The 72,089-nt window shown below is 33.9% G+C and overlaps 4 protein-coding genes, 1 long non-coding RNA gene and 1 other non-coding gene across 10 annotated transcripts; 2 read left to right on the top strand and 4 right to left on the bottom strand.

Moving 5' to 3' along the window:
* Positions 1-14,904: 14,904 nt before the first annotated feature.
* On the top strand, positions 14,905-19,942 carry LOC132626869 (U1 small nuclear ribonucleoprotein C-like). The gene is made up of 5 exons (XM_060341889.1): positions 14,905-15,068; positions 15,164-15,206; positions 18,516-18,557; positions 18,654-18,921; positions 19,340-19,942. Exons 1-5 carry the CDS (start codon positions 15,061-15,063, stop codon positions 19,618-19,620), a joined length of 642 nt encoding a protein of 213 aa, XP_060197872.1. The 5' UTR covers positions 14,905-15,060; the 3' UTR covers positions 19,621-19,942.
* Positions 19,943-21,853: 1,911 nt separating this feature from the next.
* Positions 21,854-23,875, bottom strand: LOC132626868 (uncharacterized). The gene is made up of 4 exons (XR_009577690.1): positions 23,746-23,875; positions 23,549-23,658; positions 22,836-22,973; positions 21,854-22,194 (listed from the first exon to the last, which is right to left on the bottom strand). It is a non-coding gene; the product is annotated as an uncharacterized LOC132626868 (long non-coding RNA).
* Positions 23,876-34,265: 10,390 nt separating this feature from the next.
* On the top strand, positions 34,266-41,194 carry LOC132626867 (uncharacterized). 5 transcript variants are annotated; one of them, XM_060341888.1, is made up of 9 exons: positions 34,266-34,451; positions 34,568-34,664; positions 36,106-36,483; positions 37,312-37,438; positions 37,976-38,216; positions 38,549-38,621; positions 40,209-40,299; positions 40,375-40,454; positions 40,726-41,194. In XM_060341888.1, exons 2-9 carry the CDS (start codon positions 34,581-34,583, stop codon positions 40,858-40,860), a joined length of 1,209 nt encoding a protein of 402 aa, XP_060197871.1. In that variant the 5' UTR covers positions 34,266-34,451; positions 34,568-34,580; the 3' UTR covers positions 40,861-41,194. The 5 variants fall into 5 exon arrangements, with proteins under 5 accessions (XP_060197871.1, XP_060197870.1, XP_060197868.1 ...); XM_060341887.1 differs by having other exon boundaries at positions 34,267-34,442; positions 34,572-34,664; positions 37,922-38,216; XM_060341885.1 differs by having other exon boundaries at positions 34,267-34,442; positions 37,922-38,216.
* Positions 41,195-41,595: 401 nt separating this feature from the next.
* Positions 41,596-48,434, bottom strand: LOC132626866 (uncharacterized). Its single transcript, XM_060341883.1, has 9 exons — positions 48,220-48,434; positions 48,030-48,136; positions 46,887-47,372; positions 43,952-46,251; positions 43,601-43,870; positions 43,445-43,525; positions 42,312-42,423; positions 42,147-42,213; positions 41,596-41,895 (listed from the first exon to the last, which is right to left on the bottom strand). Exons 2-9 carry the CDS (start codon positions 48,124-48,126, stop codon positions 41,799-41,801), a joined length of 3,510 nt encoding a protein of 1,169 aa, XP_060197866.1. The 5' UTR covers positions 48,127-48,136; positions 48,220-48,434; the 3' UTR covers positions 41,596-41,798.
* Positions 48,435-55,732: 7,298 nt separating this feature from the next.
* TRNAP-UGG (transfer RNA proline (anticodon UGG)) lies at positions 55,733-55,804 on the bottom strand. The gene has a single exon. It is a non-coding gene; the product is annotated as a tRNA-Pro (tRNA).
* Positions 55,805-63,287: 7,483 nt separating this feature from the next.
* LOC132626865 (uncharacterized) lies at positions 63,288-69,455 on the bottom strand. Its single transcript, XM_060341882.1, has 2 exons — positions 69,290-69,455; positions 63,288-66,637 (listed from the first exon to the last, which is right to left on the bottom strand). Exon 2 carries the CDS (start codon positions 66,574-66,576, stop codon positions 63,592-63,594), a length of 2,985 nt encoding a protein of 994 aa, XP_060197865.1. The 5' UTR covers positions 66,577-66,637; positions 69,290-69,455; the 3' UTR covers positions 63,288-63,591.
* Positions 69,456-72,089: the final 2,634 nt, after the last annotated feature.

Genomic DNA, 72,089 nt, shown 5'->3' with positions numbered 1-72,089 from the left:
CCCCGAAGAAGAGGGGTCGGTACGAGTAATGAACTGAGTATGTAAGGCATGAATAGTAACATAATAATGGAATATACAGTACGAATAATAACGGAATAGACATATGGAGATTACCTTGGGACAGATGTAACCTGTACATATGAATGCCTTTCTGCGGATGCCATGCATGCTTAGTTTCTTATTCAGAAAAACGGCGCTTCTTATTTACATGTACAGAAAACAGAACATTTCAGAAAACGATGTTCTTTATTTACATTCACAGACGCCGAGTACATCGGCTCTCCCACCCCTCCCCCCCCCCCCCCCAACAGTGTCCCAACATTATATATATATATATCACATATACAGACGCCGTATCTGGCTCTCCCATATCCCGCGTCCGGGCATCCCGCGTCCGGGACAAAATCCAGCTGAATCAAGTGGTGATATAACAGTGGCCCTTCCCCTTTCCCCATATACATATACATATACATATTCACATTCATATACATGTGTCATACAATTGGCATGCACGAGAGCCCAGAGAAAGTCATGTGTCCATCAGAGTGACATAAGGTCGGTGATCTCTGATTACATTATGGAATAATCATGGTCACTTTGTCTCACCTTGAAGGAACGAGTATTTTAAGTTGAGACTACCAACGGAAAAGAGAGAGCATAGAATGAAATCATGGGCATTATAACCGCCAATTCATATGCTTTGAAGTCTTTTAGAAACTAGTGTCATAGCTAAGGAATAGAATTGAGGTTCAAGAACTAGTATAACACTTCCACATTCTCATTAGATTCTTATCTCAAGACTCTTAGTCATGGAATCGTTCTTGTCGTACTTATCATAAGCATATCCTCTTTATTAACATCATCATTATCATTATCATCGTGGGAGTATTCTCGTTGGCATAGTTGCAGTACTTGTCATTCGGTGAACGGAATAAGGATCAAAAGTTTTCTTTGGATTCTGCTTCGAAATAGATCAAACGGAACAATAAGGAAAATCCGGGGACAATGGGCCCACCTCGGGTCAAATGAGGCGGCGTACCAAATTTACGTACATTACACTTCATGACGTCACTTGTGAGGGTTTTAGGGTAGTCGGGTCCTATTTATGCAAGTTCTAGAGGTTTAGGAAGTTTTTCCAACATTTCACATTATTTTTAATTCAATTCTAATGAATGAAAAATGGGAAACTTTAGGTGCGGATTCCGAAGAATGGAGTTGTCCCCGAGGCTCGTATCCAACCTAGTATGTCTAAGACATGCCAAAGAAGGAAGAGTAAAGCCTTACATACCTTTTCTGCTTCTTATGCGACTCCAAATTCAAGTTCCAAATCCGCCAAAATCTACAAATTGGTCACATTTACCAAAACTTAATTAGAGCATTTAGAAGTTGATTCTTCAAAGTAACATTTGTCTGCCGAAATTTCGGCAGCATTTCCCCTGTAAATACATCGTCCCCAAGATTCTATCTTGGCCAATTTCATTCAACAACAATCCGGGAATTCAACCCGGCCAAACTATCAACACAATACCAACAATCATACCAACAATTTCCATAACCAACCCAAAGTACATTCTAACAATTTAATCAACATACTACTTCCTTCAAGATCTTTTAACTCCAATAAGAACAATAACAACTTAATAATTTACACATTAACAACATCATACCAACAACATTATATTCTATTCATGCAAGAACATCACATTCCATTTACATAAACTTCCACAACAAGCCTCCAACTACTACAACTTCACTAAACTCATTAGGCTTCTATTTGCAACATAAAATCCATAGCACAACAATCAAACTACTAGATAAAACTTCCTCACCATTCCTTCATAATTCATCAATATACACGGCCGTATGTACCATATACAACTCACGGTCACAACAACCACATGCATATTTCCATAAACTTTCATCATTTTTCATGCATTACATCAACAACCAACATACTACACAAAATTAATTCAATCTCTACTTCTACACCAACATATTCGGCCACATGCATATTTACATATTCATCATGCAAACTTCCATCTTAGCATACTACAACACATATAAACCCTTCATAACACATAAAACAAGATTAAAACTCACCTTTCTTCTTCAACTTTTCAAGTTGCCTCAAATGCGGGAACGACGAAACGGATGACTTATCTTCCGAAACAATTATGCCACGTTGTAGAGGACCCTTGAATTAGTGGGAATACCATAAGAAAATAATTTTTAGAACAAGATTTCTCATGACCAAATTCCTCCATGGTTGGCCGAAATCCTCTCTCTATCTCCACTCTCTTCATCTTTTTTTGCCTTGAATTGGAAGATAAGCCCTTATATATATATATATATATATATATACCCAAGCATGTGAGGGGCACATGCCCCTCTCTAGAAAATTCTTGCTTTTTCTTGAAATTAAAAGAAGATTACTAATGTCTTCTTAAGAAGCTTTGGCCCCTACCTTTTTAAAATTTACAAATAGCCCCCATTACTTATGAAATGGCCACATGCTCCTTTCTTTATTTCCTAGAGAATTATTCTTTTTTTTTTTTCTTGAATTTTTCTTAAAGAATTAAAAGATAACTCATTGTCTTACCATGTACACTTTGGTCCATAGATTTCCATCACATGGCCAATATGCCCTTTTTGGAACCCTCATGAACTCCTTTTATAAAGTTCCCATTTTACCCCTCGACTTTCCTCAATATTGTCATTCCGCCCCTAGCCTTCCACATTATTTCCACGACTCCTTTTTGTGAATTTCTCTTCTTATCCTTAACCTTTCTCAATCTCTCCATACTACGAATATTCATAAATAATATTCATAATCGACTTGTATACAAAAAAATAAGTTTTGAAAATGGTCTCGCCCTTAACTTTCCACGACGACCTTGAAATATCCAACGCACAAAGTACGGGCTATAACATGTTCATTCATTTTTTCATTTGGCTTTGTAACAAAGAATCTTCTCTAGTTACTTCCTCAACTTTCTCCTTTAGATCTACAACGGTGACTACCAAATCATCCCTTACTTGTTCTAATTCATCAATTTCTTCACTTAGAGCATTTTTCTCATTAATAAGACTATGATAGGCATCAATCAACACATCTGCTAAAGATATCAATTTTTTTAGAGTAACTTTTCAGATTTTTCTAAACATCAAAAAAATTTACCTCACCTTTCTCATTGTCATCATTATCTTCAGATTTGGCCATGAGTGCAAATATTGACTCATATTCTAAATGTTCATTGTCAATAGCTAACATAGATGTGTCTCCTACATCATCTTCATCTTCATACTTACTAGAGGAATCTCCCCAAGCAGCCAGAACCTGTTTTACTAAGTTGTCAGCAACATCCTTTTTGTTATACTAAGTTGTCAGCAGTATCCTTCTTGTTGAACTTCTAGTCAGGGACCTGGTTCCTCTTACCCGCCTTATTAGCATTTTTGTAATAATCCTGCTTATGAAGAGGACATTCTTTAATGAAGTTCCAGGCTTCCCACATTTTTGACAACAATCATTTCCTTTGAAGTTACTGTTGGAGCTTTCTTTCTTTGGGACCCCACCATTTCTTTGAATCATCTTATGAAATCTTTGAGTGAGGTACACTATCTCAGATTCATCACTGCTTGTGTCACTTTTAGAAGCTTTGAGAACTAGGTTTTTTTCCTTCTTTGGCTCTCTTATTTCAAGATCTTTCTTTCTCTTCATCTCATACGTGTTAGTGTTACCATTAAGCTCGTCAATAGTTAGTGTCTGCAGGTCCTTGGCTTCAGTGATTGCATTCACTTTGCTTTTCCAAGAACCTGGTAGAACACATAGTATTTTCCGGACTAGCTTGTTGGTTGGAATAATTTCTCCAAGAGAGTGAAGCTCATTGATTATAGAGGTGAAGTGATGGTGCATATCGTGAATGCACTCATCTTCTTTCATTTTAAAAAGTTAATACTCAGCGGTAAGCAGATCTATTTTGGACTGCTTTACCTGAGTAGTTCCTTCATGGGTTGTTAGAAGAGCTTCTCATATCTACTTAGCAGATCCACAAGGGGAAACACTATTGTATTCATCTGGTCCAATACCACAAATCAATATCTTCTTTGCCTTGTAGTTCTTCTCCACGGATTTCTTGTTAGTTTCAGAGTATTCTTTTCTTGTTTTTGGAACTGACTATGAGGTATCCGAATCAGTCTTCATAGGGATAAAAGGACAATCACAGATGATGTCCCAAAGCTCTGAGTTCTCAACCATGATATAATCATGCATCCTAGTCTTCCACCACCCATAATACTTTTCATTAAACCTTGGGAGTCTTGTAGTTGATTGTCCTTCCTCGAGGTTTGGTGGAGCAGCCATAATGAAGATCATTTCTAGCTATTAACCTCTTAGAAAGAACCTGCTCTGATACCAATTGATAAAAACTAAGCGTCCACCAAACAATATAGAGAACGGGGTTCTCTATCTGTTCCCTCAAGTACACAAGTAGAAAGTAAATACGTGGAAAACTCCTTGCTCAAGGGATTAAAAATCATGACCCGCCGAAGTGGGATTTCAACTTCACTAACTAAGCAACTTAAAGATTACAACATCTTGCAACTTAGGAATTAACCTCTTAATTCCTCACCTCTTACAATAGCTCTACTGTAAGCTACAACCCTTGACCAACTCTAGCCAAGCAACCAACCCAACCTTTACTAAAAGCCAAGCACTCAAACACACCTTGACTATTTATAGCCAAGAAACCAAAATAACAAAGGTTGAAACCTTCCTACAATGACACTTCTCGAAAGTAGAGTAGGATTACAAATAAAGATCAAAATGACAAAGACTTAAAAACCTAGGACCTAAGACATCTTCAGTTGTTGGGATATGGTCCGTTGAGTTTGATAAAGCTTTGTTTTTAATAGCACAAAACCAGCAGTAGCAGCTACACTTGTGAGAATGTGATTTCCTAATTTTTCAAGTGTTAGGTTAAGCATTGTAACATGTTATATATATATATATATATATATATTGGGAGCATGTGAGAAGCATGTGACTATGGATAGGGGCATTTCATCTTTTGATATTGGCCTTTAGCTGCAAGTTTAGCCTCTAGCAAACTGCAACTGTGTTGTTGCGGTTCTGCTAGTGGGCACAGTAACAGTATCGCGGCTTTACAGCTGTAGTGCGTTGATTGTACGACACTCAGGGGACCTGATCGAGTACCTGATCCCTCAAGTGCATGTTTGTCAAATCATCAAAACACAAAATGGCATAACTTATCAGTACCTATACCAACAATGTCGACATAGTCAAAGTTGAGTCCCTCAAGAAAGCGTGAGCATGACTTCCTCGTTACTAGGGAAGTATCATTAACTCTCTCAGTAAGACTGAGGCGATACTTAACAACACATGAATTCATAATGGTGAAACATTAAAATATTTGTAAGCCACTACAAGAAAAATGATATTTGGCATCAAAAAAAATTTTGTTGCCATAGATTGATTATTATTGCAAAAAGTACTTTTGGCAACAAAAAAAAATTGTTGCATAAATTTTTCCCAACGGCTGTTATTGCAATGGCGTGCAACAACTTTTTTTTTTTTGTCGAAAGTACTTTTTGCAACAATAATAAATAATATGGCAACAAAAAAGTTCATTTGCCAACAATAAAGCTAAGTTGTTGCCAAATATTAAATTTTTTGTTGTCATTTCTATACTTTCTTGTAGTGAGCATAAAGTATTTAAAAGCTAAAAATTAAATGATTCACTTTATAACATAAGCATATCCTTTACTTTTTACTTTGGGGGAATACAATTCAACTCTAACATCATTAATATTGAGTCACCATATGATCAGTGGAGAATGATCCCCGCTTGATAGACTGGGCTATATTCCCTTGGGGACACATGATTTGACGTTCTTTGGTAGCAAAAGTTTTATGCCTTAGCATGGAAACTTTTCATAATAGTCGAGCCAACAACTACTACTATTGTGATCCTGTACAAGCAGCATTTAGGGTAAGTCACAATTCAACCAAGGTTATGAATACACTTTTGAGATATCTAAGGTGACAACTGATATTAGGCGTATTTTCATTTCATTCAGGATGGTGGCTGGAACATCAGCATGCTCAGGGACAACTTACCTGAGAACATTATACAAGAAATCTTGAAGGAACCCGGTCACAATGAAAAGCAAGACCAGCCTATTGGAGGACCTAACGCTGAAGGTAGGTTCTCATGCCATTCAGCCTGGAATACACTCAGGCAAAGGAAAAACAGTATGGTCTCTATGAACTTAATCTGGAGGAAAGAAATCCTCTTCAAAGTATCCTTCATGTGGAGATTCAAATTAAAACAACAAGCTACCTTTGGGAGGATGACAATATGGGGAGGTTTAATCGCCACCATGGTTCCAGATGCACTTGTTGCTTACTCCCTAGGAAGGAGACATATGGAACCATGTGTATGCCACCAGTGACAAAGTTAAGAGAATCTGAAATACCATGATTAAGCATAGGTCTTGAACCTACTTTTGAGGGCACTCTTAAGAAGTGACAGTAGTCAAAACCTCAAAATGCAGTCCACAATTTTATCATTCATACTTCCCCCTCTTTATGCTTTGGAAATTATGAAAGACCAGGTGTTTCAAAAAGTATGGAAACAAGAACACTGCTGCCAAAAGCATGTGCCATCAAATTCTTTTTCATACTAAAATTGTTATCTCAAAAAAGTTATGGACCATGAATAGTGAGTGAAACTGGAATACTATCTATAATATTCGCATGAACTACAAACCTAAACTGGCTAGCTGCATGTTAAATGGAGAAGGCCCCCGATAATACTATTATTCTTAACATTGATGGGAGCTACATTTCTTTCTAAAACAAGGTTAGGATTAGAGGTATTGTTAGCTAGGAAGGAAAATGGTACTATGGTAATGTCTTTGCCAAACAAATTTAGTTCTTGACTAAAACTACAGTAAAGCTCAGGCAGCTTATTTTATAATTATTTGGTATTGTTACAATCATTAGAACAATTTTATTTTGGAGATGAAGTCCATGTTTCTGGTTCACTTGATCCAAGGCACCTATAAAGCCCCATGGGAACTGCAAGTTAAGGTGGAAGTTATGCAACAGAAAGTTCAGCTTCACGACAACTTGGTGAGGCATTGTTATAGGCAATCGCTGATGCTCTGGACAAACATGTGACCGCCTTTAATGAACAGAAGATCTTCCTTCAAGAAACTGAGTTTGGATGCTTAGAAGTTCCTTATTCCATCGAATAGAGGGATTGGCTTCAAGACGTCCTTATGTGGTGGAGATGTGGCGCATAGCCTCTTTTTCAGATTCCTAGGTAGCTTATGTGATGGTCATGCGATAGCCAGTAAGCTCAATGCCTCTTCGGACCTTTCTCTTAAAAATTCCGGGTGTCCCAGTGCCCTATTTATGCGTCGCATTATTTAGATCATTGCTTGAGATTTCCCGACTTTGATCTTTTGCCTATTTTAGGTCGTTTATTCCTGCACTTCTTTTTTGTACAATAAATATGTACACACGTTCCAGTGACTTTTCCACTAAACTTGAGATTACTTTAATTACTTAATTAACCCCTAAATTAATCGCCATAATTAAATATTTAAAAAAGTTACGGCGCTATAAAATTTATAACAGAAGATCCGTCATTATTTCATATGGATTTTTAAATTCTTCGCAAGATATTTCACCTATTGGAGGTCAAAACCCCTCATAAAAATAATAAATTAGAGATGGATAATTGAAATCACAAATTTTGTAATGGACACAACGGTCATGAATATTTTTTAAATTAATACCTAATAATTAATAAATACTTTACTAAAATAAATTATATCCAAATGACTAAGTGAAGAAATAAATAATTTGTTATTAATTATTCATTGATAAATAATAAATTATGTTCAAATGATGTAGATCAAGTATCTTTTATCTCTTTAAAATAGATGAATATTATAATCTCTTAATGAGTGTAATATCAGTTCAATATATGGACGGAACGAAAACAATTTATGTCCCAAAAAAACAAAAAAGGAGAATAAACACCACAAGCAAACATAATATGTTGAAAGAAGGAATACACAATATTTTTCTAAAACAAAAAAAGAACATATGCTAGTTCATGGATAACCTACTTCAAAGCAAGTTCCCCAGAATAGCCTGTTTTCTCCATTTCATCTTCCACATTTATAGTCCTACTACTTGATACATCTTCTTCTTTCTCTTCCACAAAAACTTTGCAAGCCTCTTCTTTTATTCTACCATCACCTTGTTCTTCTTCATCATTTGAACAACTTATAAGTTCATCATTATCTTCTTCAAACCCACTAAACACTTCTTGTGCATTTCCAAGACTATCCTTGGTTTCATAATTGCTTAATTCTGCATCCTCATCGACATTATTGGTTTCATCAATATTTTTTTGAGATTTGCCTTGGTGAATCTTGGCATTATCAGATTGATGAGAGTCACAGCTGGCTTCTAATGGAAAACAATTACTACATGTTTGATCACATCTACTTCCACAACATTCCATATTTATTTAATTGATAAAAAATGAAATTATGTGCTCTATTATAATATATAGATGGTTAATTAAATTAGGGCAACGGTGTAAATATACCCCACAACTTTGAGATGTAGAGCAGAAATATCTTCGTTAAAAAAGTGGTGCATATATATCCTTACCATTACACAAATTTTGCAACTATAGCCCAGTTGTTACACAAACACTGTAAATATACCTTTTTCGCTGACATAAAGTTTTTTTTTTTTTTTGAAAATCATTTAGCCTTTTTTTTAATTAAGAAAATGTCACATGACTTTTAAAAAATAAGAATATCCATTTTTCTAAGTAGACTTATTTTTTTAAAGCCACGAGGTAATTTTTTTTTTCTAGTGGGTTGTCTAGTTCGTTTAAAACAAATATATCCTTGGCTTTAAAACAAAGAAGTCTACCCATTTTTCTAAACGAACTAGACGGCCAGACCACACACACAAAATAAAAATAAAAATAAAATTACCATGTGGCATTAAAAAAAATAAGTCTGCTAACAAATGGGTAGATTTATTTTTTTAAAGCTATGTGACATTTTTTTTTAATTTACAATTTGGTCACTTACATTGCAAAAAAAAAAAAAAACCAAAATATACAAACATATACATATATATACAGACATATACACACATATACAAACACTTATACCAACATATACAAATATATAAGAAGGCGGAGAGAGAGAGAGAGAGAGAGAGAGAGAGAGAGAGAGAGAGAGACAGCGAGAGAGAGAGACAGCGAGAGTGAGTGAGAGAGAGAAAAGTTTGGGTCATTTTTTGTAAGAATTAAAAAAATGGTCAATTTTGGTAGCATTGTTGGCCCAATTAACATACAATGTAATTTTCTTTATTTCTTTTAAATCTGTCAGCAAAAAGGGTATTTTTACACAATTAATTGTGTAACGACAAGGATATATATGCATCACTTTTTTAACGAGGGGTATATCAGCTTTAAATAGCAAAATTCGAAGGTATATTTGCAAGTCTTCCCATTAAATTAATATTTACACCTTTTCCCATTAAATTAACCTTTGCTTAAGCTAATTAATATAATGATTATTGCATAGATGGTGGAGGATTTTTTTTGGTTATGTGCTCGATCTTATCTTTTAAGTGGGGATTCATTTCATTCATCCACTTGCTTTTTTTGGATTTTGTGTAGTAGTTGGCTGTAAAAACATATGACATGCTTTGATTTGTACTTTAAGGTTAAATTGGCACTGTTTATTCACTTTCTCATGGACACTCATTCTTAGAGTCCGTTTGGATTGGCTTATAAAGTTGCTTATAAGTTGTTTTCAGCTTTTTTGAGTGTTTGGTTGGCCAGCTTAAAGTCGTTTTGTGCTTAAAATAAGCTCAAAAAAATAATTGGGCCCATTTGACTTAGCTTATCTAAAGCAGCTTATAAGCTGAAAACAACTTATAAGCCAAAAAAAATAAGTTAGACTACCCCAACTTATTTTTTTTAGCTTATAAGCTGCAAACAGCTTATAGGCATAAGCCCATCCAAACAGGCTCTTAAACTTTATATACTAATTTACTAAACTATGGTTGTGACTTGCGAAAGCATTACATTATCAACACGTACGTTAATATAAGGATTCCTATGGTAATAACTTAAAGGAAGTCACTTCGCTTTAAGTGTGGTTACTGCTAGCTAGAATATCAATTGAACAAAGTACTAAACCAAACAACAGAGAAATACTTGGGTCGATGTTCAAGGTATGTGAATAAATAAAAATAAGTTTCTATCATTTGTTTGTACAATGCAACTTTATTATCATTTCGGACAGCTTGGAAATAAATTGTATCCACATAAGCAACAATATTTAGTGAGTCCCTCCTTTTTTTTTTTTTTTGGCATGAATAAATATTAATGGCCTGCTTGAGCTTTCAAAATCTGCTTATTTTACTAGTGTTGTTTCTTAGAAGTATGTTTTAAAAAAAAGTACTTTTGCAAAGTGACGACTTATGTTTCATTATTAGTTTCAAAAGTATTTTTCTTAATCTTGGAGAAGTAATTTGTCTTTGGTCAAGGTTCCAAAAGTGTTTTTGGGAAAAAAATTATTATTTTAGCCTCTGAAAGATAGTTTCTTCTGCTACTATTCAAATAAGTTATTTTGTTCCTAAGAGCTTGATTAAACATCTCAACTCTCTTAAATAATCATTTTTTACTTCTGACAAACTTAACCAAACAAGCTACATCAGTTTAATACACCATAAATATCAACCTACTTTTAATGTTGCTGCGTTCCAAAGCTTGTCCGTCACAACTTCTTTATTAAGTCCGGACCAAAAAAGCACCATAATACATGCTGGATGAAGCTAATAAAAAAAAGAATGAAAAAATTAGATTTTATTGCATTCCCCCTGCCCCAATTTTCTTTTTCCCTTTGCTAGAAAGGACAAGCCCACAAACAGGCGACTTGAGGACCGTTATTTGAGTCATATTTGAAGTATGTAATTTTTTTTTATAAGTTTATTTGTTTTAGAATCGGTTAACTTTATTAGATTCACAGGATTGAAGTTGAAAAATTCGCGTATGAAGTTTTAAATTTCAAACATATTTAGTGTTGAATTTAGGCTTGTCAAAGACTAACTTCACATAAAATGTCTGAAGTTTGGCATATTAATTGTGTAAGTTATCTGAAGTTTGGCTTGATAATCCCAAACTTCAGACATATTTGTCTAAAAATTGACTTATAGTCTCAAACTTCAAATATTTTTGTCAGAAGTTTGATATGACATTTTAAAACTTCACACTCGAATTATTTGAACTCTGATAATTCATTCATTTTATCTTACACATGGTACCTCCATTTCATTTTACTCGTGATACCTTATTCATTTCATTCATGATACCTCAATATAATTTATTACTTTTCAGTTGATATTAGTCCAAATTAGATAGAAATTTAAGAAAATTCCCAATATAATGACTGAAACACTAATATAAGAAAAAAAAAAAAAAAAAAAAAAAGAGCACTATATATGTTGGTCGCGTAGCATACAATTCCATAGAATTTTTTTAAAATCAACGCAAGCTTTTGACGAAGAACAGAAAAAGGGAGAAGAAAAGAGGCAGGGGAGAAGCATAGTTATCTTTTAAGTTTGCCAAAATTATGTGCATGTTTTTTGTGCGGAATGTCCTTCAAAGGCTCTGGTCTTTAATTTTTTTTCCCTCAAATTTGAAATCTTTAATTTTTATCCGTCGCCTAAAAATTCATGGGTTCCGGGTTCGAATTCCCGCTCAGTAAAATATTTTTTAAAAAAAATCGCAAGGCAGAGGTTTGTAATAAATTTAGACCTATTTGGGCAAAGGCCTATTCAGGCGAAGTTAGGGCTATTCAGCCAGGGCTTAAGATAAACATCTGCCTGAATAGGCCTAACTTTGCCCAAAAAGTTAGGAATTAAGATTTAAGGCAAAGGTTTTCCTTAAGTCCTAATTTTGGGTAAAAATTTGTCTTCAGGCATAATTTTGCCTTAATAGGTATATTTTTGCTTGAATAGGCATAATTTTGCTGTAAACCTTTACCTTGTGAAATTATTTATTTTTTTATTGAGCTGAGATTCGAATTCAGAATCTCAGAGCATTAAGAGACGGATAAAAATTAAAGACCAACAATTTGAGGGACAAAATTAAAGATCAGTGCCTTGGAAGGCCAATCGTGCAAATGACCCCAATTGTGCGAAAAAGTGAACACAGATGGCCCAAAAGAGTTGGAAGACCCAACAATGATAATATTGTTTCTTCACTAAATGGGCTTCGCCTTTTCCCATACTAAAATTTGGTACTTACTCAAAATAGGCTCAATTTAAAGAGGAGAAAGATGGGTGTACTCGAACCTTCTAGGCTTCAATCCAGTAGTTCTATTGTTGAGAAAAGGACCAAAATCATCCATAATGTTTGGGTTTGGATCAAAATCATACATATTCTTTCACATGGTGCACTAATAGTACATTATGTTTGCATAAGTGGTGCACTTTTAGTCACAATCCCAAATAAATTTAACGGAAAAGAACAAAAATGCCCCTGAACTTTTAGAAAAGGTATAAAAATACCCTTTATTCATCTATTTTGCTAAAACTACCCCTCAATTCAACTTTTTGAGAATTTATTCCCCTTGACTAACGGACAACACTAATTTTTTATTTTTTAAAAAAAAAAAAAATTGCACATGACATTTTATTACTGAAAAATTGATTTATTCTTTTAAAAAGAAATCTGAAACCTTGGAATTTTTTTAAATTTGGAAAACTTTTTTTTAACGAGTAAAACCTTGACTAACGGACAACATTAATTTTTTTTCTTTTCAAAATGTGAAAAATTGGATTTTTATAAAAATCTGAAAAAAATAATTTTTTTATGGAAAAACTGTGTTTAAAAAAAAAACAGAAAACTATCTTTTTTTAAATCTAGAAGAAAATTATGGAGTATTAGTTTTGCACATTTTACTTAAAAAAAACAATCAGTTTTTCAGATTTAAAAATTGAATTTTCTAAAAAAAAAATGGGGTTTCCACCCGTTAAATTTTTTTTCCAAACTTAAAAAAATTTCACATGTTTTAATGAAAATCCAATTCTTTTTTTATATATATATATATATATATATATATATATATATATATATATATATATATATATATAAGGCTTACTACATTTGTTTTTTTAAAGAAATGGATGTTGAAAAATTATTTTTCCTTATTCTACAAATAACGATTTTTCAGATTTCTTTTTAAAAGAATAAATCAATTTTTCAGTAATAAAATGTCATGTGCAATTTAATTTATTTAAAAAAAAAAAATTAGTGTTGCCCGTTAGTCAAGGGAAATAAATTCTCAAAGAGTTGAATTGAGGGGTAGTTTTAGCAAAATAGATGAATAAAGGGTATTTTTATACCTTTTCTAAAAGTTCAGGGGCATTTTTGTTCTTTTCCGTTAAATTTATTTGGGATTGTGACTAAAAGTGCACCACTTATGCAAACATAATGTACTATTAGTGCACCATGTGAAAGAATATGTATAATTGTGATCCAAACCCAAACATTATGGATGATTTTGATCCTTTTCTCTTCTATTGTTTGAGCGACCTGCTTCCTTTTCCCCTTTGAATTTACACATCATTAAATAACTTTCACCTAAGTATTTTAATGGGAAAAGGGCCTGATTTACTCCTCTACTTTGGGAAAAGGTTCATATTTACCCCTCGTTATACTATCAGGCCATTTATACCCCTACCGTTACAATAGTTGAAATATTTGCCCCTATTTTTAACGGAGGGGTAAATATGAACCTTTTCTAAAGTAGAGGGGTAAATCAGGCCCTAAAAAATAAAACACCCTAAAGTTTCCAAACAAAACTTACTTCGGGTACCTTTTCAACCCCTAAAATGACTATCCGAACGTCTACATATCCTTGATGTATTGAGCCTACATTATTGTACGTAGAAAAAATATCAGGTTCTATATAAAATATTGACGTTTCGGAGTCTTGACACACCACTAATCATTGGTCAAAGTATGAAAAAAAAACTAAATTTTTTTAACCAAAACTTACTTCGGGTACCTTTTCAACCCCTAAAATGACGATCCGAACATCTACGAATTCTTGATGTATTGAGCCTACATTATTGTACGCAGAAAAAAATATCAGGTTCTATATAAAATATTGACGTTTCGGAGTCTTGACACACCACTAATCATTGGTCAAAGTATGAATAAAAAATAAAAATTGGCCAACTTTATTTTTTGCAACACTTAGTGTTATTTTCCATACTTTGACTAATAATTAGTCGTGTGTCAAGGCTCCGAAACGTTAATATTTTATATAGTACCTGATATTTTTTTCTGCCTACAATAATGTAGGCTCAATACAGCCAAGATTCGTAGACGTTCGGATCGTCATTTTATGAGTTGAAAAGGTACCCGAAGTAAGTTTTGGTTGAAAAAATTTAGTTTTTTTTTTCATACTTTGACCAATGATTAGTGGTGTGTCAAGACTCCGAAACGTCAATATTTTATATAGAACCTGATATTTTTTCTGCGTACAATAATGTAGGCTCAATACATCAAGGATATGTAGACGTTCGGATAGTCATTTTAGGGGTTGAAAAGGTACCCGAAGTAAGTTTTGTTTGGAAACTTTAGGGTGTTTTATTTTTTAGGGCCTGATTTACCCCTCTACTTTGTAAAAGGTTCATATTTACCCCTCCGTTAAAAATAGGGGCAAATATTTCAACTATTATAACGGTAGGGATATAAATGGCCTGATAGTATAACGAGGGGTAAATATGAACTTTTTCCCAAAGTAGAGGGGTAAATCAGGCCCTTTTCCCTATTTTAATTGCAATTTTGTTGCCGTCCCATTAATTGGAATTCATATTCATTACAATTCTCAGACGACATTTCCGCAGAAAAAAATTTTTACACGAAATTCGCCAATTGCATTGCCTAAGTAGACTTCTTTCGTTTTCTTAACCCAATGCCTCGGTATGTACAATATTTTTGTAGCTATTTATTTTTTTCGTTTTATGCTCGTTTTGTTGATTTCAGTTCTATGGTTGATCATTTATGTGATTTTTCAGGTATTACTGTGACTATTGTGACACTTACTTGACACATGATTCGGTGAGTTTTTTTTTTTTTTTTTTTTTAAGTTTCACTGTGAATTAAAGTTGTGATATGTTCTACTTTTGTTCTAATGGTAGCATTGTGGATTTTTGGCAAACTCTGTAATTCCAACTTTCCACATTCAATGTTTAAACGACAAGATTAAAGACAATTTGGGTCATTCTACATATGACCACAAGATTCAAAAGTTTGCTTTACTTTCTTCAACTTCGTGTCAAGTCAAAACCAGACAAACAAATTGAAACGGAGGGAGTCATGAATTAGTCTTTTCGTCCCAAAATTAAAATGTTAAGACTTGAGAGCTATGATTATGGATTGTGTTAAACACCTTCAAGGATACCAGAAAGGATATAATTCTAATGAGAAATGTTGTATAGTAGGTAACAATTTTTTAGCTTGAGAAAGAGGGCATTACTGGAGAAAGATTGTGGAAAGAATAGTTACCACTTAAAACTCGATTTCCAATTTAACGTGCAAGAACTGTCTCATGGTATGTCCTAGGTTATGCATTGCATGTTTATTACGGGTTGGATCTTATACAGTGTTAAGCGCAGCTGAGATTTTTATGACTTGAAAGTAAACGAAATTTGTAGTTGGGCTTCTCAAAAATTACAGCTTAGAACTTAGAGTTTGATTGGACCAGCGAAAAGCCTAGTCCTCAGTCCACAAATAATGCTTCCAGAGTTGGCGAAGGAGTTACCACATTTGATGAAGTCGCACGAGGCTTTTGGTGTTCAAATAATTACTCCACCACTCATGGACTTTAGAGGTCCATCTAGAAATGGAAAGAGAGAGGATTGCAACTAAAGGGGTTGAGTGCAACAACAACAACATACTCAGTATAATCCCATCCCACTAGGTGGGTTCTGGGAAGGGTAGAGCGTACGCAAACCTTACCGCTACCTTAACTAAAGGGGTTGAGTGTTAACTAATTATCTAATATGATAGAGAACTCCATATTCGTATTATCATATGACTATGGAGTTATTTGGATTGCTTGTAAACAAAAAATGGTTTGTAATTGATTTCCACTTGCCCTATTCATATCAGTATATATGTAAATAAGTTGTAAATCATCTTCTGGAAGTCTGAGACCTTGTTTCCTTATAATCAATGCAGTGTTACTAGGGGTCATACCCATAGATCCCCAGTAGTTATTGAGTCTAAGCAATAATAGTTTTGATCTTCAATCATATGTGTCAATTTCAATATGATTAAACATCATCTTAAACTTGGAGATGTAACAGTGGTTTACCTCCTTTATATATATATATATATATAATTATGTGGTAGTTATCTCAAAAGAAAAAGATAAAACTTTTCTTATTATTGCTGTCTATTTAGTTTACAATTAGGTGCTTCTTTAGTGGGCACCTTACCCCAACTAGGTCGAAGTAATGTGATAGTGTAGCATGAAAGGATATAAAGCTCTTAAAGTCTTGATTAAAACAAATAAAAATTATAAAGCTCTTAAATCTTGATATAGCCATTCTATTTCTCTTGCTATGCACCTCAAATGATGACTCGCCAAAGGATTTATCCACCAAGTCAAAGTCAAGTAAGTTGTTGCTCTATCTTCTTTAGAAGATGAGGTATAGTGGAACACATAATAGATTTGGACGTCAAAATGGCAATTTGTTGCTGAACCAATCAAGATAGGGGTTTGAGTCAAACCAATTGACTGCAGACAAGGCATGAATTGGGATGATATTGGAAGACCACTCATTCTTTGGTCCTTGTGATTCTGGCCCTGGCTTTTAGTCAGAACTGATGTACTAATATGTTATACTAAAGCTCAGGACTAGAATCGCAGCACAAGCCAGAAGTTATTTTAGTTCTTTATGAATCAATGCCCTTTTTAGCATTTTGAATGGAATGGAAGAACATACAATTTTTCTGAGTCGGTCGGAAAATAACACTGACCTTTTAATCGGATTATTCGATTATTTGAAGGTTGTAAACCACAAGGATAAACATATATAGAATCACATAGGGAGGGGCGGTTTAGTTGTCATACAAGATAATCAATTATGTCGACTGCAATGACTCTGAGGCAATTCACGGTTTCATATAAGAAGAAAAGACGAAGTACAAGTTTGATAGCTAAGTAGGCGTTTGGCCATAGATTCCAAATATTTTTCACTTTATTTGGAATTTATGGAGTTGCTTGAAGATGGAGTTGTGTTTGGAATTATAAGCTGTTTTTCAAGTTTGAAATACAACTTTAAGTTGGATTTGAAATTTTCATGGCCAAACACTGATTTTCAAATAAAGTGAAAAATTATTATTCCAGAAAAAAGTGAATAATTTTATGGCCAAATGGGTAAGTTCAATTCATTTCTCCCAAAAACAAATATTAGAAGATGGATAGCTGGTTTGTCTAAAAGTCCTTTTGGGGAAATACAAAGGCTGTCCACTATTAAATTTTATCTGTTTTTCGGAAAAGAAGATAACCACTATTAAATTTTATCTGTTTTTCAGAAAAGAAGATAACCACTATTAAATTAGCAACAATGCACATTCCTGAAACGAAAAATGGTAGAACTTGAAAATTCATACAGCCTAAGGCGATTGATGTGTAGGAGGTGTCGTTGTAACAAAAGAGAAGTTGTAGAAGAACTCATTTGATATGGACAAAAGGTGTGTGGTCAAAGCCCGCTCTCAACATATCGACTTTTTCCTTATTGCAAAAATAAAATATAAAAAGGACTCATTTGATATGGACTGTACCCTGGCTTAATACCATAGGGTCTTGACTGTAGGGATGAAACTAGTGAGGTTGAAACCAGAATTTGGCAGCAGTTGTAGGAGCAAAGGATCAATGTACATAGGGGAAAGTTGTTCTGATAGAACCTATTGATTTAGAATCATTCAGCATCTGAATCCCTAACCAATAACTTGCTCCACGACTGAAAATCTGAGCTTTATCCGAGTGATGCTCTTAGTTGTCAAAACCCAGCACACCAATCGCTTGATAGTATGGTGTGTCTTCCAAACTGGGAAATGTAAAACATCCCTGTTACTGCTTTCACTTTTTATTTTATCGCTGACTTGAGATCAGTTGAACACGTTTTGATGCTAATAACTTTTTCTTTTTTGATCAGTAAACAAGAACATCTTGATGCAAATATTCTTCATACTTTATAGTGGTACTTGTAATTCTGCTGCAAAAAGGTGTATCTATTTCTGCAACTTTTGGGAGTTGTGCATTCTATTGCGTGAATGATCTAAAACTGTTTTAGATTATCCTCTGCTTCTTGTTGCTTGGAGATCTGATTTCATTAACGTTTTATTTTAAATTCTCAGCCTTCTGTCCGAAAACAGCATAATGCCGGTTACAAACACAAGGTGTGTTTTATACTTTGTAACTTTTCTGATAATCCTGTCTCCTAGCGTGAATGTTATCTTCTCTGCGATGGTACTAATGCTAGGAATTGTTTTCAGGCTAATGTACGGTCTTATTATCTGAAATTTGAGGAGGAGCAAACACAGATTATGATAGATCAGAAAATCAAGGAGCGCCTTGGGCAGGCAACAGCCTACCAGCAAATAGGTGCAGCTTATAATCAACATCTTGCTGCCTTCCCTGGTCAACGGCCCCGCCTACCTATGATGCCACCTCCTGTGCTGCCTGTTCCAGGAGCTATGCCCCCACAATCAATGCCAAGTGTCAGGCCTCCCATTTTGCCACCTCCAGTTCTTGGTGCTCCAGGTACTAATCCATGTAATTTATTTGTTGATTCCTCAATATTTTCTGCCACTTGTTGGCGTCTATGTTTATCAGATTTTTTTATTATTTTTTTCACTTTGTACATTTGAGTGGGATAATATCCATCTGTAGGTATTTTATGATGGACTTACTGTTATGAAGCATGTCTCCCCTGGTTTAGGCTGAGGCACTTTCTTCAGTTTCGGAAGTTAATGATTGCTGTCAATAAAAGTGCTTTAGATAGTTTTTTAAGCTTGCTGCAGATAATGAACGGAAGAACTACTCATTTACGTCTTGTCTAATTTGTTCTTTTCTGTGTCATGGGCATCTAATTGAGTCCCAAAACGAACAAATAACTTTTGCTGAACAATCAAATGGATTCTGAAAAATATACATGTTAACTTTGTGATGTCCTTTTCAGGTTATTCAGCGGTTCCTCCAACAGCACCAATTGCAGGGCAGATGCCACCTGTTTCATCCTTGCCGATGCAACCCAATGCTGTTCCAGCTCCTCCTGCTATGAACCCTCTTGCAGGTGTTCCAGGTGTAGCGGCTTCACCTACTCTAGGCAGTACCTCTGTTCCTGCTACACAATTAATGTATCAGCCAGGCGGTACCTCTGTTCCTGCTACACAATCAATGTACCAGCCAAATCCCAATGGAATTGCTGCCTCTTCTGCTAATGCTACAACAACCAGCTAGATTTGTGCTCAAGTAGTTTTACTATCTTCTGTATTCTCGGTAGGATAATTATGGTTTTGGATGAAATGGCAAAAGGAACAATGGCTTCTTAATGAGTACCAGTACTGAACTTCATCAAGTTCTCCAGTTAATTGTAGAGAAGAGAGAGAACTTTTGCTTCTGGAGTTGATACTAGGAAGAATATCAATTACTTGATCTGATCTATGAGTATTTACTGGTTCTTATGCATTGTAGCTTAATCTTATACAAGGAACCTTGGACTTCTTGTCAGTATTGTTCTACCAATTCCCTTAATTGGACTGATCGTTCGAAATTAAGCCGAGCCTTAAAGTTGAATCTTCGTTTTATTGTTCGCGTTTAGTGCGTTAAAGGACCTACGTAGCATCTTTTAGTCCGGGATTCGTCAATCTACATCGTTAGCAAGTACAGAGGAGACCAGTCATGGCCATGTTCATGCATTTCTCTACCCTTAAATAACACCACATAGGTAACTGGTTCAAGCACCAATACAGGCGAATAGATAAATTCAAGATTAAATCTAGAAAAATTGTTCGCGCATGTATCTCTAGTACTAGTTTTAGTTTACGCGCTTTGCGCATGACCAAAGCACGTACCTCATTTGACAATAAATACCTCATTTGACAATAAATAAGACAGTAAAATATTAAATTCAATTACGAACTTCATCGTTAATTTGACGTTAAATTGCTCGCAGCTAATTTCTTGAGCCTCGGTTTGTATTCATCGAACAAATAAAATCTCAAGAGATAAGTTCATGTCAATTAAAATTGCTTTAGGATCTTGAAGTTAAGTACTAATAATTCTTCACTTGTTCGTTATTCAAATGATTGGCTCACTTGAATTCAAGTTAGCTCTTTAAATAAATCATAACTAATATTAACTGTTCCTTATTTATTGTAAGATTTTTTTACATTTCATGGTTGATTATAAAATTTAAGCTAATTTCTTGAGTAATTTTCTTTTGGGCGATAATGTTGATTCATAGAGATTAAAAATCGAAAGATGAAGATTTGCATAATATCAAGACAATGTCGCATCATCCACCAGATTGGAGCACAATATATACTCCTCAAAATTGAATATTACTCCGGTTACTTTCCAATATTGCTGGGAAAGAAAAATCAAATCAGCCTTCACATAAGTATAAAATATTACATTCGATGGCTAACTTTTTTCTCCCATGTACTCAACAATCCTAGAAACAATAATGAATTTTAATTAATTTTAATATTGGGGTCAAGGGTTAGCTCTTAGTGAGCTCTTTGCCTTTCATAGTTGAGATAGAAGGTTCAAATTCCATCAATAGTGCAGCATTCTCTTCTTCTTTTTCCCTTCCTCCTCCCTCTTGATATTTAAAAAGATACCAATAATGCATTACCAATAAAAACTTCACCACTCAAAATGTAGCTATTTCACTAGAAAGGAGAAAAAGATGGGGCACAAGAATATGTTTTTAGTATAAAGGGGGGGGGGGGGGGGGGGGGGACTATAAAGTAACATACCAAACCAAAGCTTCAAAAAACTTCCTTGATGCCACAATTTGCTTTTTTTCGTCCAATTATGTGATAATGTTCAGATTGGAAACGCTAACTTTCTTAGTTTTGTTTCGTATGAATTGATATATAAAATTTTAATTGGTTACATAAAATAATATTGTATGTTATGGTACATAACTTAGGTATGTAAATAATTACATAAGGTGGAATCTTAGTTGGTTTTAAATTCCTAAATACTAGGATTTCCTACATAGTTTAATTAAAGAAGGATTTAATAACCGAAATTTTAGTTAGATTTTTTAAAGTCTTAAATGTTTGAATAATTATTAAATGACTATTTTATCTATTGTAGAGTCTTTTAATGAAAGACAAAAGTTCAATCAACATTTCTAAAACCCGCTTTTAATATAATATAAATAATAAGCAACAAATGATTGGTTCAATTAATTACGCAAAAGGAGAGGTTAAGTTCTCCAACTCTAATGTCATGAAAGCTATCTACCAAGGTGATTGTCTGTAGTGGAATAAATCTTGGATCAGGATGCAGCCATTTATTAACAATATTCTTGAGCTACATCGTAAAATGAGGAAGACCGCGACCTTAGTCTTCCATGGTTCGACAATTTAAGGAAATATGAGAGGAGCAAAGGCATAATCAATCCTTCACTCCACTTGCACCCATCCCCTGATTTCCCCTCTCCCACACACAAAGAAGAAAAACATAAACTTAGGGGAATAAATACATTTCTCAAATGGCTATCTAGTCCACTTTTCCCTGATTGTTTCTCTTGAACATGCAGATGCAAGAAAGCAAAGTACTAAATGTCTAGAAAGAGAAGAAAAACAACAAATAGGGGTTCACACAAGTTTTACATTTATAAGCACAATTGTCTTCATACAACTTTTTCATCGCATGCTAAGTGAAGTGACCACCAGGCTGGTGAAACAATCAGCTGTGACACAATCTTCAACGACGTCCATGAGAAATATGAATAAGAGTAAGTTCAAAAAAGCACTCCGCTGGGCCAATTATTTTTCAAGGCAGATTCCTGAGTTGCTGGAAAGAGACATAAATTTCATGAATATAACATCGAGAATAGTCCCACAGCATGACATAATCTTCACAAAGGTCAGTCAAATGTGTCCTAAGCAATCTATAGAGCATCTTTTCCTTCTCTTCATTCCCAATAGATAAGTTTCATCGCTAATTGCTAAATAGTTGCTTGACCTTTTGATTACAGCATCTTTAACATACCACTCGAAGTTATTGTTTAGGAGATTTTCAATGCTTAAGAAGCGAAGCAAAAACCAATCAAAGACATACATATCAAAAAATCCTGTTATTTTGGTTGTGAAACCAATCGAATATGGTGGTGAGAGTCCGAGTTTATTTGACTAAATTATTTGCGATGTCTTCTCGTTTCATTCTAGTTTTACACTTTTACAAGGAAATTTTCCTGTTTTCTATTCTAATCGAATATGGTGGTGAGAGACCGAGTTTATTTGACTAAATTATTTGCGATGTCTTCTTGTTTCATTCCAGTTTTACACTTTTACAAGGAAATTTTCCTGTTTTCTATTCTATGTTGGATCTCATTGTTTTGCAATAAGGACTTACCTTAGAATTCAGTAATAGAAATTAAAAAGGACTTAACTTCCCATTTAAGTTCTCAGCGGAGTTTAGCAACTAGTAATTACCTTAACAGAAGTGCTAAGAATCCTTTGTTGCTTCAGCGTCGTGATGTCTCCATGGATTAAGAGCTTCTCTAACAGCCTTGGCTTCAGGAGAATTCTCCCAGGCTCTCTTTTCTGCCTCTAGAACAGTCACCTTATCATCTGTCATACATACAAATTGTTATTGAGATAAAACAGCCAGCATACTTTTTCTTCAGAAGAGAAAAAAATGCTAATATAGTAAGATTAAACAGTTATCATTAGCAAGGACACAAAGAAGTATGAGCAAAAAATTAGGTTTCTACTGCAAGTCAGATCCAAAGTCCAGTGACAGTGCGACCAATCTCTAGTAAGTTCTCCCTCCGTCCTAATTTAAGTGTCATACTTTCCTTTTTGGTCTGTCACAAAAAGAGTGTCTCTTTCTATATTTAGCAAGTAAGACCGCAAGATTTAAAGGACTAAACTAAGACCTTAAATTGGGATGGAGAGAGTATAAATTATGCTATCAATCAATAACTAGGCCTCAAGACATTATGATGAAAAATCTAAAATATTTCCAAACTGACTGGCATTGCAAAATTCAAAGCTCAGATCTTTCTCTCATTTTTCCTTTTCTTTTAATGAAATAAAGCTTCAATCTTCCTTTAATTTTCAAAAAGGAATAATGGGTAAGGCATAAATAAGAAGTAGAATGGTAAAGGCAAGAGAGAAAAAAGAATGGTATTTCTCAGACATACAAAAGCCAGTCTTAATCATGAATAACTCCATGGAACCTCCAATCATGGCTGAAACTACTGCAATTTTCACGTACCAATCCCAGAATTTCATTTCACCACTGCTTCAATTCCTGCAAATCATAGTGGACTTGAAGCTAAATCAACTCCAAAGCACTAAAAATTGATAAGCGCCCAATAGATTGGGATAAAATACTGACCTAATTGGTTTCCTTCCACTATTAACTCTATCAGTCAATGAAATCAACAGTATGTATTGGGAAAATGAGCTAAAAGGACTTTTGAGAGTAAAATGAAGAATATGGGATTTTTATTTCTTTTTTTTTTCTTTTGTTATAAATATTTAATTAGAGGTTAATTATGAAGATTTCATGAAGAGATGGGGTTGAATTAAAATATTTGTAAACTTAGGGTAAAAAATTAAAAGGAACTCTATCCCCCTAAGTTTTTTTAATTTACACAAAAACTCCTAAGTTTTTTTAATTTACACAAAAACTCAAAAATAAAAGCACTTTTTACCAAAAAAAAAAACTGTACGTTTTTCTCTTAAAAAATACGCAAGCAACTATTGGTTGCTTAAACAACTCCTTGTTGCTTATACAATAACTTTGTATCTCATTAAAACTAGGTAAACAACTAGTAGTTGTTTAAATAAATAAAGGTTGCTTATAATAAACAACACGAAGTTGTTTAAGCAACTCATTATTGCTTATACATGAACTCAATTGGAAATTAATTGATTGATCACAAATGAAAATTAACTAATATAAAAATCTTGTTTCTTGTAAAAACTAGTCATTTGATGAGTGATTAAATCCAACTTATTAATTTTATCACAATTGATCGCAAAATTGATTGACTCAATTAAAAGATCAAAAACTTTTAACAAAACCCAAAAAGTTGCTTACAATAAACAACAAAAAGTTATTTCGACAACTCCTAGTTGCTTACAACAGAACCCCAATTCTTGTGAAAACTTAGCAAACAATCGATTGTTGCTTAAGCAAATAGTAGTTATTTATGTTAAACAACACGAAGTTGTTTATGAAACTGTTGGTTGTTTACATTAGAACTTATCGAGCGGGTCATTGGATGTTCAATTGTTATCAAGTGAATACGTTGATGTTCAAATATTCATATAATCAAACAACATTGATTCCATTATCACTAGATTAGTAAGTTATTGTTAAACTATTGGTAGAGCCAATCAATTTTGCGATCAATTGTGGTATTATTAATAAGTTGGGTTTAATCACTCATTGGACGACTCGTTTGATATTTAATTGTTATCAAGTGAATACGTTGACGTTCAAATATTCATATAATCAAACAACATTGATTCCATTATCACTAGATTAATAAGTTATTGTTAAACTATTAGTAGAGTCAATCAATTTTGCGGTCAATTGTGATATTATTAATAAGTTGGGTTTAACCACTCATTGGACGACTCGTTTGACATTTAATTGTTATCAAGTGAATACGTTGATGTTCAAATATTCATATAATCAAACAACATTGATTCCATTATCACTAGATCAATAAGTTATTGTTAAACTATTAGTAGAGTCAATCAATTTTGCGGTCAATTGTGATATTATTAATAAGTTGGGTTTAACCACTCATTGGACGACTCGTTTGACATTTAATTGCTATCAAGTGAATACGTTGATGTTCAAATATTCATATAATCAAACAACATTCATTCCATTATCACTAGATCAGTAAATTTTTGTTAAACTATTAGTAGAGTCAATCAATTTTGCGATCAATTATGATATTATTAATAAGTTGGGTTTAATAACTCATTGAACGACTCGTTTGATATTTAATTGTTATCAAGTCAATAAGTTGATGTTCTAATATTCATATAATCAAACAACATTGATTCCATTATCACTGGATCAGTAATTTTTTGTTTAAACTATTAGTATAGTCAATTAATTAATGATAAAATTAATAAGTTGGATTTAATCACTCATCAAATGACTAGTTTTTACAAGAAACAAGGTTTTTATATTAGTTAATTTTCATTTGTGATCAATCAATTAATTTCCAATTGAGTTCATGTATAAGCAATAATGAGTTTGCTTAAACAACTTCGTGTTGTTTATTATAAGCAACCTTTATTTATTTAAACAACTACTAGTTGTTTACCTAGTTTTAATGAGATACAAGGTTATTGTATAAGCAACAAGGAGTTGTTTAAGCAACCAATAGTTGTTTGCATATTTTTTAAGAGAAAAACGTACAGTTTTTTTTTTTTTTTTTTTTTGGTAAAAAAGTGCTTTTATTTTTGAGTTTTTGTGTAAATTAAAAAAACTTAGGGGTTTTTGTGTAAATTAAAAAAACTTAAGGGTTTTTGTGTAAATTAAAAAAACTTAGGGGGATAGAGTCCCTTTTACCTAATTTTTAAAACTTGAGTCCTAAATTCTTAAATAAGTAACTCAAAAGTCTCTTTTAATAAAATGCCCCTACATACATGGTGTATCCTTATCAATGGGGCAGGTGGTGTTCCGGCCCAATATTAGGATCTATGGGGTCATTTGCACTTTTGGCCCTTCAAATGAGCTGGTCTTTAATTTTGGTCCTTCAAATGAGCCGGACTTTAATTCTTGTCTTTCCATCAAATTTATGCCACGAGCGTAAGTTACGCATCATAATATTCTTAAATTATGACCGTGACATAAAAAAACTAGGCATAAGTGCCATTTTGAAGAGAAAAAACTAAAGACCAGTCCATTTGTAGGGCAAAAATAAAGGGGAAACTTGCATGATTGTCCTTCTTCGGGTGGTCTTTAATTTTTGGTCTTCGCCTAATACCAGAGGTTCTGGCTTCAAACCCCGGCTCAATCAAAAAAAAAAATTGAAGGCAGAGTTTCGTAATAAAATTAGGCCTTAAGGCAAACTTTTGCCCAAAATTAGGCCTTAAGGCAAAATTCTATCTTAAGGCCAAACTTTTGCCCAAATAGACCTCATTTCGGCAAATGTTAAGCCTTAAGGCAGAGGTTTCGCGAAAGTCTTGCCTTGTAATTTTTTTTTTTTTGCTGAGCGGATGTTCAAACCCAGAATCTCAAGATATTTTTAGCCACTTTTTTAAGCGAATGACAAAAATTAAAGACCAATAATTTGAGGGCAAAATTAAAGACCAGGGCATTTGAAGGGCAATCCGCGCGTTTGAAGGACAATCCGCGCAAAAAAAAAAATGAAAATAAAGGACCAGTAAATTTGAAGGCCAAACTAGGGGCGGGCGTTCGTGTTATATCTCATATTTTTGTATATTCGGATATTTCAAGGTAATCGCAACAAGTTAAGGGCAAGGCTATATTTTGATCTTGTTTAATATACAAGTTGTTTATTAGTACGGAAATATTGAGAAAGGCTAAGGGTAAAAAGGGAAATTCACAAGAAGGTTCATGGTAATATTGTGGAAGGCTAGGGGCAAAATGGAAATTTCACAAAATATTCAAGAAGGTTCTTGAAGGGGCCATGTTGGCCGTGTGGCATATGTCCACATTTTTATTAAATGGGGCTAATTATAAATATATATGGACCAAGGCTTACATAACAAGACAAGTAGTCATCTTTGTTTATTTTAAGAAAGTTCAAGAAAAAAGGGAGAAGGGGACATGTGTCCACCTTGTGTTGGTAGAAGCCATATATATATATATATACAATTGATGACAAAATAAGGCATATTTATCTTCTAAATCAAGAAGCTTGGAGAGAAAAGAAAAAGAAGAAGAGAGAGGGGGTTCGGCCATGGTTGGCCGAACTTGAGCTATGGAAAATTGATCAAAAAAAAATATTTTCTTCTAGCTTTTCTACCAATTGGAAGGTCCTCTATAACATGGAGTAGTAGTTGGAGCAAGCAAACCATTCATTCTTGCAAGGCACAACTCTAGCCAAGTTGAAGAGCTAAGTGAAAAAGATAAGGTTTAATCCTCTTTTATATGTTATGGATGGTTTACGCATGTTCTTGGGTGTAGAAATGGATGAAATTCTTGAAACTAGGTGTGTTGATGTTGTAGTTGTGAGTGGGTTGTTTTGTGTAGAAGGAATGAATTAAATTTACTTAATATCTTGGTTGTTGTGTTGTGGATTCTATGATGTTAATGAAAGTTCAATGATTGAAGTTGAAGTTGTTGTGGGCTGTTTTGGAAGCCAATGTGGATTGAATGTAATCTCTTGTATTTATGGAAAATAATGTCATTAGTGTATGAATTATTGGTATAGTTTATGAATTTGGAAGGAAAGGAAATGTGTTGTTATTGTTCTTGTTGAATTTGGAAGGTTTCGAGCGAAGTAATATGTTGATTGGGTTGTTTGGAACATTATGTGAATTGTTCGAAGTATTCTAGAACCATGTTAGAATGATTTCGGATTAATACTTGAATGCGGGATCATTGGTGTTAACTTGACTATATGTGGTTGAATTGGATATAAATGAAAAGCCGTTGAAATGTGACAAAGGTTGTTAATGTTAGAATATATTTTGGATTGATTATTGAAGTTGTTAGTATGATTATTGGTATTGTTGTTGATAATTTGGCCGAGTTGAATTCTCGGATTGTTGTTGATAAATTGGCCGAGTTAGATTCTCAGGGATGGTGTATTTACAGGGGAAATGCTACCGAAATTTCGGCAGATTATAAATGAATTTATGTGAAAGACTAAGACAAATGTGTGACGATGTGTTTGATGATTGTGTAAATCTTCTTGAATGTAGACTAGCGATAGCGAGCTTGGACAATTAAGCGTAGCCAATAGGACGTGGAGCAGGTATGTAAGGCTTACCCTTTCTTTCTTTTGGCATGATCCTTGTGAAACGAACAGACGATATGTATATGATTCCAAAGGAACTCCCATTCTTAGAGCCACTAGGATGGCTAACGTTCTTGATTTCCATAAGCTGTTTCATATGGTTTTGATGCGTATCTATGATGTCCGAAGTTCTGTTTGATATGTTTCCGAATGGCATTCGAGAGACAATTGATATGACTAATGTCTTGATTTTCAAATGATAGCACGTTTGATTATTCCATCGAGTCTTTGATATATTTTGACACGTATATATGGTTCCAAAAGTTCTATTTTGATTTGATCCACGGCGATATTCGAAAGGTACTTAATATGATTATTGCTTTGATTTTCCAAAAATAGCTTCAGAAACGTTCGTAGAAGGTTCTGTACTAAAACGTCCATAACTTTTTCATACTAACTCGGATTGACTTGAAACGTGTTTATGATCCTCAAGTGTCGATTTGCGTACCTATCTATCGAGTCTTGATTTGTATGCATATAGTTTCTCACTACTCTGCTCGTGCACGCCTCAATACGTCTTTCACCGAGTCCCGGGCCGGGTATGTTATCGTGCGCACTCCACTGCATTATTCACCGAGTCTTTCACTAGAGGGCCGGGTACGGTATATGTATATGATGACATGATGAGATGATGATGTGTTATGGCGGCCAGGAGGGCATATGATGATTTGATTCACCGAGTCCCTCACTAGAGGGCCGGGTACGGTATGTATATGATATATGATGTCCACATGCATGATTTTATCTACCGAGTCCCTTAATGGGCCGGGTACGGCATGATTTGATTCACCGAGTCCCTCACTAGAGAGTCGGGTACGGTATATATGTATATATATGCATGCATGATGATATGATAGTATGATAACATGATTTTATCCACCGAGTCCCATAACGGGCCAGGTACGGTATGTGATAATGATATGCATGATTTATGTTTTAAAGGCAAGAGCTTTGGTACTCTGGACATTGTACATGTTTCTGTACTCCTTGTATCAGTTATGATCCTTTTACTGTGATTCCTGCCTTACATGCTCAGTACATATTCCGTACTGACCCCCTTTCTTCGGGGGCTGCGTTCCATGCCACGCAGGTACACCCAGATGAGTGGAAGATATTACTAGAAGATGTTCCAGCGGGATTGGCGAGCTCCACTTCCTTCCGGAGTGTTGCCGAGTCGGAGTTTGTATGTTATGATTTCTGGATTGATGTTGGAGACTTTGCAGACAGAGTCGTGGGTATAGAATGTCGGTACTGTAAGCGGCTCCACCAGCCGATGTTATTATGTTTCATGTTACAAGTTTCATGTGATGATAGATTTTATTTGAATTGAGTACGATGAAAAGAAAGGTTCTGAAAGCTTTACTATGTATTTCATTCTATTTGATTTAAGAGTCCTAAGAGATTATGTATGTAATAAGAGTCAGCGGGTTCGCTCGGCTCCGAATATGGGGTCGGGTACCCATCACACCCTAGTAAGGTTAGGGTGTGACAGTTCGGTTCTTCGGTTTGATTTTATCGAACTTCGGTTCGGCTATTTCGGTTTCGGTTTTTTGAAGATGGACACCGAACCAAACTAGTTCGGTTCGGTTCTTTCGGTTTCGGTTTTTTGAAGTTTGGTTCGGTTCGGTTTCGGTTTTTTCAATTCGGTTTTTTTGATATGATATTAGAAGCGATTCCATTTACACTAATTCATATTCTCAAAAGCAACAAAACATAAAACTGACAAATTAAAATCAAAATCAAACAAACAGGATACACAATAATAGAAAACCATAACAATAATATATGATTACTAGGTGTTATATACATACAGTAAAAATAATTAAGAAAACACATAAAGGACATACATTAATTCTAAAGACACATCCTAGTCACATTTCTTTGTTAAAGATATTTGATTTTCTCAATTGAAGTGGAAAATTAGGGATACAAAAGCAAAAGAGGGCTTGTTACAATTGAGTTTTTTTTTTTGCTTAAACTTAATGGGCGTGGACTATTTTAATTTTTTTGGGTAATGTATTAAATTTCGGTTCTTCGGTTCGGCTATTTCAGTTTCGGTTTTTTGAAGGTGGACACCGAACACCGAACCAAACTAGTTCGGTTCGATTTCGGTTTCTTGAAATTCGGTTCGGTTCGGTTTGATTTTTCGGTTTTCGATATTTATGCCCAGCCCTAGGCCAAACCGTGCAATTACTTCATTTTTTACATAAATAGAATCCTTTTTAACTTTCGACCTGACCCATTTAAAAAAGTTGTGTAAAAAACTCCCACATCAGAAGATGGAGTTCAACACTCTAGAAGATTAGCTTTGCCACAACTCATGGCGGATTATTAGAATTCGACCAAGCTCATATCCATTTAGAATGTGTTTGGTATGACCAAACTCATTTTTTTGTGAAAACTCATATCTAAACAATATTTTTCTAGGAAAAGATTTTACCGAAAAATAAATTCGAATTTTTAGTTGGTGAATAAAAATATTAAACATCAGTAACAATATTAGCAAATTGGAGAGAATTCTTTAGTAAAATTTCTGTGTAATAAAGATTAATAATAACATATTCTCTAAGTTTGAGTTTGATAAGAGATATGAATCTAAAAGTCATTTTCTGCATTTGAGGGCGATGACTTCCGACATATCAAACACTAAAGCATAACTTTATTTAACAACATGATCCTTGGTTTTAAGTACTTGCTCTCATTTCATTTTTTAAGACTTTATATAAGTTAATATTGTGTTTTTGGGACTTGTTCGAATGATTTGGTTGAGTCCCGAGGAGCTTGGGTGAAGAGCTGTACATATTTATACTGGTAATAAAATGTTAGCTATCAAAAAATTATTTAAGTTAAATACATATTATATAAAAGTAACAATAAGAATGATAAAATGTAGTTGGAAAACTAACATCATGAAACAAAACCTGGAAGGAAATCTCTGGCGATTTTTTTTGTTTTTAAAAAAAAGACTTTAAATTTGATAGCTTATACATCATCCATTACTCCTATTCCCATTTAATTGTCATAATAAGCTTTTACGTGCTCTTTAAGTAAATATTGAGTGATCCCCCTCTCCGACACCGATACCCTAGGGATTACATATTGTGCCAACTCCCCTCTGCTGTCTCGCTCTACAACCGGATACTTTTCTTGGCACTAGTTGAATTACTTGGAACCCTAAGAAAGGAAAGCCGTCTCTCTTCCATTCGGAGCAAGCATCGTAATATAAGAGTAGTAAGTTGACAATTTTATCCTTATTATAATTCTTTAATTTTTTACCACATTAATCTATTCTTATTAAGTCTACTCTAATACATGTCTTCTAATTCTGGAACAACTAACGCTAAGGAATTTTTTTTAAAAATAACTAATTCTCTTCTATTTTATTTAAAATAACAATTATTTGAAAATAATTATTTTTAGTAAGCATGGTAATTAAATGGGAACAAAGAGATGCAAGGATACTTCAGAAAAGAAGATAATCTAACATGTTGCAGTTGGTTAAGTTTTATGGGTGGAATACGTCAACAACATCTTAAATTTGCGAATAAATTTTATTTAGACAATTGAATTATAACTTATTTCAATTGAAAAATTAAATAAAAAACACAATATTCATATTAGAAACTTGAGGCTCAAATTTTGGTATGGTTTATACACGTGTTCTCAAGGGTCATTTTATAAATAAATTAACCACTTAAAATATGTTACATTTTATTAATTATACGAATTAGCCTCAATAAGTTGTAAGCTTGTACTAATTGTCGCTTATGTAGCCTCAATAAGTTGTAAAGCTAATTATGTAACATATTTTATGTAGTTAATTTATCTACGTAATAGGCGATTTAGAACACATAAAAGTTTTTTCAAAATTTGAGCTGAAAATATTTAATAGAAATACCTTATCATGCGTTCAAATGATGAATTGGAACTAATCATAATTTGAAAGTCCAAATAAAATTTACTTGCAAATTATGGACTTATGTGTTCAGTCAATTGTAAAGAAGATAATCTAAGACAGATCGGATTCTGGTGACTTAAAAATTTCTACTACTTAGAGAAGGAGTTTGGTCGTCCCTCTTCGTCGTCCGTTGATGGCCCCATTAAAAAAAAACTTTTGGGCCCTATATTAAACAGGCCCTAAAAAAAAAATTGTGGATCCCATATATATTAAACAACAACTAATATTTAAAAAAAATTATGAGCCCCATATTAAATACCAACCAGTATTATAAAAAAAAAGTGAATCTCATATTTAAAAAACAAACAATGTTAAAAAAAAAAAGTGGGCCCCATATTAAACACCATGTGTATTCGTAGCAAACACTAATATAATAAAGTTTTAGATACGGAACACAAATTACAATGTTATATTAATCGTGTTTTGAACATAGTACATATAAAAAAAAAATTGGGCCCCATATTAAAGAGGCCCATAAAAACAAATTGTGGGCCCCATATATATTAAACAACAACTAATATTAAAAAAAATGTGGGCTCCATATTAAACACCATCCAGTATTAAAAAAAAAATGTGGAACTCACCACATCCAAACAAACGGGGAAAAAAAAAAGTGAACCCCATATTAACAAAATCAAGTAATATTAAAAAAAAACGTGCAGACTTTGTATTCTTAGCAAACACTAATATAATAAAGTTTTAGATACGGAGCACAAATTACAATATTATATCAATCGTGTTTTGAACATAGTATATATAAAAAAAAAAAAAAAAAAATGGGCCTCATATTAAACAGGCCCATTAAAAAAATTATAAAAAAAAAATGTGGGCCCTATATATATTAAACAACAACTAATATTAAAAAAAATATGGGCTCCATATTAAACACCATCCAGTATTAAAAAAAAAAAGTGGAACCCACCACATCCAAACTCACGGGAAAAAAAAGTGAACCCCATATTAACAAAATCAAGCAATATTAAAAAAAAAAAATGTGGGCCCCATATTAAACACCGTGCGTATTCGTAGCAAACACTAATATAATAAAGTTTTAAATACAGAGCACAAATTATAATGTTATATTAATCGTGTTTTGAATATAGTATCCCACATTGACAAAATCAAGCAATATATATAAAAAAAAAAAAATGAATCCCACATTGTTGGTCCCATATTAAACACCATCCAGTATTAAAAAAAAAAAAAGTGGAACCCACCACATCCAAACTCACGGGAAAAAAAAAAAGTAGACCCCATATTAACAAAATCAAGCAATATTGAAAAAAAAAGTGAATCTCATATTTAAAAAACAAACAATGTTAAAAAAAAATGTGGGCCCCATATTAAACACCATGCTTATTCGTAGCAAACACTAATATAATAAAGTTTAAATACGAAGCACAAACTACAATGTTATATTAATCGTGTTTTGAACATAGTATCCCATATTGACAAAATCAAGTTATTATGTTCACTAAATATACATAAAATATTTATATTTTAAAATAAGATAGAATTTAATGCAAAAGACAACATGACAAGTTAAATGAGTTAAACCGAGAATATTTACCAACAATTAAAAAATAGTATTTCTTCGTTTAGATAGAAAATCAATTTCTACAACAAGTCTTTCTCTTTTAAAAAATATTAATAAATTTTCCGATTTTATATTCGTAGCAAACATTAATGTAATAAAATTTTAGATGCGGAGCACAAACTACAATGTTATATTAATCATGTTTTAAACATAACATATACTCTCTCTCTATATATATATAATCACTATTCAAAGACAACTACGTACACATAGATGCACTATAATCTATAGTGTTGGGCCCGTGCTGTGCACGGGCATAAGCCGTCTAGTTTATTGATATATGGTACATGGAATGTAAAAGAAAAGTTTGAGAGGTAAAGTACGTAGAATACACTAGTGGGCCAGGGCAGAACAATTATGTAACTTTGCTTGTGTTTTATTCCACAACAAACAAGAACTCCCCGACCAGAGTCTCAATACAAGTCTCCTCAGTTTCATTTGGGGGTCTTCCTAAATCTGCATCCTCAGTTTCATTTGGGGGTCTTCCTAAATCTGCATACAAGAAAATCTTTAATCCTGTATGTGAAGTAAGTTAACCAATATTATATATGTCATCATGTATTCTCAGTTTTCTTGAATTTTTTTATTTGGCTATTTATACTACTATATAATTTCTTGTTACTATTGTTTTTGTGCTTTTAAGGTAGTTATAAAGAATGGAGGAAGCTAGAGGAACAGAAGCAGCACCCATACCATTTTCAGATAATGTTCCTCCTTCTTCTCCTAGGACATCATCACAGGTTACTCTACTTCTAAAATTTTACTGCTCAATACAAAGATTCTTTGTTTTTTTTTTTTCCTTTTTCTGTGGTTGTTTTAGAGATAACTGGATTCATATCATCTTACCATTTAGTGTAAAAGCTTTTTTCTTTAATCAGTTATTGAGCATAAAAGACTTTGAATGTGCTTTATATATGTACTCACTCCCTCTGTCCCAAATTGTTTTGGACTCAGTATATTGGAAGCAAAACCCTGATCTCTTTGACTATCATTTTTATTAAAATTTGTCTACTTTTAACAATAAAAAGTTGTGATTTGTAGCACTTACGTAGTTCCCATATATGTAAATTATTTAGTTAAATAAATAAATTAAGAGATTGATGTCCCAATGTTGATTGTTCGTATCCCATAGTATACCATATTCTTTTTCACAATGGTACGAGTATTTATTATTATGCTGAATTTTAGGCTGTTTGTCCTAAAGCTTCAGAAAATTGAGTTCAGTTTTGTGAGGTGGTGCTTTCCTCATTTTATTTAGCTGCCTTCTAGTGTATGAAATATGTCCAATTTTAAAAAAATTTAGGATGACAATTTAATTCTGAAAAATGTTAAGAGTTCTTCTTTATCGGAATCGGGGTAGTCAATGCATCTTTTGTGTTTTTAGTGATTTTAAGTAACCTGACGACATTTGATATATAATTTTTGATAGAGAAATCTTTGGTGACATCACTGTTATCAAAAAAGAAAGGAAAAAAGGAGAAACCTTTAGTGACATCAAGAAGAAGAGAGATTGTAGAATGTAAGACCTTTAAAAGGAGTTTTTTATGTTAGGAAGATAAATGATGCGAGTGTCCATGCTTAATTCCTCTTTCAAGTACAAATGTAAGGTTATTTTGTATTCATTCGGTTTTTTGCCGTTATATGATATTTAGGTGAAGGATAGTTCTTGTCTAATGGTCCACGATAGATCTAAGAGCCTTTGGGTGTTTCAGAAAACTTTTCTGTCCGTGACATCACAGAAGCCATAAATTTTTGGTACCATGAAGAGTTGAACGTCACTTTAAAATGTTTTTCTATTTTCAGGTGTTATCTTTTTTAAAACTTTTTGACAATATTTGCCAAAGGATAATGTTATACATACCATGAGGAAGGTAGGATGTTAGTCTCTTTTACAGTGCTTCATATAACTTGCTCCGACCACTCACAACTATCACCAAGCATCAGAAAATGATTTTAAAAAGATTATGCAGGAAAATAAAAATGCTTTACATTTAACCAACTGAAGCCTCTAATCATGTAGATAAATACGTTAGGTATTTTTTGTCTCCACCTCTCTTTCTGAAGGTTACCATAAGGAATGTTACTCAAATGGTAGAAAGATATGCAATTACATGAAGTTAGAAGATCTGGGGTAATATTACCACGCGTAACAAGATATTCGTATCTTTTGGGTACATGCAGGCTGATTATCAGAAAAGGGAATCCTCCAATATGGTTTCCGGTTTGGGTCCAAGCATGAAACGAGCAGATCTTTCCCTTCAAATACCTCCAAGACATGAAGGCTTTGGAACTGGCAGAAAGTATTCACCCCGTTCACCAGGAGGTTTTCTTCGGGCTTTAAGCTTTAAGAAGAAAGCTGCTTCATCTGATGGTGAGAGAAGCTCTCTGCTCAGTTCAGATCGTAAGGTAGTTCCAGGAAGCCCTCTTTCAGCAAACCTCTTATCCTCCTCCAATTGGCAAAAATGTACTTCTCTACCTGTGACCCCTGCTTCAAATTTATCTCCATCAGTTTCCACGCCTATTTCTGCTAGGACACATGGTGAACAACAAAGGTTACATGTGAGTTCCTTTTGTTCCATTAATTATGCACTTTCAATAGTTTCTGAAAAGTTCAACTTCATCAAACAAGTCAGAAGGTTGGATATGTGTAGCCACAGAAATAATACTCTTATGTGAACTTGTTTGTCTGTGCACGGAGTTTAAGAAGGAGAGTCTTTTCGAACTTATGGTCTTAAAAAACCATGACATTTTTGTGGCTATAAAATCAGCCATTAATGGTATAATGAGAAGCTTAAAGTTTTTTTTTTTTTAATATACGAATCTTTGGTTCTTTTTAAATAGACGAAAAAGGAAAGAGTGTCAAATAAATTGGAACAAGAAGAGTACCAATTTATACCGTACTAATTATACAATGCAACAATTTAGACTGTATCCTCAATGTTCTTGCATTTGATTTCACTAGTCAATCTCCTCTTCACACAACTAACTTGAATTATGATGTAATAATTTTTTTTGATTAATATCTAGTCTGACAAACTTCAACAGATAATCCAATTTTTTATGTACAACATGCCAGTCAAGTTAATCTGTCAATACCTGCGTTAGTCATACTTTTTCATACACAATAAGACAGGAATTTATGCCACAGAAAAATTTGGAAGCCGGCCTCATTCTGCTGTATGTTCAATTATCTAATGGCCACGAAAATCTTGTCATTGTAAATGTCTAGGTACCTCATTATCCTCTATCCTTCTGTTCACTGGCACCTGCTACCAGTTATGAGTTTGTTAACATATAAGAGGTTTCCTAAAAGCTTTTACATCTAATGGCTTCTCTACTTTCTATGTACAACTAACACATTTCCATAATGTGTAATTCTGCTTGCAGTCATCGCTGATTGGGGCATCTAAAGCTAGTATTTCGAGGTCCCTTTCTGTGCCTGGAAGAAATTTTGTCATTGTTAGATCAATGTCGTTTGCTACCCATGAAGAGCATGTTCCAGATACTGGAGATGGTAAGTCAAATCAGTTAAAGCTGTGTGCCTGAGTCATCAAAAGAGTGTACCATGTTTGATCAAGTCAAACTGATTATGTAGTTGTATGATATCAAACTTATCCATATTCTACTGGATTGGTCACAACTCACAAATGTTTAGTAAAGCCTTCCAAGCAGATAATTAATCTCCTGATACAGCCTTTCTGGCAGTTAAGAATTAATAATGTAAAGTAACTATTTCTTTGCGGACATGCTACACTTTAATCCAACTCTTGTTGTCTGGTTTATAAGATGATTTCGTGTGTAAGCTGATTAATGAGTCCCACACACCTGAATTTTCATTCTTCTCCTGACTCAACTGAAAGGTGTTCCAACGTTTTTACTGACTTCTATCTCTTATTGTATTCAAAAAATTGTAATCAGAAGCTGTTGAAAGTGTTATGATTAATATTTGACTTTTCCTCTGCTCCTACCCTAAAAAATTGATTAAAATGAACAAAAGAAATTACTCCTTCTCCTGAGAATGAGGATCGGGAAATCCCTGAAGAGGAAGCAGTTTGTAGGATCTGTCTGGAGGCATGTGATGAAGGCAATACTTTCCAGATGGAGTGCAGCTGCAAAGGTGACCTAAGACTTGTTCACGAGGAATGTGCAATCAAGTGGTTTAGCATGAAAGGGAACAAAATTTGTGATGTTTGTCGACAGGAAGTTTCTAATTTACCTGTCACTTTGCTGCGGGTTTCCAGTACTAGTCAACAAGAGAACAGACTGGAGCACAACAATTCTCAAAGAATAAGGTGAACATCACATGGAAATACAATTTCTTTCACAGAGTTGTTTAATGACATACTCTAAATTTTTCTTAGTTTTTGCATTGATTGTACACATTCACCTAGTGAGATTTGAAGAAGTTCTATCTCTAGTTTCCCTTTGATCTTTAGAGTTGGTGCTTCAAGAACTGTCTTCATTTGATATTACAAAGTAAAATGAATCCTCAGTTGTGAATACTGAAAAGAAGCTCTAGATACTGGATGATGGAGCAGCATCCCGTACAATCTTGCTGAACTAATTTCTCAGTTACTGCGTTTGTTTTTGGGCCTAATCAAATTTGAAATTTCTGCCATTGCAGTGCTTGGCAGGACTTTGTGGTGCTTGTTTTGATCAGCACAATATGCTATTTCTTCTTCCTTGAGCAGTTATTGGTGAGTTTTTTTTTTTAGCTTTTGGATAGAATTTTAGTAATAGCATTGGTTTGAGATTTCATCCCTGAGAGAAAAAAAAAAAAGGTGTTGGAACATAGTCTACATAGAAAGGTGAAATAGCCTGTGAATGGATATCAAAGATATTTACTTATCTGACCCTTGGATACCCCTATTTCTGTTTTTCAACTGCTTGTTTATCCAATACTTGGATAGGAGTATTTTAATAGGATCTTTTGATAGTGTTGTTGTACTAAGTGTCACCAATTACATTGATCAAGGTTCTCATCTGAACCATCGTACCGTTTCCTAACAACATAAATCCGAAAAACCATGAAGACCATAAAGCGGCCCCAGAACTGAAACTAAGGTTTGTTCGATGAGTGTGAAAGTAGGAGGAGAAACTTACTTAAGGATGAAAGGGGCGGAACAATGGTACAATTTAATGGTTACTTGTGTAGAAGGCAATAATGTTCATTTTCCTTTACCTTTTCGTTTTTATTTTTTGGGGTGGGAGGGGAAGGGAACCTGCTCCCCCTTAGTTCTGCTGGGCAACTGAGGGGCAGAAGATACAGACTTCCTATAAATAACCTGTAGGGGTGAAACTGATTAAAAAACTTTTGAATTCAGAGCTCGAAAATTTGTTAGAAGTCTGAGTAAGAGGAGAGGCAGTCAAGGCCCTTCTTAGATGATTGCATAATATGCACACACACATTCTCAAAAATGGAGATGATTGAATAAGTGAGAGATAGCCTAGCACTAAGGGTATCCCCCAGCTCCAACCGTGAGGTTGGGGTTTCAAGTTACCACGAGAGAAAAGTGGGTAAAGCCACTGGTCGGCTCCTATTGGAGCGAGGTTTACCATATTCAAGAAAAAGGAGATGATTGTGAAGCACAGACGGCTACGTGGCTCCTCTATATAGAGCATGGCCCCCATTTAAGAATCTTTTTATTTTTTTTATTTTACAATAAGCTCCCCACTTCACTTGGTTAGAAAGGATGAATGATGCAAACTTGTATTTCTATCGAATGTCCCTTTAAAACATAAGGCAGCCCTGGTCTCTACCTGCATTTTGTTATTACACTGTGCTGTGTTGTTACGATTCAAGAGCTAAGATGCTAGGACCTCTGTGCTGAGAAATAATTGAGCTCGGATTTTCGAATAGCTCGAAAATGAAAGACTACAGCAGAAACATTCCATATGAGTAAGTCAAAAACTGCAACTAAATGGCATTTCTTTTATTTGCCTAAAAAATCACCTTGCTTAGGAAACAAAACAAGATCAAAAGCTTTTTTTGAGTAATAGTCAAAAACGTATATCACGTAATTGGAAGAATTGATTACTTATCCATTCCCTCCAATTAAAAACATTTGTGTGTGAGCGCGCGCTGTCAGCACTACTGGTGTTGAATGCGCATCCATCAGCTTTTACATTATTTTCCATTTCTAAAGTAGAAAGGTGGAATCTGATGACATCACATACCTGTAATGTAATATTTTTATTTTATTTTATGTGGAAAAACATTTCATATTTTGAGTCTGTCTCTTGAATTTTTTTGGGATAATGGTAAAGTATCGTGTTTCTTGAAGGTTCGTGACATGAAAACTCAGGCGCTTGTGATTGCTGCACCATTTGCTTTTACAATCGGTCTTTTGGCATCTATTTTTGCTGTCATCCTAGGTATGTCTGAGCCCATAAATTTTTTTAGTAAATACTAGCCGACTTGTGTGATAGTAATTTTCATTTGAAATGCAGCTATTAGGGAGTACATATGGACCTATGCCGCTTTAGAATTTGCTCTTGTGGCCATTACTCTACATGTTTTCTACTCTATGGTAAGATGCACTCTCTATTATGCAGTTGATATTTGATAACTCTTGGAAATATTCTAGTCTGTCCATTGAAGATACAGGTCTTCTTTAACCATCTAAAATTTCTAGAGAAAAAACTCTTAACCATTGAGATGTTACAAGTACTGAAATTGTTTTGAAAGATGTAGAAACCAAAACCAATGCAGAAACCAATAGGTCTAAGAAAATGTGCACACAGAACAGTTTTTTGGCAGATATGAATCGAGGAGTAATGCCCGGAAATCTTTTTTGGCAGCTTCAATTGCAGGCAGTCTATTCAATAATGATAGCATCAGTTTTGGGTTTTGGTGCTTCTATGAGTCTCAACGCAATGTACATCCGATACTATTCTTGGCGAGTCCAAATTTCCCAAGATTCTAACCCGGTATGACATGAGCATGACAGAGAAATGATCAAGTTGTATAGGAGATATTGAATATGCGTTTTCCCCCCTTAAAGATGTATTTTCCTTGTATTATTTTATCTTGTTTCTTTTCCCAGTGATCTTATGTAATGAGGTGGTTGATACCTCAAGAAATGTGTATACCAACATAGTTACAGTAGCTATCGGTAGTCTTCTATGTCTACTGGTAGAGAATAGTAGCTCAATGTAAGGCTGGGACATGGTCATTTTTTTGAAAATGATGGCTGGGACATGGCCATTCGCATTGCCAAATTCTGAAGTACTGGTTTTGTGCTTTTATTACATTTTAGATCTTATCTTATATACCGGTTACTGTAAGCCATGTAGTTTTCTGGCTTTTTTAAAAAGAAAGAAGAATCATACTTTTTGAGATTTCATTATGCCCGACTTGGAATATTCATTGGTCAGATTATTAAATAATCTGTAAAAGCAAACAAATGAAAAATTGTTGAGTTACACAGACTAAGCCATGACTGATTATTTAGCTCATATCAACCTAACCGTTTTGATCCAAACAAATCCTATACAAAGCAGGAACCTTTTCACTTATTGATCCAATTCATTTTAGTTTATTTTTTATTAGTCCAACCCGCCCATTTGACACCTGATTTGTATAGCTTGTAAAGCTGGTCATTGTTGGAGCAAACTGAATATGATCTAAGCAACAAACTAGTTATCCAATGGCATTTGAGCCCAAGTGGATGGGAAATCGTCACCAACTGACTAGAATTCTCTTTTTGGATGTTTCATTATTAGTCTGATTCTGAAGACAGTTCAAGATCCAACAGAACCGGGGAAAGAATCCTAGAGAAGACTTGATTGCTATATTCACGGATACCTACACATATAATACACATGCCCCTTAAACAAATAGGTATGTTACACTCTTAAGTGGCAACTAAACCTCATTTGCATTTTGCAACAGCAAGGTATTGATTGTTATTTTTCTTCACCCATACTGTTGAACGAGTTCTCTTAACATGATCTGTGAAGAGACGATACCTGCAATAAAAATATGGTTGGTTAGAGAAGGATATTAATCTTCATATCAGCAACTAAAATTGGGCATAAATTGAAATCACATGTTGCAATATTTTGGCTGTTACCACTTAACAACAAAAATCAGATTAGAATTTAGGAACCTAATTTTGATCTTAGCTAATGTATGAACCATCCACAAGTTCACACCCCAAAACATAAGGACTTGTCATTAGTATCTTTAAAAGTCGACGCAGATAAAATTAAGAAACCACCTGTCAAACTCTAGTCTCTGAGTGACTATCCCATTCAGCAGGAGTTCCGAACTATACACTGTCGCTCCTGTAAATGTAACAAGGGACTGCATGATTCTTCAAATTTAATACTATTTAACTTTTTATTAATTAGTACTATACAAGGAATAGGAAAAAGAAATTCACCTTTCTCAAGAAAGGGGGTGCAAACTTCATAGTCTTCTTCACAAGATAAAACTAGAAGATTGTCAGGAATAACTTCCTCTTTCATAGTAGATCTACAAAGTCGCTCAACTGCCTGAAAAATATTTCGAACAGGTATTAACAAGCAGGAAAAAACCATCAAGCAATAAATACAACTATGGAGAGAGGTCTGCCTGCAAAAATACAGATCGATTACAAAATTCTTAATGGACGATGTGATAACAAGAAACACATGACGTGCTAGTAACACTAACTTCAATTTATAAGATGATGTCCAAGGTATTTGGTGTACTTTTACAAATAACCATACAGTATTGAGTTTCAAGAATTCAAATGCATCAAACTTTATAATCCAAACCATTTGTTTTCCCTATCAAATAAACTTTCAACAAAATTGGTCACAGATATTTGCTTCGCTACTGTAAGTCAAACTAATGACTTTAATATTCAAAAAAGTCCGACTAATGATCTTCGACTCGTCGACATTTATCACCTATATTACCATGGACATCATCTTGAGCACACCCTCACTTATATATGATATTCAACATATTTTTAAAGCTGGTTCTGATATATCATTTTTATTTTATTTTGAGAAGATAACATGCACCAGTATATTGAAGAATCAACAGCACAAACTAGTGCTGGAAGCCAAAACAGTCACTACAAACAGATATATCATTTTTTTATAAGGTAATTATTTTTATTAACAATTAGGGAAACAAACCCCATATATTCTCCTACAGAAGATACCCTATCGTCTATACAAAACGGGGCTCATGGAAACACCAAAAGGAAACTAGAAACAAAAGACAGCTGGTTCTGATATATCATAACTAATCATGTAGCATTTACAGCAGATTACTAGTCTATACTCCATCATATCCTCCAGACCATTCTAATAAAGATTAGTTTTATGTCACCTATTCACAAAGGAACAAATGTATGAGAACATAGACTGAACAAATTTTTCTTTCAAAGAGGAACTTAGTCCGCTACCAATTCCAGCCTCAAAGATTATTCAGGTTGGTGGATAAGAGTATATAGAATGTCTTGTGTAGAATGGTTGAATCACAGAGTGAAATAAATGACTGGTAAAGAGTAGAGGTACACACCAGACCATGAACTGCCTTCACCAAACTTGCCAATATTTCTTTACCAGGCTTTGTATTTGGAGTGATAAAAACTTTATATCCCTGAAAATAAATACTATGAGAAAAAAGGAGCATTAAAGCTGTGCATCTAATAGCCACCAAAGGCTGCATCTTTACCTGTAAAAGGGGATGTTGGCATGCTCGTGCTAATGAAATTGGCATGCTGAAGCCGAACTCTTTTTCTTTTCTTGCATCTCTCAGGATATGATTTTTCTCATCAATAAGACAGCTCGCTTGTCCACAACTCTCAAGCCATAGATGTGTCACCACAGGTTTCCCTGCAGCAATAGCTTCTAGCATATTTCTAGTACGAACAAATTCATCAGCCACAAAATGAGTGGCATCTGACATAGATGACGAACTTGAGGCCCCCAACCGAGCTAAGATCTGGAGGAAGAGATGACATGGTGATTCCAATTTAAAACATTAAATTTTAGCACAAACAAGGCATGATCATATGGAAATTACCTTTTTTTGCTGTTTGATTATATCCGCATCCAGGTGCTGACTGAACAAGACTCGAACAGTAGTCATTTCTCGCCTCTTCCTGGAATCTTTTAAGGTGGAGTCAACATGTGTTCCAGTAGTATGTAAGGAAATCATTTCTCTCAAAAGGGAGGACCTTGACATATTCTTCCTGCACGATTGTTTTTGATACTCATCACCCATACAAATCGGTGACACAGAATTCTTCACGATTCTCGAATTGGTGGGAGTGGTGCATGCTGACGCTGGCACTTTGACCTGGTCTCCTGCTGAAGATTCTGCTCCACGTGCTTCATCAACAAATTGTCTCGTCTCTACATCAGCTTTCCTCTTAGAATCTTCTGGTAATTTATTTAGAAGTGCTTTTGCATTTGCATCAGCAAAAGCATCATTAATGTTGGTACCCTCTAGATGTCCTTTATCCATGCCTTCATTCAATAGCTTTTTCCAAGACCGTCTTCCAGAGGATGCAATACCAGAGGAAGTACATTCAGATGAACACTTTCTCTTTTTTGTGCTGACATCAATTGAAGTACTTGTATGGTCACCACTTAATCTTTTTGACCTTCTACATGATTGAGTAGTGGTCTCTTGCCCCATGGGAGGCATCTTTCGACAACTTCTAATTCCTTTGGGATGGTCAACAGCACAAAGGTTGCCCGACGATGATGATTTCATATTTCTGAGGTTGGCGGTTTGATTGGCAGCGAACGTGCCTTGATCCATCAAAGTCCCACAAGCATCAATACCGGTCCCACCACTTTTAAAAGTGGCAGCAGCAGACAGACGGCTTTTTGGTTGACTTTCTGCCCGGTTATGCCTAGTTCGATGAGCTACAGGTGAAAATGAGTCGTGTTGCTGTTGCAAATGACAATTCTTGACAGACACGGAACCCGTGCTTGCTTGTGGTGGTCTTTCTTCTTGTCCCAACTCTTCTTCTTTTCCCCTTGAAGCATGGGGTTTTGTCAAATTTGGCTTGATCATTCTTAATCCAGCTCCGTGTTCTTCATTGCCTTGCTTCTTGCTACTTTTCTGTTGCTTCAATTTTTTGCTACGGCGCTCTTCAACTAATTTGGCATCCTTCCGCACTGACTGTCTTGTAGCAGGTCGAGTGTCAGAAGATCGTGCTTTTTTCTTGGAGGACCTTTGCTTTGACAGACTCTCATCATCGACTCGACCCTTGCAGCAACTATCCCTCAATGTCTTATCACCTTTCTTCTCATAACTACAATCATTTTCCAGCACAGGAACTCCAAAGCATAATGTTTCCATAGCTTCAGCAGCCATTTGAGTATCTATTCCAACATTTAGCATGTCCGGAACATTGTCTCCATTACCATCATCAACCATTCCATCACCATCCCCCACATTGAATTGTTCATCAAGCTCCTCAACAAAGTTCTTCCTAGATCTGGACTTCGATAGCTCACTTCTCACTCTCCCTTTACTTGACATTAACCTTGAATCAGAACGGGGGGAACCCTTAAACTTTTTGCCATTCAACGGGTGCTTTCCTTTTTCTTCACAACTTTTATCTCCCTGTCTTAAGGGGTCAAGTAAACCACGCTTCCGAGGTTCAGTAGCAGGTCTCCTGCCAACAAGAAGTTCCTTTTTCTTCTGGAAAAACTCTCCACCTCCTTCATCTTCACGATTGTCATCCCAATCAAAAATCCCACCTTCTGCATCAGCTATTCCAGCTGCTTTCCGAGCCAAATGTTTTGTCCCGTTTGCAGCAGAGACAAATTTTGATTTTCCAATGAAGGACTTCCCAAAGTCAATATGTTGATCAAAATCAAAAGGATTGAGCTTAAGAAACTCATCAACAGCTTCTAGTGCATTAGCCTGAGATTCCTCTCCAGGTTCTTGAGAATCTAGATAACTTAAACCTGCCAATACATCTTCAGAGGCCAACTGAGGCAAGTCCACTGTCTTCTGAAAATCATTCTTACCATCTTCTGACCCATTAATCTCAACAAGTATCTCATCTCCGAAAAGTTTCCTCGCAGCTGAACTACCAAACTTGCACCCGTTTCCGCTACCTACTTCCTTCATTTGTACATAGTGCTCCTCACAAGCATTCAGGTTAAGCTCCTTCCCGACTTCAGATTGAGGTCCAACCACAGATTTCCCATTTTGGCCTGCACCTTCCTGCTCCAGAGGATTGTCACTCTTAATAGACCATGTACTTCCTTTTGTCCCTTTACGGCTCATGTCATAAGCAGCCAAACCAGAAGCCCTGATAGATGCAGCACGGATTGAAGTAAACCCTCGTTGCAGAGATCCTGAAAAAATATATGAATATCAGAGCTCCAAATTTATGAACCAAATTTGTTATCGAATCTTCAGAGACATTCTGTCTGATAAAGAATATGGCTAGGATTTAAAAGTTGAGAACAGAAACAACCACCTAGTACCAACAATGAAGAGTATATTAAATACTTCCATTTAGCGAATAAGAGAAGAGAAATCTTGATTCTACAACATAAAGCAGAGAAAGCGAAGACCAAGTCTTTCTTTCTATAGCAAAACTTTTCCTGGATAAAGCAGAAATGACCAACTGTAGTCGCATAGAATTCAAAACCAAAGTCAGCAATCTCATACTAACAGTGATATCAAAATGCACGATAGTTGATGCGCTGATGCGCTGGCAAAGAATATACAGATCCAGCAAACTGAAGAGGCCTATTTACTGTGAATTTGAAAAACTGGATGACGCAAAATGTCTTGTCCAACTTTACACTCGTAGAAGAAGATTTGGATTAATTGCTTAATTTGAGGTATGGATAAAGAAAGGAAAACCTTCAGGTATAGTTCCATCCAGAAAAAGGAAAAAAACAAATATATCATTTTAGCCTAGTATGCATAGCATTGGAACTTAATGAAAATCAATTATCTCATGCTAGTGAAACCAATTCACCTGAACGATTCTTGTCATTGCTCTGAACATCTGATTGTGCAATCGAACTCTTATCACTTGTGTTGGAGTTGCTGCTTTTAGGAAACTTCACCTGATCAATTGAGCTGAAGCTGTGTTCTATTGAATCATCATCTGATAACTCTTGAGTATCACACAAGACCTCAGTTCCATCACTTCCTTCATTATCACTATCTACGACAACTTCAACATTGCAATTTTCAGAAGTCTGGACACGTTTATTTTGTATACCATCATGATCATCAACCACTTGAGTTTCACCACCATAATCCACCAATTGTGTTTCACCACCGAAATCCACAAGTTGTGTTTCACCGCCGAAATTCACCACTTGTGTTTCACCGCCGAAATTCAAAATCTGGTTTTCACCACAGAGATTTACTAATTGTGTCTCAAATGCATCATCGAAGAAAAGGTGGTCATCAGCAGAAGCCATTTTTTGGTCATGGTACAACTCATGATCCTCACCTTTAAATATAAACCAAACTGTATTGTTAGGGAGAGAAAATATCCAATTTCAAATTAGAGTTTCAAATCTTTGACAAAAATACTCCCATACATTCGACTAACTTTACATCTTTTTTAATCTTCTGAGACTCCCTAACCCACCCTCTCCCTTAAAAAAAATTTATATATTAGTCTTGCTTGAAATCTTCCCTCTCTGAAAAATGGTATCACAGTACTAACAGTACACTTGAAGAACACAAATAAAAGAAGTAACGTCTCAAACATTGCGATCAAACCGGTTCACCATATCACTCACTATCTGATTAAAAGTCCAAACTTCCCTCGATGTAAGTAAAAATCCAAACTTGAGCATAAGTCCTCTTTTATCCTTTAGCAGTTAACTAGAACTGACCACACCAATCAAGGCAAATGCGTAACAACAATTTAGACAGCTTATAAATCAAAACGTTCCGTTAATAAAAAATTCAAACTTTTCTTCTTCTTCTTTTTTTTTTTTTTTTTTTTTGAGAAGTTAACAGTAAAGATTCAAACTTTTCTTTTTTCCTTAACAACCAACTAGCAAGAATATTAACTTTAAAGTGAAACTATTATACTACCATTTTACAAATAATACCCATTCCCTAGAAACAAAAACAAAAAAAAAAAAAAAAAACTTGCCTGGTAAAGACTTGGGTGAAATTTGAGTGTCCACTGGCTGTGTATCGTCAACAATCGAACTAGCCTTTTTCGTGTTCTTTGTTCTACTGTCAACCATTTTAATTCATCTACAATAATATTACCAAGAAAAAATTAAAAAGAAATAATAATCACAATGATATTATAATTGAGAATACAAAATAAGACCAACCTAAATGAAAACCCTGACGGTTTTCGATCTGAAAAGGAAAAAAGATTATGCCTTTAAAGCACAATTATGGCAATAACTTGAAGAAGAATAGTTTCTGTAACGCAAATTGAAAAATGTAAAGAAATACTAACTGAATTGAATGGAATGGAATGGAATGAGAAAGGGTTGGGGAGAGTATAGGGTTAATGAGTGTCAAAAGGAGGGAAAGTAGGAAAATCCCTTTTTGATTTGGAGGGAAATTTCAGCCTTTTTTTATATTTTGCCCCACTACTAGACGGCCCAACACTTTAGATTATAATACATCTATGTGTATATAGTTATCTTTTAATAGTAATTATCTATATATTATGTTTAAAACATGATTAATATAACATTATAGTTTATGTTCCGTATCTAAAATTTTATTATATTAATGTTTGCTATGAATACAAAATCGGCAAATTTATTAATATTTTTTAAAAGAGAAGACTTGTTTAAAAGGAAACTATTTTCCTCTCTTTGAGATAAAACAATAGCAATATTTAAACATACTTCAATTTTAATTCGATTGGTGTAAAATACTTATTATTTTTTATCAAATTTTGATTTGGATAATTCTAATTCAAATTATTAAATTAATTTTACATGTTTAAAATGAAACAAAGTAGAAATTGATTTTCTATTTAAACGAAGAAATACTATTTTTAATTTTTGGTAAATATTCTCGGTTTAGCTCATTTTACTTGTCATGTTGTTTTTTGCATTAAATTCTATTTTAAGTATATTTATTTTAGTGAACATAACAACTTGATTTTGTCAATATGAGATACTATGTTCAAAACACGATTAATATAACATTGTAGTTTGTGCTCCGTATTTAAAACTTTATTATATTAGTGTTTGCTACGAATACGCATGGTGTTTAATATGAGGCCCACATTTTTTTAACATTGTTTGTTTTTTAAATATGAGATTCACTTTTTTTTCAATATTTCTTGATTTTGTTAATATGGGGTCCACTTTTTTTTTAATACTGGAAGGTGTTTAATATGGGGCCCACAATTTGGATTCATTTTTTTTTATATATATTGCTTGATTTTGTCAATATGGGATACTATCTTCAAAACACGATTAATATAACATTGTAGTTTGTGCTCCGTATTTAAAACTTTATTATATTAGTATTTGCTACGAATACGCACGGTGTTTAATATGGGGCCCACAATTTTTTATTTTTTTTAATATTGCTTGATTTTGTTAATATGGGGTTCACTTTTTTTTCCCGTGAGTTTGGATGTGGTGGGTTCCACTTTTTTTTTTAATATTGGATGGTGTTTAATATGGGGCCCACATTTTTTTAAATATTAGTTATTGTTTAATATATATGGGACCCACAATTTATTTATTTTTATAATTTTTTTAATGGGCCTGTTTAATATGAGGCCCAATTTTTTATTTTTTATTTTTATGTTCAAAACACGATTGATATAACATTGTAATTTGTGCTCCGTATCTAAAACTTTATTATATTAGTGTTTGCTAAGAATACAAAGCCTGCACTTTTTTTTTTGACATTGTTTATTTTTTTAATATGGGATTTAATTTAATTTTTTTTATATATTGCTTGATTTTGTCAATATGGGATACTATGTTCAAAACTCGATTAATATAACATTGTAGTTTGTGCTCCGTATTTAAAACTTTATTATATTAGTGTTTGCTACGAATACGCATGGTGTTTAATATGGGGCCGATTCACTTTTTTTTTCAATATTGTTTGATTTTGTTAATATGGGGTTCACTTTTTTTCCTGTGAGTTTGGATGTGGTGGGTTCCACCTTTTTTTTTTAATACTGGATGGTGTTTAATATGGGGCTCACAATTTGGGATTCATTTATATATATATATATATATATATTGCTTGATTTTGTTAATATGGGATACTATCTTCAAAACACGATTAATATAACATTGTAAATTGTGCTCCGTATTTAAAACTTTATTATATTAGTGTTTGCTACGAATACACACGGTGTTTAATATGGGCCCACAATTTTTTTTAACATTGTTTGTTTTTTTAATATGGAATTCACTTTTTTTTTTAATATTACTTGATTTTGTTAATATGGGGTTCACTTTTTTTTTCCCGTGAGTTTGGATGTAGTGGGTTCTACTTTTTTTTTTAAATACTGGATGGTGTTTAATATGTGGCCCACATTTTTTTTTAATATTAGTTGTTGTTTAATACATATGGGGGCCACAATTGTTTTTTTACAATTTTATTTTTTTCTTTATGGGCCTGTTTTGTCACGCCCCAAACCATGGCCTGGGCGTAACACGACACTCGGTGCCCGAACCACATGGCTTGCTGAACTATCATGAGGCATACATGAGCGGAAATATAACGTGAAGTGCATGATGAGCTTTTATAAAACATAGTAAATCATAATATTAAACATAAATACTTGATTAAGTCATGAATGCGGACAATATCATAAATGAGCCAAACCGGCTAACCAACTCTGGAAGTCTAACATGACACTTGTCTTGTCTATGAAACCTCTAACATGAGTCTGAAAAACATGTAACATACTTGTTGGGACAAAGCCCCAGCATACCTTTAGATGCAAAACTAGATAAAGAAAGATAATGCCTTCGAATATATATTATGTTAGTGTAATTTCTAATACATAAATTTTATTACAAAGCTAAGGAGTTGATGTCCGGTTTTATATTAGTAACAAAAAAAAAAATTTAACCCTTTTTATTTTCAAGGACAAGAGTTATTTTAAAGACAAGTTAAAGTTGCATAAATAAAGTTATCATATGCAGCAATTTCGAAACCTATTTTTTTTATACCTTTCCTCGGGAGCTCTTACCTTTTTTTTCGCTCCCTTATTGACTTGAAATATTTTTTTGTTCCCCCCCGCCCCCCCCCCCCCCCCCCCCCCAAAAAAATGACAAAGAATGTTAATTGTAGAAATTAGGATAAAAGATAGGAAAAGAAGTTAATAAAAAGAAGTACTTTCTCTGTCTCAAATTATTTATCATAGTTACTAAAATAATTGTCTCAAATTATTTGTTGCTTTAAGAGTTCAAGTTATAATTATTTATTTTTTTCCCTCTTTACCCTTAGCAAAATATTGTCATCAGTGGAGATGATTCATAAATATAGTAAACATTTAATGAAGAGTGGTTATAACCTAGACATAAATAGGGGTAAAGTTAGTCCAATATCCATCCTAATTAATACTTCCAGTTCAAAAAGAGTGTCCACTTCATCTTTATTTTTTTGGTTAAAAAATAGTGTCCAGTTACCAAATCAAGAAAGAATTAGTCTTATATTTCAAAATTTGTCTTTATTAAGTGTTAATTGATCAAATTTTAAAATTTATTTAATTAGGAATAATTTATTTAAATTATCTATTTTTGCCCAAAAGTTAGAGTGAGTAATAAAAAGAAGTATTCCACTAAAAGGTCGTTTGATTCCTGGGGTTAAATAATTAGAATGTGAGATTATTTACTTGTTTGATTAATTTTTTTATTCCAGACATTGGAGAAAGTGTGTAATTTCTACTATTAAGAAGCACCGGTTGGTGCTCCTTTTTCGTCGTCCGTTGTGAATCCCCCCCCCCCCCCCCTCTCCCATCCATTAAAAAAAAAATTGAGTCCCATATTAAACAGACCCATAAAAAATAAAAAAATTGTGGGCTCCTTATATATTAAACAACAACTAATATTAAAAAAAAAATTGGGCCCCATATTAAACACCATCAATATTAAAAAAAAAAATAGAACCCACCAAATTCAAACTCACGGGAAAAAAAAAAGTGAACCTCATATTGACAAAATCAAGTAATATTAAAAAAAAAAAAAGTGAATCCCATATTTTAAAACAAACAATGTTAAAAAAAGAAATGTGGGCCCCATATTAAACACCATGCGTATTCGTAGCAAACACTAATATAATAAAGTTTTAAATACGGAGCACAAACTACAATGTTATATTAATCGTGTTTTGAACATAGTATCTCATATTGACAAAATCAAGCAATATATATATAAAAAATAATAATAAAAAAAAATGTGCAAACTTTGTATTCTTAGCGAACACTAATATAATAAAGTTTTAGATACGGAACACAAATTACAATGTTATATCAATCGTGTTTTGAACATAGTATATATATATATAAAAAAATTGGGCCTCATATTAAACATGTAACACCTCGTACTTTTAACGTAAGCTTTAACCATGATCCTAGACTTGGAAAATCAGCTAAAAAATGTGGGAATTGGAATTTTCCTGTTCAGTTGTGAGATAGTGGTTTACGCCCATGAACAGTTGACGTATTTCAGTTTACGGGCCGTAAACTAAGTTGTAAACTGGTACCAAGGATTTCTGAGCATTCTGGAATTTGGCAGTTAAATGTCATATGGTTAAATACGGACCGTATTTCACTATACGGCCCGTATTTCAAATCGTAAACTGAAACCAAGAATTTTTGAACATTCTGGAATTTGGCATTTTGATGTCACATGGTTAAATACGGATCATTTTTTAATTTACGGCCCGTATTTCAAAACATATTTGGAATTTGGGAAAACTTCCTTGATGAAAGTTGTAGAGCTTTGAAATACCTTTCCAACGGTATATTATGGGGGTCAAACGGACATCTGTGCAAAGAGTTATGGCCATTTTACTGAAGAGACGCAGTGCAGTCCGTATTGCAAAATACGGACCGTATTTCAGTCCATCATCAAGAACACCAAGGTAAGTCTACCCTAATTATTCCAACTCAATTCTAATACCTATCCTTGTAATCTAAACAAGAAATTATCATTCTAAAATTAGGGTTTTCAAGAAAACCCATCTCAAGGTTCAAGAATTCAAGATTTTGGAAATCTTCTTCAAAGCTCAAGTCTTTAATTCAAGTTTTGGAGCAACTAAGGTATGTAGAGTTAGTATCTACGTGTGGGAACATCATTGTTCTTCCCCACGCCTCATAATCCATAAAATTATGATTTTCTACTAAAACTAGGGTTTCAATACCATGCTCATGATAACCCTAGGTCCATGTCCATGATTATATTATGTATGAATTGCTATTATTCTATCATTGTTGTTCTTAATAACTCCATATGATTATCGAGAATCAGTTCGTAATCCATGAAAACCCATATCTTATATTCCATGGGTTCTTGCATGCATGTTTTTAACTAAGAATGATTATTTCATGAATATCCTACATGTCTACAAGTTTTCATGCAACTATATTATATAATTATTTTCATGTTATGATACAAGATACATACATGCTAAATACAAGTTATTTCATGAAACCATGTTTACAAGTTATTTCGTGAAATCATGATTACAAGTCAAGTACAAGTTAATTCACGAAAATCATGGGCTTCTTAGCCAATTATATCATGTTCATGTTTTTGGGAGTTGCACGAATTACCGAGAAGGCTCAGATAGCCTGAAACTACGTAGCCACCGTAGGACAAGGTCTGCACTTTTTTTTTTTTTATATATATATATATATATTGCTTGATTTTGTCAATATGGGATACTATGTTCAAAACACGATTAATATAACATTGTAGTTTGTGCTCCGTATTTAAAACTTTATTATATTAGTGTTTGCTATGAATACGCATGGTGTTTAATATGGGGCCCACATTTCTTTTTTTAACATTGTTTGTTTTTTAAATATGGGATTCACTTTTTTTTTTTTTTAATATTACTTGATTTTGTCAATATGGGGTTCACTTTTTTTTTTCCCGTGAGTTTGAATTTGGTGGGTTCTATTTTTTTTTTAATATTGATGGTGTTTAATATGGGGCTCAATTTTTTTTTTAATATTAGTTGTTGTTTAATATATAAGGGGCCCACAATTTTTTTATTTTTATTTTTTATGGGCCTGTTTAATATGGGACCCAATTTTTTTTTTAATGGATGGGAGAGGGGGGGGGGGGGGGGGGGAATTCACAACGGACGACGAAAAAGGAGCACCAACCGGTGCTTCTTAATAGTAGAAATTACACACTTTCTCCAATGTCTGGAATAAAAAAATTAATCAAACAAGTAAATAATCTCACATTCTAATTATTTAACCCCAGGAATCAAACGACCTTTTAGTGGAATACTTCTTTTTATTACTCACTCTGCAAATGCTAACTTTTGGGCAAAAATAGATAATTTAAATAAATTATTCCTAATTAAATAAATTTTAAAATTTGATCAATTAACACTTAATAAGGATAAATTTTGAAATATAAGACTAATTCTTTCTTGATTTGGTAACTGTACATTATTTTTTAACCAAAAAAATAAAGATGAAGTGGACACTCTTTTTGAACTGGAAGTATTAATTAGGATGGATATTGGACTAACTTTACCCCTATTTATATCTAGGTTATAGCCACTCTTCATTAAATGTTTACTATATTTATGAATCATCTCCACTTATGACAATATTTTGCTAAGGGTAAAGAGGGAAAAAAACAAATAATTATACCTTGAACTCTTAAAGCAACAAATAATTTGAGACAATTATTTTAGTAACCATGATAAATAATTTGAGACAGAGAAAGTACTTCTTTTTATTAACTTTTTCCTTTTCCTATCTTTTATCCTAATTTCTACAATTAACATTCTTTGTCATTTTTTTTGTGTGTGTGTGGGGGGGGGGGGGGGGGGGGGAGGGGAACAAAAAAATATTCCAAGTCAATAAGGGAGCGAAAAAAAAGGTAAGAGCTCCCGAGGAAAGGTATAAAAAAAATGGGTTTCGAAATTGCTGCATATGATAACTTTATTTATGCAACTTTAACTTGTCTTTAAAATAACTCTTGTCCTTGAAAATAAAAAGGGTTAATTTTTTTTTTTGTTAGTAATATAAAACCGGACACCAACTCCTTAGCTTTGTAATAAAATTTATGTATTAGAAATTACACTAACATAATATATATTCGAAGTCATATTTTTTCCAGTTGAAATACTTAAAAGATGCTTCTTAAATAGTACTAGTTTCGTATTAAAAAAAGACTCAGAACAATATATCCTAATTATATAGATCTTATTGTTACAAAAGAAAAAGGTTAGCATTTAATACTGTCGTATCACTTTTTGCATCAAATGGCTTCAAACTATTTTGAGGCCATGATTTTTCTGCATTTGGTGTATCTAACAGTTAGATTAGAAGTGGGCTCATCATCGCTTGCTTTACGACCACTAAGGGGCAATATAATATGATTAATATTGTTGGATTTTTGCTTTCTCATTAGAAGTTTATAAAATCGGTAAGTGTACATTAATCAGTAAGGAAAATCATTAATTTTACAAGCAAGGTACCCATACGACCAATAAGGGGCAATATAATATGATTAATATTGTTGGATTTTTGCTTTCTCATTAGAAGTTTATAAAATTGGTAAGTGTACATTAATCAGTAAGGAAAATCATTAATTTTACAAGCAAGGTGCCCAAAATCCTGCAAAGAAATAAGACAAGTGCTGACAAAAACATAAAGGGGCATTCCGAGAATCGAACTCGGGACCTCTCGCACCCAAAGCGAGAATCATACCACTAGACCAAATGCCCAACTGATGGTATGTTTCTTTCTGGCTTTGATCGGTAATGATAAGCTGATTTGTTTGTTTGACACACTGCGTTCTATTTAGTTTTTCTTGAAATGTATTTCTTAACTATGTCGGAAATACTAACAATATTAATCAGTAGAATGAATAAAAGGAAAGAATAAACTTATCGGATTATCGTTGCGTCGTGGCAAGCCACTGCCTTGGAAGCAATTTCGGCCCGACCCCGGTGCAAATCTTTATGGCCGGTCGATCCCCAAAGTTCCACAGCACACCCAAACACTTACAGTAGTGGCTGGAAGTTTGGAGTTTGCTCAAAACAATTGCCCAAAAATAATTTAAGAGAAAGAGAAGAAGAACATGTTTTGATGTGTATGTAATTCACCAAGAAGGTAATTTTATATAGGCTGAAAATCTTGAAAGGGTCTAAGAGAATTAATAAGCCATTAACTCGATCATTAAGCGAACTTAATAAGCCATTAACATGGCTATTAAAATCAATAAAAAATCAGCCTTTAATAAAAAATTGAAGAGGAGATATGATAATTTGAGCAAAACTCTGTCTTAAGGAAGAATTTTGAGAGGAGATATGATAATTTGGGCAAAACTCTGCAATTCTACCTTAAGGCAGAGTTTTAAAGGCAAAATTCTGCCTTGTGAATCCAAACATCTATCTTGCGAAATTCCTTCTTTTTATACTAAGCTGGGGTTCGAACCCAGAACCTTGAGGTATTAGGCGAAAGACAAAAATTAAAGACCACCCCAAAAGAAGAGAAATCCGCGCAAAAAGATGATACTAAATTGTCGTATTATCCGTATTGGGCCCGTGCTTGCATGGGCTCGCCATCATCTAGTTAATTATCTATTTGTAACATCAAACGAAATACTTTATGATATATTTTTATAAAGAAATCATCTAAATGTTTTCTGTGGTCTAATTGTGTAGCAAAATCATACCGTATGTCATAATTCAAGAATAATTTTCTAATTCTCGTTTTGAGTGAAAATATAGGTGAAGAAGATAATCTCAACTTTTTGTAATTCCTCGCAAAGTGCATTTTACGTTTTGTAACTAAGAGCAAGTTTGACTATTAGTAATTGTTTCATTATCTTTTGTAAGTGCATTTTATGATGTATAAACTTGCTAGAACATGACTTTAGCAAAGTGCAAGAATTCTAGAATGGAAAGGAATTGAAAAATCAAAGTCTTAAATATTAGGAAAAGAATTATAGGACTATTTCTAAATATTAGAAAAATAATAAAATAACTATTACAAAATATTATAGAAATCACTAAATTACTACTGAAAGTTTTACTAATTACCTAACAGATCACCTATTACAAATGTTATTTTCACTACTGAAAAATTGATGTGTGGAGATGCAACAATAGAAATTAAACATGACAGATTGCTACCAACTTATCCAACCACGAGGTACCCTAAATACAACAAAATATCTAACTATCGTGGTGCAAACATCATAGATGAATTGACATAGCTCCTAAAAATAGAAACTTGTAATTCTTTCATCAGCAAATAATTTTTTAAATTCCGAAAAAAGAAAAAAAACACTTTTGACAAACAAACTATAATAATATAGTACTAGAATGATTATTATGGAATTCAAGTTAAAAATAGAAAGAATCTGATCCGCTAGCTAATTCGAACGGATGTCAGGCGTTTTAGTTTTGAAGTGTAGGCCTATTTAAATTAGCGCTTTTCAAACTATAAGTCTAAGTTGGTTCAAAGCAAAACTTTGTTTATACAGTGTTCTATAGAACAAAGAAAATAGTGAAGCTTTCCAAAATAGTGATGAAAATTTAATGCTTGTTTTTAATTTGGTTTTCCAAAAAATATTTGCCCAAGTTAAAAAAGACTTCAAACATAACGGTGAGTTTTTTACTTTTCCAAAAAAAAAACATAATAGGTGAAGCAGTATAAATATAATTAAATAATAATTTGAAGAAAATAGTTAATGACAATTTTGTATATTGTAAAGTCATTTAATGAAAGATAAAAAGTTCAATCAATATTTTTAAGGGTCTCCATGCTTTTATATATGGGTTGTTTCCTCTTTAGTACAATATAGATTAATCACCAATTGGTATCTTTTGAATCACCTGATGGTGAAAAATTATGTTTGTTAGTGTAATGTGTCTAGCAAATAAATATAGTATAAATTTTTATATGCTATTAGGGTATAGAAATTTGTACACTCTTCCTCCACAACAATCTAGAATTTACAATCTTAAAACTAAAATAAATTATGTGCGTGAAGGTAACCTAATAGTATAAAAACATTTTACACTGTTAGTGCATAAAACTTAAATTCAATAAAATAAGGTCATCCTTCAATAATAGAAAGCCGCTGGACCAAAATTACTTACTTTTATGTGTTTAATTTATGGAAACAAAATATTAATAACCTACTCAAAATCAAGCACCATGAAGGACCAAATCGCAATAAATTTCTTCTCCAAATGTGAAAATCCCAGCGGATTTCTTCTCCAATTACAAAAGCTGCATCAAATTTCTTGTGCAATTACAAAAAATCGCAACATTTGTTTTCTCCAATTGTGAAAATCGCAGCTCAAACTATTTAAAAATAACAACAATCACACTTGAAATGATCATAGATACTACAGTTGCATTAAATGTGTATTTCTTGGAACCTGCGTTTCACGTGACATTACACAGCACATATATATGACTTACACATGATGTACAGTCGTATGCATATGAAATACACAGTACATATAAATTGTATGCGACTGTATGTCTTTTGTATTTCTTGTAATACATATGATATATACTCAATATACATATGACATATACACATGATAAATAGTCTTATGCTTGTGAAATGCACAATCACAATATTTGCATGTGAGTGTATGTGATAACATCCACGGTGGCATACGTTCATTAAAGGTGACAGACTTCAACGGAAAATCAAAAAGATGTTTTTCATGGAAAAAGAGCCCAAAAATTATAACGAAGAGTCGATTAAGTGCTACAGGTATTTCCAAGTCCAAGTCCAAGACAAAAAAGATTCGCCCCACATGATGCCCAAAAAAGAGGGGCCCACATGGAGCCCATAAAGAGCCCAAGATGGACTACTTTACACGTGAGAATCATGCCCAAAGGAGGCTTAAATTCTCACGCCCAAACATGCAGATATGACATGTATTTAGATGCCAAACATTATCCCATTATTCCCTTATTTTCTTGTTAGTTAATTTTAGGAAGAATTTTGGTATTATTTTACATGCTTTCATAGTTTAAAGCTTCCTAGTTTAAAGCTTCCTAGTTAGGTTTTATTATTTATTATTTCCATAAAAGTAGAATTCGAATCCCATTCTATTTGGGATAGGTTTCCCTATAAATAGGGTGGATTTTGTTATTTTCATTAGATAAATATTATTATTATTGAGAGTTTCTCTTCTTTACACCTTTGTGTGTGGCTACTTTGGATTTATCTTGCAACCTTATAAGAACGATTCTTTTAAGAGGTAAGATTAATTCGTACTTGATATCTTTGGTTCTTATTCGTAAATTAAAGAAGGTAATTAGTCTTATACTAATTATTGTCTCTAATTTCTTCGAAATAGGGGTTGAGATCACCTTTTGATATAAGTTCTTGAATTGACTCTATTAGTATCTTAATCCGCTAATTTTGAATACTAAGACCAATTAGGGTTCTTATCACTTAATCTTGAAATTTGGGGCTTTTATTCTTGAAATTTTTCCTATCTTTACATTCTTGTCTTGAATCTTCGTATTTTCGCTTCCGCATTATAATCTTGTTTTGTTCAAATAACCCGATTCTTATCAAGTGGTATTAGAGTGGCGCTATCAAGGTTCTGTTCTTGATAATCTTGGGAGTTTCGTAAAAAATAAAAATAAAAAAAACGAAAATTTCTTTTTTTATTTTAATTGTAGTTGCTTAAAGGTAAGCTACATAGCAAGAAGAAAAAAAAAATTAAATTTTTTTTAAAAAAAAAATCAATTGCTAGAGAATTGAGTTATTATCAAGAAACTTGGGTTTTGTTGTGTTTCTTGGTTTCCAACATTAAGAAGGAAAACCAATAAGAGGGGAAATTTGAAGTTTTCTTTTTACATAAATTGATCATTTTTCTTGTTTCATCAATCCCAATTCGTCTGGGAATTGGTAAATTATTTTTCTTTCTAAATCTTACTTCTAAAAGGTTGATACTAATAGGGTTTATATATAAATCCTAAAGGATCCAACCAAAGGTAGTAATTTGAGTGGAAAAAGGCAAGAGAGGGTAAGATCAATAGAGAGAGAAAAAGAGCCAAATTGAGAGATACTTGTTTTTTTGATATTTTCTTGAGATGTCTCAAACAGGTAAGGAAATTGAAGCTGGAGCTCAAAACGACATCAACTTAGCTAAAGTGTCCGGTATGATGACCACACGATTGGAGGATATGAATGTCAATGTAGCTGATTTAAGGAGCGAAAATATTTCTTCATACAAGGTGTGGGATAAATGGTAGACTTTGCTCTATGATTATTGATAATGCAAATGGTGCTAATGTGGTGAGTTCATACGTGGTGGAGAAGTTGGAACTTACATGCATCAAGCACACTACTCCTTATAAGCGGCAATGGTTGAATGATTTTGGTGAACTTAAGGTGACAAAGCAATGCATAATTTCTTTCGCCATTGGAAAGTATTTTGATAATGTTCTTTGTGATGTAATTCCAATGCAAGATTGTCATATCATGCTTGGACGCCCATGGTTGTTTAATAGGAATGCAATTCACGACAGGGAGAATAATAGAGTTTTTCTTGAGCTAAATAGAAGAAAACATATACTTGCACCTTTACCTCCATCAGAAGTTTATGAAGATCAGAAACGTGTTAGGGAAGCAATGAAAAATTTTGAGAGAGAAAAGAATGAGAGAAGTAAGAGAGTGCATGTTGACATCTCAAGAGAGGAAAAAGGAGAGGTTGTGTTTAGTGAAGAGAATGAGATGTCAAGTGAGAAAAAAAGTGAGAATGAGAGTGAAAAAGAAAAAGAAAGGAGTTTGAGTGAGATTATTTCTTATTCTAACTCTAATACTTTTACTTCTACTTCTAGTTGTTTTGACTCTCTTGTAGGCACTCATGGAAAATTTTGCATTGTAGAACCATCATTGGATGAAATTAATCCTAAAGTGGTCGAAACTACACATCTCATAGGGCGAGTGCATGTTGATGAGAAGGATAAAGTTGTGAACCTAACACCAATGAACAAGGAAAAACGAGGTGATATTATTTCTTTGCTGCATAAGACCAAATACGGTATGTATAATTGGTTTATTCACATTCTTGGAATTCCTAGAACACTTGAGGTCTTTCTAGAGGTAATGAACTACACTCTTATTTCTTATGTTGGTGACTTTATTAATTTTGAGGATGACGCTATGTTGCTATATAATAAGTCATTAACTAGAACCTCTAAGTTCAAGCGTAAGAGTAATTTGTTCCCTTTTAATATTGAGCATGGCGTTGTTATTTGTGGATTCTCACTTGTTGAAAAAAGACATAATGAGTGTGGGAGGAGGCTTGCTAGTGAGTTAGATGATTCTTGTTCTCTTATTTTAGTGTCGAAAGAGTTTTTATGCGATAACTTGATGAAATATGGTTATTTCTGTGTAATGAGATATAATTCTTCAAGTATTGATGATTGTGAGCTTAAAAAGGTGTTTGCTACTAGTGATGAGGAGACACATAATTATTATGATACTAGTGATCAAATACTTTTTGTTGAATGTATCCACGATTCCTTGTTTGAGAAATTGAGCAATTACTTGAAATTCAATGATTTTGAAAAGAATGAGCTTGAATTTAATGGAGATTTTGTTTTGGAATTTAAGGGTTCTTCTAACTTTCTTGAAACCTCTATTGCTTGTGTGAATAGCTTTTATGTGGGAAAATTTTGTGGGAGGTGTAATTAAGGATGCTTGGATATATCATAAAAGTGTTCAATTTGAAGAATGTTTTAAGAGATTTTATGTCGTCTTTATCATGCCCATTGAAATACTTTATTGATAGAAATAAATTGGAGAGACATGTATCATTCTTTATGGCATCTAGACGAGAACCTTGTTGTGCTTATACATGTTGGAAAATTTTCTATTGGGATGATGATGTCTACATGATTTTTAAGGGTGTATTTATAAATGCTAGGGTTAATTGGGTGAAGATGACACATGGTCACTACCTTGTTTTATTCCTACCAGTATTGCTCTCGGTTAATGGATGTTGTTTACTAATGCATGTCTTCTTGATTTTGCGAGATTCAAATTTGAGGACGAATTGTTTTCAAGAAGAGGGGAATGATAGCATCCACGGTGGCATACGTTCATTAAAGGTGACAGGCTTCAACGGAAAATCAAAAAGATGTTTTTCGTGGAAAAAGAACCCAAGAATTATGACGAAGAGTGGACTAAGTGCTACACGTATTTCCAAGTCCAAATCCAAAAAGGAAAAGATTCGCCCCACATGATGCCCAAAAAAGAGGGGCCCACATGGAGCCCATAAAGAGCCCAAGATGGACTACTTTACACGTGAGAATCATGCCCAAAGGAGGCTTAAATTCTCACGCCCAAACATGCAGATATGACATGTATTTAGATGCCAAACATTATCCCATTATTCCCTTATTTTCTTGTTAGTTAATTTTAGGAAGAATTTTGGTATTATTTTTTAAAGCATCCTAGTTTAAAGCTTCCTAGTTAGGTTTTATTATTTATTATTTCCATAAAAGTAGAATTCGAATCCCATTCTATTTGGGATAGGTTTCCCTATAAATAGGGTGAATTTTGTTATTTTCATTAGACAAATATTATTATTATTGAGAGTTTCTCTTCTTTACACCTTTGTGTGTGGCTACTTTGAATTTATCTTGCAACCTTATAAGAACGATTCGTAAATTAAAGAAGGTAATTAGTCTTATACTAATTGTTGTCTCTAATTTTTTCGAAATAGGGGTCTAGATCACCTTTTGATATAAGTTTTTGAATTGACTCTACTAGTATCTTAATTAGTCTTAATCCGCTAATTTTGAATTATAAGACCAATTAGGATTCTTATCCCTTAATCTTGAAATTTGGGGTTTTTATTCTTGAATTTTTCCTGTATTTACATTATTGTCTTTAATCTTCGTATTTTCGCTTTCGCATTATAATCTTGTTTTGTTCAAGTAACCCGATTCTTATCAGTATGTAACTTGCAAAACTTATTTTGCCTACTTTCACTAGGGAAGTAATTTTCCTCGTTTTTAAGGGACTTGTTTTTCTAAAGAAAATATTTTTCAAAAAAGTTGACCAACCAAACATGGGGAAATTGAAAAACATTTTTCTAGAAAATGTTTTCCTTCACACCAAACACACCCTAAGAGAAGCATTAGCAGAGAGAAGAGCGTATACTTGAAATCTTTTGTATAGCTGGTTTCTAGTTTTGAAAAGCATAACTCATATTACCAAGCAACCATAATTAAGCTGTTCATAGTAACTGCATATCAATTCAAAGAAGGATCATCAAACTATGTTTAAAGGCATAGCCTAGTTAGCATTTCAGGAATGCATCCAGATGAAACAAACTCCAACTATCAGCTATTGGCATGACCATAATGTACAAAAAGCTTCAAATTCTGGGCAAGGATATAAACTAAGAAGAGATAAGCTTAAAACTAGCATGACCATCCTGTACAAAAATCTTCACATTTTGGTCTAGGATAAACAAACGAAAAGCTTAATGCTTCTTCACATCGCCTCTGTTCAGTCCGTACAAAGTAAATAAACAGGCATTGCTGCTGGATCAAGCTCCCAGAAACCTCGCAGGCTGCCACCTCTCTCTTCTGTCAGGCGAAAGGCAGGAATTTGATGAGAGAACCTGAGCTGCTCGGATAGAGGTATCCTCACTGTTCCATTAGCCTCTTCAGGCCTGTAGACAGACTTGAATCCTTTTACCCACACTAAGAACTTTACAGACACATAACTATCAGTAACATCCAGTATTTCAACAATTTCATATTCACAATCTTCTAGTTTATCACATTTCAGCTGAGCACTCCAGTTTTTATATACTGCCCAAACTTCACCTGTTTTGGGGAGGATCTTGTATACACTCTTCTTCTCCGTATGTTCTGCTACTACTTGATGTGAAAAGGCATTGGCGTCCATATATTTCTTCGGCTTTCTATGTTGAAACTTAAAATTTCCACAACCAATTGGCATTGTTTTATCACGCCACTGCATTATACCTTTAGGTGGTGGGCAGGCATAAAACCATGCCACATGCAACGCAAAATTAGGGATAGGATCTATCTTCTTTATGTGCCCGTAGTACCTAGGCATGGCGTCTTCATCACTGTACATCGCCCAACATTGACCAACTTGAAACTTCTCCAGTGATCTCTCAGCATCAAAGCTGTAGAATTTGGGTTCAGGAACCTCATTAGCTACTGATGCAAAACAGTTCTCTGCAGAATTTACAGAATTAGCTGTTTCTCTTTGGTCTACAGGTGAATTATTTCCTAAGTTAATTCTGGATCGTCTATCAGCAGGATGTGCATTTCCTTCGGACTTTTCCTTTGAACCAACCGAAGATGTCTCTCCTTCGAATTTTAGCTTCACTTCCAGCCCATCTGTAGGAGATAAAATGCCTTGAGGCTTCCCATCCCGTTCCATCCTGCCAGGAGGTGATGTATATTTTTCAGACTTTGACATACCCACCGATTTCATTGCAGAAACATCTTGGTATGCATTCTCGGGCTTGAAGTCAAGATCTGCAGAAACAGAAATGCCTACTTGGTCAATAGGTAAGGAAGCAGGGTCTAGTTCAAAGGCTCCTTCAGGAACATCATTCCTCTCCATCCCTGTCATCTTAAATGAAGGAACTCTATGAGAGAATCTAAATATCTCCTTTGCAGGAATTAGAAGGTCTCTTTTCCCTACTCGATGAAAAAGACAAGTGAAGCCTTTTGTTTTATCCAAGTACGCAACATGAACACCAATATCATCAGCATAGTCTGACAAGATCTCAACAAACTCGTAGGTGTACTCCTTCTTGTTCTCAAGATGAGTATACCATTCCATATCCCAATCTTTAAAGATGGCCCAAGTTTCTCCTTCACGTGGATATATCTTTATCGCATTGCAGCTGGTTCCATTTATTGCACATGCCAAATGTGAGAACATAGGATGATCTTCAGTGTATTCTGAGTTTCCCAGTCTGAACCTACCACAAGAAGCTGGTAACCCCTCAGATAGCCATTTGGTTTCAAATTCATTCAGCGGATCCGGCTCTAACCAAGTTATGCGCCACTTAAATGCAGGAGAGAAAATCTTCCTGATGACTGCATAGAATCTAGGCATGGCATCCAGAGTATCATAAACAGCCCACACTTGTCCAACTTTAAAGCAAGATTCTTCCCTGCCCTTGTCAAAATCACTAAAATCTGGATCTGCACATTCATATGTTTCTGGCTCAGTCATAGTAGAAGGCCCTAGATCTGAGGGAAGATCAAGGGTATGTCCACAGCCTTTTTCAGGTTCCTGCTCTGTGTTGTGCAAGCTCTCCTCAGAGGACAAACTGTCCTTTAATTTCTTCTCCTCCCCATTGGGAGTTGCTGCATGAGACAAATGCTGAACCTCGGACTCCTTGGTAGGAGAGGGATATCCAACTCCCTTAGATCGCTTAGAAGGATCTTCTTCTTCGCCTTCATCACTTAGATGATCATGGTAAGTGACACGCTGTCTAGACCGCGTAGATCTTCGCCGATTTTCCTCACTAAGACATTCAAAGTTTGTATCTTCTTCAGAGTCTATGCTTGTCGATGATGAATAACAACTTTCACTAGATTCTGTTGATGTCTTCCTTCTCTTTGTGTTTTTATTTTTACGACTCCCTGACAAGCCCTCCTTATTCATTTTTCCATTGCTGTTAGACTCCTGACCAACCTCTGAGGGAAACTCTACTTGCATAAATGGATTCCTGGCTAGGGTTTTATCAGCAGCCTTCTTCTGACAACTTCTCTTGCTTGTAGAGCTCACACAAGTCTCTTTAACATGGCCTTGGTTTGTTGTATCATTGTTCTTGGAAGTTGGCTGTCTCCTATTGGTTGCATCTGAAGCATTTAGTTCATGACCTGTGTAGGACTTCTTACAGTTTTGGCACCACAGATGTTTATTTAGCAAGGTTGTATAATACTTGTACTTAACAGAACAGAATGGGCAGGCAGTCCAAAAGGTTGGTTGGCTTGTAGGAACTCCTGATTGAGTACCTTGCTGATTGGAATTGTTTTGTACCCAAGGATGTATCCTGATATCCGGCTGCTGCATTGGTACTTGAGATCTTCCTGAAGGAATGTGTCTACTGTTGTACAACATACGTTTTTCTCTATCCAAAAGCACCTTTTGAGCTTCACCAATCAGTGTAAAGGCATCAGCTGCACCAGGGAACTTGTTCTTATCAGGATGTAGCGAGAGAGCTAACTTGCGGTATTGCTTCCTTATAAGAGCATCATCAGCTGTTGGCTCCACGTTAAGGATACCATACCAATCTTTCTCATTTCCGAAAGTTTTATTCTCTGCAGAACAGTGCACATCACAAACCAAAACCATCTGTGTAATATTCTCCAGATCAGGAAAGAGCTGCTGGGCTTTAGATGCTAACTTTTTAGCTCCGATGAAATCACTATTTTCCATCTTCTTCTCAGCAATCCCTCTAACCCTGACGGCCTCTTCTTTGTTGCATTCCATCACTAGTCTAGAATTCCACCACTCCTATAATATTCACATCAGCTGTTCAAATTCATGTACCCTGAAAATGTTCAGGTCAAATCTCAGCTTAACTAAGAAAGAGAAAACTAAAATGATTAACTTATTCAGAAATATTGTTCATGCAGCTAGATGTTTCCTTTTTACAACTTTTTTTAATAAGAAAGGGCAATGGTAACACTCTAAGCAGTTTATAAATCGAAAAGGATTAGCATTTAACATGGGAAAGGAAAAATTGAAAGGGGTTGCCAAGCACGGGGTGGGTTTGATATCATAATCAATTATTGTATCATTTTATCTAATGAAGACACAATTCAACCCAAAGTGATCATCCAGATAATTACTTTGCCAAACTTAAGCGGTACCACAATTCATACTGTTTATTCAACAACCTTATAATGATCGGAATATAAAGAAAGGATAGACAATCTACCATCCTTATCACCAAGAAATTTCTCCTGCTCAACAGAAAGAGCAATCCGTATCTACCAGCGTGAAGAAAATTAAACGATGTGACTTAAAATGGTTGGGTTGGCCAAGAATATGCTTGCAATTTACACTCACATGAAATCTGAAAGCTTCATTCTATTCATTTATCTCCACACACATTGCCATGTTAATAATTTTCATAAGCAAAATATTGTCGCACTAAGAAAGATACTCATTCTCTTTCCATGCTTTCCTCGATACCAACAAAACCTATGCATTTGACTCAAAGAGCTGCTAATGTGAACAGTTGCAGCGTCTGAAGTAGATTCTCTATATCTCCAATGTGTGATAGCAAACTTTTCTATCTTAGATACTCAGTTTAAACAGTTGACGCATCTTAAATTGCTTTTCGGAAAAAAGAGAGAATACATCAAATATAAAATTGCTTTTTACTACAAAAAGAGTGTACATCCAGCTCATTTGACCTACACAAATGCACAAACATAAGTATGTGTGTACATATACATATGCATGTAATGTATGCAATCATTATCACAATAATAGCTGCAGGAAGTATATCAAGTATTAACCAGCTTTTATTGGCACCAGAAGTATTTCATCAAGCCCATCCACATATAATCTTGTAATTATTTGGATATAGTATCAGTTAACCGGCTATATAGAGGAAAGATAAGTTGACACCTGACCCAAAGGTACGTCTATGATTGGAGTCTAGCTATAAAATTAGAAAAGCATTTTACTTCTATACTCTCGGTCTCAAAAAGGATGTCCAAGTTTCTTTTTAGATTTTTCCGATATTTTGTGCTAACAAACGGCCTTCTGCATATACTACCATTATACTAGAGCAAGATACTTGGGTCCCACCTTTAGCTCGCTTTACAGTACATTTTCTCTTTACTATTCTTAAAAAAGAACAAGTAGAAGCAACTACTCGCACCCCACATGCTCCTCCTTTAATGTTAAATGACCCAATCTTGGAATTCAAATCCAATATAGAAAGAAGTTACACCAGTAACAAGTATGTCTCAATTACAAACTAGTTGGGGTCGATAATATGAATCCTCTGCATCCACTGTTCTCTATTGGAGCCCATTTCATCTTATTACGCAATAAATTGCCTTTTAAGACAAAATTATGGGTTCTCTATCCGAAGACTTTGGTTCAACGGCAAAGATAGTACAACACGGGATATGTGGTAGGTACACGTTATAAGTTAAAAATTTGGTATTGAACCAAGCTCGGTATTTAAGTGGAAGGAAGAAGGCAAGCCCAAAAGATTTCTTTGTCATCAAAAGAAAAAACAAATTAAGGGTTCTCAAGTATGTATTCTTTCATCTAATTTTCTTCCTTGTGCCTTAGCTCCTCCAACCCCAACCCCGATCATAGAAGTTTCAAACTACAGGTTCTATGAATCTCACATTTATACTATAATAACATACAAATATCCAACCAAAACTAAAAAGACTCCGATAATGGAGTGACAACCAAGTAAATCAACCAAGGTGGGTTAGAATCCTGCCCTGGTATTCAAATGGAGAAACATAGAGGGGCGGGCCCATCACCATTCGAGTTTTGAACAATGGTATCAACAACAAACAAACAATGACATACCCTGTGTAATCCCACAAGTGGGGTCTTTGGAGGGTAAGATGTACGCAGACCTTACGTCTACTTTTGTGGGGTAGAGAGGCAGTTTCCGATAGAACCTCGGCTAAAAAGATTTTGAACAATGGTATCCCAAAAAAAATAAAAAAATCACTTGCATGTATGTCACACCAATAATCCAGCCCTAATGTGAAAGTGCCATTATTCATGTATTAACAAGATCACAACTTTCAAAGAAATTGATCGACAGCCAAAAAATATAACTACAGCATATCACAACAAACAAACAAACAAAATGGGTGTATGCAGAAACTAAAAGCGATAGAAAAAGACACCCTTTTTAGCGATTCCCAGTAACATGCAACGCTAAAAATCAAAATTTCCAGGCAATGTACTTGACCAAATACAAGAAACATCCTAAAAACAGAGAATAAAAATAAGCCCTTAAACTCCTTTTAACTTACACAAAAATCTATGATTCCACTCCAAAAGACAAAATTTTATACAAAAATCAAACCCCAAACTGTCAGATCAAACAAACCAAAGAGACAAAAAATCACTTTTAAATGGAAACAGACAAGAACTTAGATTTTTCATTTTAACAAAAGAAAAGAAACATAGAGTTTAAGAAGAAACTTACATTGGGTGTAACATGAAGTTGATGACTTTGTTTGACAAAATGAAGAAAATGCAAATGAAAGTGGTAAGGAGACTGATGAAATTCGTACATGAAAAAGATTACAGTAACAGTACTTGAAGAACATCAAAAAACTCCTTAGAGTTGGACTTAATTACGGTATGTATTTACTCTTTGTGTGTGTCTGGTTTTTTTTTGTTATTTTGCTCAATTTTTGGGGTAAAATGGATTGGATATTTTTACCAAATATGCCATTAGCAGAACAATTAGAGCCTGTTTGGAAAGCCACCTGGTAATTGAAATTGGTGTAATTACTACCCTAATAATTACACAGTATTATAATTATAATGATCTATTTATTTGTCATAATATAATTACAATGTAATTATGTAGTTAGTTTAATTTAAAAATAATATTTGATTATAAAAAAATTAAAATTAATATTTAAAAAATATGTGCCTTTATAAATGATATTAAATGATTTATTTAATAATACATTATTTCATGAAAATATGCCAATTAATAATCATATATTTGTAACTAATATTGTAAAAAAAAATTGATATATAATTTCAAATTAATAATATTTTAATTTTAATTGATTATAAAACTTAAAAACATACTTTTTTTGTGAGAACATCATGGGATTGGATGTTTGACAAAAAGAATATTTATAAATATAATGCCATAACATTATTCAAATGTTTGACAAAATTGTATCAACTGTAATTGAAAAATAAACAACATGCAATGTGAAATAACAAGTCAATAGTACTAAAGCAAATATTTTTAAAATCGAAAATATAACCCAAATTTAAAATCCAAAAGGAAAAAATTTAACATAATACTCTTATGTCAAATTCCAACGTTACATAAGTAAGTTTCAACGCAACATAAGTAATACTCCTATAATTCAAAAGAAAGGGAAAATATAAGCCTATAATCTCATTCACAACGAAATTCTACTTTAATAACGTCACTTATTATATGCCAAGTTTTTTAATGAATCATTCTTTCTAATACTAAGAGATGGAGTTTCAAAAATTTGAATATTAAGACGGTTATGTTAAATGAATAAAATAAAAAACTAAAAAAAATACGAGGAACCACAAGAAGTAAAGGTTGTGAACGAGAAGAAAAAAAATGAAATATAAATACTATAAAAATAAAAATATATTTTAAAAAATAAAAATAATTAAAAAGTAAAAATAAAAAAGAAATTAAATAATAGAAATAAAAAATAAATCAGAAAAGAGAAGAAATTAAAATAAAATAAAAGATAAATTAAATAATATAAATAAAAAATAAATTAAAAAAATAAAAGAAATTAAAATAAAATTAAAAAGAAATAAACCAAAACGTAACCCTGTGACAGGGTGTAATTACACTCAATTCTCAGCCCCCTTGAGAATTGGAGAGTGTAATTGTGGAGAGTGTAATTTCACCTTCTCAATTACACAAAATTCTCACATAACTGTGTAATTACCTGATCAAATAAACATGTCAAACCGTATAATTACACCCAATTACATCCAATCTCAATTACCTGGGTGGCTTTCCAAACAGGCCCTTAATGTGTGAGTGTTTTTCCCAATGATATTGAAAGCAGATTACGTCACTGAGTAGGACAGGTTATGATTCTTACAACATTTTAAAGTAGCTTTAGAGCCCGTTTGGATTGGCTTACAGCTTAAAGCTGTTTGCAGCTTATAAGCTGAAAAAAATAAGTTGGGGTAGTCCAACTTATTTTTTTTGGCTTATAAGTTGTTTTCAGCTTATAAGCTGCTTTAGATAAACTAAGTCAAATTGGTCCAATTATTTTTTTGAGCTTATTTTAAGCATAAAATGACTTTAAGCTGGCCAGCCAAACACTCAAAAAAGCTGAAAACAGCTTATAAGCCAATCCAAACGGGCTCTTAATATATATTATGAAACTTTCTTTCCTAATTTAATTGTTTATTTGATTTGATCCCTCTTATTGATAAATTTGATTTTAATTCTCATAATTTTTTGAAGTTTTTCATGTAAGAAATATGTTATATTTAAATTATTTTTATAACTACATTACCCTTGAATATAAAATAATAATACAAATTTAACATAACACGTGAGTAATTAAATGATTTAACTATTAATAACTAGTTACATTTTTAAAATTTGACATGCAGAAGATATAAAATGCATATTTCAATTAATTAAGATTGAATGTGCTTCTCCAGTGACTCATTTAGTCGTTTTGAGCTTTTTGCTTCATTTTTCCCAGAAGACCCTTCCCGTAATTTCATCTTGGTATTTATGACTTGCTGGGATGAGTGGCGCAGTTCTCCAGGCAGTCGGGTGGGTTTCAGATGATAATAATGAAATTGGAGCTTCTAAGTTAAGAAAATGAAGATGTTTGAGGAGAGTCAACATCGGGGGTAAATGTGTCACTTTTGAAGTTTCGTCGATTCCATTCGGTCCGAAATGCAATATTTGACTTAGTCGGACCATTAGTTCGGGTCCCGAGGCGTTCAGGTACGATTTGGGTCATTGGTTAAGAATATAGGATTTTGATGAATTGGAGTTGACATTGGTCAACACTAGGTCAAGACAACCTCTTTTGGGAATTTCGAGTGCGTGAGCGAGTTCGTAATGTGTTTTATGACTGAAATGCATGTTTGGGTCCCGTTTGGACATGGTTTGAAACCATGGTTCAAACCATGTTTGGACATACAATTTGAATATTTTAAGTTGTATTTTCTCTTACAGACATAAAACCCCCCAAAAATTGTGAAAACTATCAAAACATTCTCAATTCTTATAC

Source organism: Lycium barbarum, chromosome 2, assembly GCF_019175385.1.
Source record: "Lycium barbarum isolate Lr01 chromosome 2, ASM1917538v2, whole genome shotgun sequence".
Classification (NCBI taxonomy): Eukaryota; Viridiplantae; Streptophyta; class Magnoliopsida; order Solanales; family Solanaceae; genus Lycium; species Lycium barbarum.
This window is presented reverse-complemented; position numbering and strand designations above follow the sequence as displayed.

Coding starts and splice junctions, on each gene's coding strand:
- LOC132626869 (XM_060341889.1), top strand. Junction 15,207..18,515: donor CTTACTTGACACATGATTCG/GTGAGTTTTTTT, acceptor TTAAATTCTCAG/CCTTCTGTCCGAAAACAGCA. Junction 18,922..19,339: donor TCCAGTTCTTGGTGCTCCAG/GTACTAATCCAT, acceptor TGTCCTTTTCAG/GTTATTCAGCGGTTCCTCCA.
- LOC132626866 (XM_060341883.1), bottom strand. CDS start 48,126: ATGGTTGACAGTAGAACAAAGAACACGAAAAAGGCTAGTTCGATTGTT. Junction 47,373..48,029: donor TTCACCCAAGTCTTTACCAG/GCAAGTTTTTTT, acceptor TTATATTTAAAG/GTGAGGATCATGAGTTGTAC. Junction 42,214..42,311: donor CACCCCCTTTCTTGAGAAAG/GTGAATTTCTTT, acceptor TTACATTTACAG/GAGCGACAGTGTATAGTTCG.
- LOC132626865 (XM_060341882.1), bottom strand. CDS start 66,576: ATGGAATGCAACAAAGAAGAGGCCGTCAGGGTTAGAGGGATTGCTGAG.
- LOC132626867 (XM_060341887.1), top strand. CDS start 34,581: ATGGAGGAAGCTAGAGGAACAGAAGCAGCACCCATACCATTTTCAGAT. Junction 40,300..40,374: donor TATTTTTGCTGTCATCCTAG/GTATGTCTGAGC, acceptor TTTGAAATGCAG/CTATTAGGGAGTACATATGG. Junction 40,455..40,725: donor TACATGTTTTCTACTCTATG/GTAAGATGCACT, acceptor CTTTTTTGGCAG/CTTCAATTGCAGGCAGTCTA.